Raw genomic sequence first — 68,205 nt, forward strand, 5'->3', positions numbered from 1 at the left:
ATATATTTCTGCAAGTGTAGACACCCCATTTTTGACCGTCCTCAAGACTTGGACGTCACCGTTTGAACACTCGGTGATTATCCATGTTTGTGTTCGTTTGAAGTCCCCGGAGGCCTCGGCTCGCGTGTGTAACAGCGCCCGCGTGGGCCTCGCTACTACAGTTCGGACTCGATTTTTGTCACGGTTCTTAATCTGAACCAAAGAGTCCAAATCTGGCAAATCGTTTTGAGAAACAGATTTTTGAAAAAGTAGTGCCAAACATGGACTGCTTTGCCAGATACAGAGTCGCCACCTAAATATTTTTGAAATGGGAAATTTAGGAAACCCTGACTCGGTGCCAAAGGCCACATGTCCGTCATCACCGGAGTTGTCTCGGCTCGGGAGCTTGGGTACGATCGGGGAAGGTCAGCTATGAGCACCCCCTTTCGCCCGGTCCGAAGACCGGCCTCTACTAACCGTGATATCCGTTTTTGAAAACTTTACGTGTTCTTATTCCGATTATCAGCCTAGAATTACTATGTTATGCGCACAGCAAACAAGTATAGACTAGATTGCCTAATTTGGAAATAAACATTGCATATCCGTTCGGTTTGAAAATGCTTTGGAATTTGCTACTCGCAAGTAGGCTAAAATGCGGATTTCAACGAGTCTTTCCAACTCAAACAATCCAACCTTCACCCACAGGCATTCAAGCAGTTATAACACATAAGCATCTAGCCACATGTTAAACATGCTGTCATGGCAACATTCACACTCATGCGATATGCTAAAGCGGGAATACTTACATAGTACTCCGTGCCAAAACAAAGAACTTGTTAGCAAACATGCATGATCCAAGTCCATGTGAAGTGCCTAATGCATCGCATACAAAATGTTACTAGAATAGGCTCGGCTATCCTAAACATGTCATGTGAAAATGCACAATTATCACGTATTCAGTTTGGGAATTGAAGCATTGATGCAATTAGCGTGATGTACCGAGCCTAATGCATGCAATACAAATGCATGGATACACACATGCATCGCATAAGGTATGCTAAATTAAACGTGCCCTAATCTACCATCATAAGCAGGTAAATAAAAGGGAAGAAAGACGTGAGGTTGGAAGACATACACACACTCACGCACACTTATTACAGAATTGCCCTCGCTCGGAGGGACCAAATAAATATTACAAATTAATTAACTACGCAAGCTAATTAATATTACAAATTAACTAATTTAATTAACAAATTAAATAAATTAATTAAAGCAGGAAACGCCTCGGGAAGCGTGCCACCATGCGCAAGCTGCCTCTGCTTTCTTTCCTTTCCTCCTCTGGAGGCTGTCAAAACCTCAGGACTGATCCCTTGGACAGAGAGGATCACCACCGGCTAATTGAAATTGCCACCGGCAGTGTGGTATGGCCATCGGCACAAAATAGGGTCTGTCGGCAGAGAAAATGGTGCCGGTCGGCACATTACACTGCCGGTCGGCAGAGTATTCCTGCAGAACCTGCAACTCACAGCAACAGAGGGCAAAACAAGGCATGGCAGCACAATTCAAGGCATGTATGCACCAACCATGTCTCTTATCATTGTAATGACTCAAAGGGACATGTGCCTCGGTTCTCGGACCACCAATCACGCATTTCCATGCATGATGGTCCAAGGAACCAAGCATGCAACTTTGGTTTCAAATACATGCAAACCAATCAAACAAATTAGGCCCAATTCCTATCACCAATTCAAGGAACAAGGTATGCATGCAAAATGCAATGCAACCTAGGCATACAAGCTAGGAATGCAACATGACATGGCAAGGCACTTATGCAATCATGCAAGCATACATATGGCAATGCAAATGGATGGCAAGATGGACTTATACATGAATTAGGCAACTCTAAAAAGGCCTAAAACAGTAGCCAAAAGTGCTAAAGAGTGAGAGCTAAATGGCATGCACACACACATGCACATAAGGACCAACACTTAAGCACAAATCAAACAACATTCAAGCACACTTGAAAGGAGGAAACATGGACAATTAGCATGCGACATGAGCCCTAAAATCATGTTATAAAATGATGCCAAATCAAGTTATAAATCAAGTCAAGCATGCAACAAATGGCCTAAGTGTTCAAAGTAAACCAAAGTGGCATTGAGCTACACTTAACAAGACCAAACAAGGCATGCATTAAGCGACCAAAAACAGGTTTATAACATGTTAAAACAAGACTAAAGGACTCTTTAGATGGCACCTAAATGGCCCAAATACAAAGGCATACACCATGGCCAAAACATGGAGCATTGCAACACATGCTTTCAAAGCACTAAAGAGGCATGCAAGGCAATCAAACGAGCATGGAAATGGGACTGAAATAGCATGTAGGATGATTCCAAATCATCAAAACAATGCAAAGATGGCATGTTACACATGCACATACTCAAGGCCAACAAGCCCAAATACAAAAGAGCTATATAATGCATGCAAAAATAAACCCAAATACCTATGGACAGATCTAAAACATGGCAAAATAAGCACATAATCTTCACAAATGCAAGCCTAAAACATGCTCCAACAAAGGCTAACAACCTAGAACATGTTAAGGCACAAATAAGGCATTACATGGCAACTATGCTAAGCATGCATGAAGTTCCAAAACCAACTTGAAATCATGTTATATTATGGATATATAAGCATGAAAAACAAACCAAACATGCTCAACACACACTCAAGCATAGGCTTCCTTAGGAGGCCAAAATATGCCCTTTTCAAGGACAACAAGGAGAGGGGGTGGCCCTCTCCTTCTTGGGACTTAAAAGTATCATCTTCACCACTGAAATCCCTTAAGATTTCAGTGGTGAAGAGACCTCAACACCAAAATCCCGGAGCTAGCACAAAATGGCTCAAAATGAGGCCTTTTGAGGCCTAAGGGTGGTCAACACCCCTCAAACAACAAAACACTCTTAATAAACAATAAAGAGGGCCTAAAAACAGAACTTTTTTATGTTATACAATAATCACAAAAACAGCTCTAAGACTAGTAGAAAATCAATGCAAGAATGGGGAAAAAAAGGACTAGAATCTCACCCTTGAAGACCCCTTTACAAATGGTGCTCCAATGGCTTCCTTGAGCTTGAATCCAACACCAAAATCTCAAAACACACTCTTTAGAACCTCAGCTCCAAGAGGAAGGTGAAACACTAGGTGTTTGTGTGCAATAGTGAGACACAAAACACCTAGTGTACAAATAAGAGGGAAAGAGAGATAGGTTGTGTATATCTAACCCTAACCCTAGAAAAACCAGAGCTTGGTCTATATTTTTTCTCTCTCAAAAATGTCTAAAAGCTCTCCTTTTGCCTTAGAGAGAGACCCTCTCTATATGCCTCTTGTAAAGCTTACAAGACAAGCTTTGCAAGAGGGAGATCCCTCCATACACGTGTATGGAGGGGAGCAAAAGCAATACAGCTGTCTAAAAATATCTGCAAAAGCAGATGAACAGCAATCGGCCGGCCAAAAATGTCATCTTGGCCAAAAGGAGTGCCGACCGGCACAAAAAAGTGCTGACCGGCAACAAATAGTGCCGGCCGGCAAACTATATTGCCGGTGGCAGCAAAAACCAACCGGTGGCATCTGGCCACTGCCAATGATGGGTGGGGATGGTCTACAAGCCCCACCCTGCCTCTCAAAGGCAAGATGCAAGTGTTTGGTGCAAAACCAGACACTAAACGGTCGAGTTCGGGGATCTTGAGGCAAGGCGCGCGAGCCGAGACCTCCGGGAACTCCAAACGAACACAAACAAGGATAATCACCGAGTGTTCAAACGGTGACGTCCAAGTCTTGAGGACGGTCACAAATGGGGTGTCTACAGCGTGCCTTGCCTCAGGATCTCCGAACTTGACTGTTTAGTGTCTGGTTTCACACCAAACACTTGTGTTTTGCCTTGGAGAGGCAGGGTAGGGCTTGTAGACCATCCCCACCCACCACCGGCAGTGGCTAGAGGCCACCGGCTGGTTTTTGCTGCCACCGACAATTTATATTGCCGGCCGGCACTATTTGTTGCCGGTCAGCACCTTTTAGTGCCGGGCGGCACTCTTTTTGGCCAAGATGGCATTTTTGGCCGGCCGATTACTGTGCATCTGCTTTAGCAGATATTTTAAGACAGCTGTCTTGCTTTTGCTCCCCTCCATACACGTGTATGGAGGGATCTCCCTCTTATGAAGCTTGTCTTGTAAGCTTTACAAGACAAGAAGTGCCATATAGAGAGAGAGGGAGCTCTTGGCTGAGAAGAGGAGAGACATTTTAAGATATTTTGAGAGCTTAGACAGCCATTGTTAGGGTTTGAGATCTAGGGTTAGGGTTTGTTACACCTTATCTCTCTCTTTTTCCCTCTTGTGTGTGTTTTAGTGTGTTTGTGTCTTACTATTGCACACAAACACATAGTGTTTCACCTTCCTTTAGCTACTGAGGTTCTAAAGGGTTTTTCTTGGTGTTCTTGAGTGGTTTTGAGCTTGAAGAACCAGCTGGTCCACCATTTGTGAAGAAGGTCTTCAAGGGTAACAATTTTGACTTTATATTCCCCATTTTTGCATTGATTTTCTACCTATCTTAGAGCTGTTTTTGTGCTTATTGTATAACATAAAAAATTTCTGTTTTTAGGCCCTCTTTATTGTTTATTAAGAGTGTTTTGTTGTTTGAGGGTGGTTGACCCCCCTTAGGCCTTGAAAGGCCTCATTTTGTGCCCTTTTATGCTAGCTCCGGGATTTTGGTGTTGGGGTCTCTTCACCACTGAAATCTTGAGGGATTTCAGTGGTGAAGATGATGCCTTGAAATCCCAAGAAGGAGAGGGCCACCTCCTCTCCTTGTTGTCCTTGAAAAGGGCATGTTTTGGCCTCTTGAGAGAGCATTATGCTTGAGTGTGTGTTGAGCATGTTTAGGCTGTTTTTCATGCTTATATATCCATAATATAATATGATTTTAAGTTGGCTTTGGTACTCCATGCATGCTTAGCATAATTGCCTTGTAATGCCTTGTTATGCCTTAACATGTCTTAGGTTGTTAGCCTTTGTTGGAACATGTTTTAGGCTTAGTCTTGTGAAGACTTTGTGCATGTTTTGCCATGTTCTAGGTCTGTCCTAGGTTGTTTGGGTTGATTTTGGCATGCTTGATATAGCTCCTTTGTATTTGGGCTTGTTGGCCTTGAGTATGTGCATGTGTAGCATGACATCTTTGCATCGATTTGGTGATTTGGGGTCCCCCCACATGTTGTTTCAGTCCCATTTCCATGCTTGTTTGATTGCCTTGCATGCCTCTTTAATGCTTTGGAAGCTTGTGTAGCAATGCTCCATGTTTTGGTGATTATGCATGCCTTTGTTTTTGAGTCATTTGGATGCCATCTAAGTGATTCTTAGGCCTTGTATTAATGTCCCAAAACTCTGTTTTTGGTCAATGAGTTCATGCCATGTTTGGTCTTGCTAAGTGTAGTTCAATGCCCCATTGGTTTGCTTTGAACACTTAGACTATTTGTTGCATGTTTGGCTTGATTTTGTTGCTTGGTTTGGCACCATCCTAACATGCATTTTTAGAGCTCATGTTGCATGCTAATTAGTCCATGATTCCCCCTTTCAAATGTGTTTGAGGGTTGTTCAATTTGTGCTTAAGTGTTGGCCTTCAATTAGGTGCATGTGTGCATGTATTTGGTCCCTCATATTATAGCATTTTGGCTACTGTTTTAGGCCTATTTAGAGCTGCCTAATTCATGTTTAAGTCCATCTTTGCATCCATTTGCATTGCCATATGTATGCTTGTATGCTTGCATAAGTTAGTTGCCATGCCATGTTGCATCCTTAGCTTGTATGCTTAGGTTGCATTGCATCTTGCATGCATGCCTTGTTCCTTGACTTAGTGATAGGAATTGGGCCTTGTTTGGTTTGATTGGTTTGCATTGCATTTGAAATCAAAGTTGCATACTTGGTTCTTTGGGCCATCATGCATGGAAATGCGTGATTGGTGGTTCGAGAATCGAGGCACATGCCCCTTTGAGTCATTACCATGATAAGGGACATGGTTGGTGCATATATGCCTTGAATTGTGCTACCATGCTTTGCCTTGCCCTCTGTTGCTGTCATTTGCAGATTCTGCAGGAACATTCTGCCGACCGGCAGTGTAAGGTGCCGACCGGCAGTGTAAGGTGCCGACCGGCAACAATTCCTCTGCCGACAGCTTCATTTTGTGCCGATGGCCACACACCACTGCCGGTGGTAATTCCACTCAGCCGGTGACACTCCCCAGTGTCCAGAGATACAGTCCTGAGGTTTTGACAGCCTCCAGAGGAGTGAAGGAAGGAAAACAGAGGCAGCCTATGCATGGCGGCGCGTTTCCCGAGGCGGTTTATCTGTTTTCTTAGCTTAATTTAATTTGTTAATTAAATTAATTAATTTGTAATTATTAATTAGCTTGCGTAGTTAATTGATTTGTAATATTTATTTGGTCCCTCCGAGCGAGGGCAAATCTGTAATAAGTGTGTGTGAGTGTGGGTATGTCTTCCAATCCCCATTTCTTTCTTCCCTTTTATTTACCTGCTTACGGTGGTAGATTAGGGCACGTTTAAATTAGCATACCTTATGCTATGCATGTGTGCATCCATGCATTTGTATTGCATGCATTAGGCTCGATACATCACGCTAACTGCATTTGTACTTCAATTCAAAAATTGAATATGTGATAGTTGATCGCATTTCATATGCCATGCTTAGGTTAGCCGAGCCTATCTAATTGCATCCTGTATGTGTTGCATTAGGCAATTTAACATGAACTAGGACACGCATGTTTGCTAACTAGTTTACCGTTTTGGCACGGAGTACGATGTAAGTATTTATGCTTTAGCATCTCGCATGTGTGTGAATGTTAACATGACAGTATGCTTGCCATACGGCTAAATGTTTATGTGTTAAACTGTTTGAATGCCTGTGGGTGAAACTTGGATTGTTTGAGTTGGAAAAACTCATTGAAATCCGTGTTTTAGCCTACTCGCGAGTGGCAAATTCCAAAGCATTTTCAAAACAAACGGATATGCAATGTTTTTTTTTTTTTCCAAATTAGGCAATCTAGTCTATACTTGTTTGCTGCGCGCATAACATAGTAATTCTAGGCTAATAAATGGAATAAGAACACATAACGTTTTCAAAATCGGATATCATGGTTAGTAGAGGCCGGTCTTCGGACCGGGCGAAAGGGGGTGCTCATAGCTGACCTTCCCCGATCGTACCTAAGCTCCCGAGCCGAGACAACTCCGGTGATGACGGACATGTGGCCTTCGGCACCGAGTCAGGGTTTCCTAAATTTCCCCATTTTAAAAAATATTTAGGTGGCGACTCTGTATCTGGCAAAGCAGTCCATGTTTGGCACTACTTTTTCAAAAATCTGTTTCTCAAAACGATTTGCCAGATTTGGACTCTTTGGTTCAGATTAAGAACCGCGACACAAATCGAGAGTCCGAACTGTAGCATGAGGCCCACGGGCGCGTCTACAGCAAGTACCATACTTGGTCAGGAAGAGTGTTGTTTGTCGTACTCACAAAGCAGGTACCATTGTATGTCCCAATCAAGGCCAATTTGTTGAACCATGACAGAACAATGCATGAAACAAATGAAGGGGGGAATGGAAAAAAAATCAAGTTATTGGCATACCATTAGCAGGAAAACACATTCAGTTGCACCGCGATGACCTTTATACTTGCGAACACCGTTGTGAAGGAATTGTAGTGTCAACTTTGCCCAATTACAAGCTCGCATACGATTCACGTCCTTCACGGCATGAATGAACGATGGCTTCAACCCGGTCATTGTGGTAGGACACAACATGGCCCCCAACACGTACAGCGCAAATTTTCGCCGAAACTCGTCCTCCGCACCAGCAGTCTCGGTCAGATAAAGTCTCAACTTGTTCAAAGGAATGACTCACACCATATTCCCAATAAAACATTAACTGCCTTACACGTGAGCCTGACTTGACAACCATGAACATTCAATGAACTACTGTCAGGATCGAAGTTCTGTACCAACCATGCGCACAAGTCGTGATCTATACGTGTACACTTCATCCCCAAGAGGCCAGCAAACCCAATGTCAATGACTGCCTGCTTTTATGCTTCGTTGAACCGGTTAACTAGCTTAACAATTGACTTCAATGATATGCGGAGTTGCCTTTTACCCTGCACATTTTTTACCCTTAAATTAATACAAAAATACAACCAACAATGTCAGCAAAGCAGGACCTAGCCAAATGCATTTACGAAAACATGAAGTACGTAATGACCTTTTCAGACTTCGGTGCACATGGTACTACTTTGGCGTGTTCCTCAGCGCTCGCCTTAGCCATTTCCGCAAACCTCTTTTTCTCATCAGAGGGGAGTGCCTTCCACCTTTCCCCAATCTCCTTTCTAGTCTTTAACCAAGAAAATGACAGACGTACAAGACAAGTAACAACTATGAGTCCAAAATTACTGTAACTACAACTTTATGCCAAACGCAATCCGCGTGCATTGTTGGTAATTAAATAAGATTGCGAATACAAATAACAGTTGCAGCAAAAAGTCAGCGACAAAACATAGCTGAACTTTTACAATGAATTGAAATTTACAAAAACAATAGGAAGGTGACATTATTACATGCTACAATCCTACAAACGCGAAACAATCAGAAGCCCACTACGACCATTCAATACAATGTGTGGATAGCAACCCAGCGATGTGTTTCCATCATAGTGTATTATAGAGAATACAGATTTCGACACTCACCATTTTTCGTCGAGTGTTGTCTGGCCCTTGCATTTCCTTGAATTGTTGCTGGCTGCATGCAAGCATCGTCAAGCTTATCATCACTAAATGTGAAATATGAATACATATATATATATATATGCAAGTTTTTATGTCAAGCTGGCCCCGAAATCGGCATAAGACAGCTTTCGTACATCCGGGACTGAATCGACACCAATTTAAACATTTTCAGACATGCAGAACAAAACCAATTTGAAACATCACAAACTGAACTTCGACGAGGCGCGTAATTTCAGTACGAAAAATGTAATTCCAGATTGTCAAAATAAACAACTAGTACCTGTAACAACTGAATGGTGCAACTGGCCGCTTTCGACAAGAGCTAGCGATAGTGTCAGACATTTGGATATGTTGTTCGGCAATTGTCTTCAATCTTTTCCTTCCCCTTATGAAAGAGCAAAATCATACAAATTAGATTGAAGGGAAAATTACAGGGGTGGTGTACACATTTTGTCCATTGTCTAATTTGGATTGATGCACTTTAAACTACCTAAATTGTGACAGTCCATTTCAAATTTCGTGGACATTTTCGGTCAAATTGCTAATGTCGTTTGTCATTTTTAAAACAAAGATTGTAATCTCAATTGATTGAGATTATGTAAGTTTAGTAAATTTATAAGTTGACTACAACAAAAAGTACAGTTGCCACGTATATGCATATTTTCTGATACAAAACAGTGAAGAGTTGTAATCAAATTGACGTAATTGAAACAAAAGTTCAAAATTGATGCTGCAAAGCGAGGCCATTCAAAATTTGTGCAAAACAAACAACACAAACACAAAAGTACAAGGGCTGCTGTAAGAATTGATCCGGAAAAAAATCAGCGTATTCCTTGGTGATGGATTTCGTTTGTTTACAAACATATGTACGAAACCAACTGGTAGCAAGTCTTTAAGGAGAAAACTAACAATGTTGGTGCAAGGTGACCAATATCTATCAGATGCAATGACGACAACTCCTGCAAAGTATTCCAATCAATATTTACAAGAACACAAACAAACGGCAGCAACATGTAGCTGTTAACCTCAAAATTTTGCGTAAACACAGACAACAACACGCAGAATTTCCCAACACATATACAGATTTTGAAACAGACAAAAGAAAGGACACACATCAAAATTTTGCATTTCGTTCACACAGCTTACAATTAAAATAATTATGTGTACAAGCGATAAATGCATAATTTCCCAAATATTGAAGATGAAGGACTACATTATGTTTTTCATTTAGGGCTGAAGGACTACACGCACATACTTTTACGAAGGCCCGACTACAAAGGACAAAGAAGCAACTGAACTATTTCATGACGGGGTTAAACAATCAGGACACGATTCTTCTGTCAGAGAAATTGGTGCTTATCCCAGGCACAAAAACCAGATGAAACCCCATCCATCAAGTTGAGGGCCTCAATTTCCTACTGAGCAACTTGGTTGCAGAGAATCGAGGTGGCTGCATCCTGGCCCATGCTCCATTACCTTCGGGTGGTCAGACAGGGGGCAGATTAGAGAAGAATACTTTTCTGGGCATACAAGCAAGTTTCATCAATTGTATGTCACAATGAAACAAGCAAGGAAATTGAAGCCCTCAACTTGATGGCTGGCCTTTCCAACAACTTAAGCTGCCGGAGACGATGGCTGAAAACCAATACCTTCTCCCCACCTGACTCGGACAACCCTAACAGATTAAGAAAGAAGTTTGCCTTCAGTCCTTGTCTAATATCCAACTTTTCTAAGATGTGGTCCATCCGGGCATCGTCAATGCCCTCTGTTTCTGTGGTTGACGTGTCTGTAGGTGAACTCTTTAGGAGGGATCTCAACTGTGCATGCACATACAGTGTGCTCCCATCCGAGGTGATGTTCAACTTCTTAACTACGTTGTTCAGTTCTTCAACTTCACGAACTGTCGTAAGGGTAAGGTGAAGAAATTCAGAGAAGTCAACAAGCCCAGGCAATTCACGAAGAAAATCTCATTCGTAGAAATGGACAACCTTGCCTGTCATTGCACGCAACTTTTGAATGACGGTTACCTTTCTCTTGAAGTTATCATCTTGCATATATATACAGCAGTTACATTTGAAGAGGAAGGTAGCTGTCATTCATGAGTTGCGGGCTGTCTGGACTTTATTGAGCGAGTTCATGAAATGCGTACTCTCATTTGTCCTTTTTTATGACCTTCGTGCAGAATGAGAATGGATGGGTACGTTAGTAATATTTGTTGGCAGGCAGTGGCAGTCTTGCTTGTTTCATTGTCACATACAATTGATGAAACTTGCTTGTACGCCCGGAAAAGTATTCTTCTCTGATCTGCCCACTGTCTGAGCACCCGAAGGTAATGGAGCATGGGCCAGAATGTAACCACCTCGATTCTCTGCAACCAAGTTGCTCAGTAGGAAATTGAAGCCCTCAACTTAATGGCTGGCCTTTCCAACAACTTAAGCGGCTGGAGACGATCGCTGAAAACCAATACCTTCTCCCCACCTGAGTCGGACAAGCCTAACAGATTAAGGAAGAAGTTTGCCACTCCCTGCGAACAAATATTACTAACGTACCCATCCATTCTCATTCTGCACGAAGGTCATAAAAAAGACAAATGAGAGTACGCATTTCATTTCTACGCTCAATCAAGTCCAGACAGCCTGCAACTCATGAATGACAGCTACCTTTCTCTTCAAATGTAACTACTGTATATATATGCAAAATGATAACTCCAAGAGAAAGGTAACCGTCATTCAAAAGTTGCGTGCAATGGCAGGCAATGTTGTCCATTTTTATGAATGATATTTTCTTCGTGAATTGCCTGGGCTTGTTGACTTTTCTGAATTTCTTCACCTCACCCTTACGACAGTTCGTGAAGTTGAAGAACTGAACAACGTAGTTAAGAAGTTGAACATCACCTCAGATGGGAGCACACTGTATGTGCACGCACAATTGAGATCCCTCCTAAAGAGTTCACCTACAGACACGTCAACCACAGAAACAGAGGGCATTGACGATGCCCAGATGGACCACATCTTAGAAAAGTTGAATATTAGACAAGGACTGAAGGAAAACTTCTTTCTTAATCTGTTAGGCTTGTCCGAGTCAGGTGGGGAGAAGGTATTGGTATTCAGCCATCGTCTCCGGCCGCTTAAGTTGTTGGCAAGGCCAGCCATCAAGTTGAGGGCTTCAATTTCCTACTGAGCAACTTGGTTGCAGAGAATCGAGGTGGCTGCATCCTGGCCCATGCTCCATTACCTTCGGGTGCTCAGACAGTGGGCAGATCAGAGAATAATACTTTTCCGGGCGTACAAGCAAGTTTCATCAATTGTATGTGACAATGAAACAAGCAAGACTGCCACTGCCTGCCAACAAATATTACTAACGTACCCATCCATTCTCATTCTGCACGAAGGTCATAAAAAAGGACAAATGAGAGTACGCATTTCATGAACTCGCTCAATAAAGTCCAAACAGCCCGCAACTCATGAATGACAGCTACCTTCCTCTTCAAATGTAACTGCTGTATATATATGCAAGATGATAACTTCAAGAGAAAGGTAACCGTCATTTAAAAGTTGCGTGCAATGACAGGCAAGGTTGTCCATTTCTACAAATGAGATTTTCTTCGTGAATTGCCTGGGCTTGTTGACTTCTCTGAATTTCTTCACCTCACCCTTACGACAGTTCGTGAAGTTGAAGAACTGAACAACTTCGTTAAGCAGTTGAACATCACCTGGGATGGGAGCACACTGTATGTGCACACACAGTTGAGATCCCTCCTAAAGATTTCACCTACAGACACGTCAACCACAGAAACAGAGGGCATTGACGATGCCCGGATGGACCACATCTTAGAAAAGTTGGATATTAGAGAAGGACTGAAGGCAAACTTCTTCCTTAATCTGTTAGGGTTGTCCGACTCAGGTGGGGAAAAGGTATTGGTTTTCAGCCATCGTCTCCGGCCACTTAAGTTGTTGGAAAGGCTAGCCATGAAAGTGAACGCTTCAACTCTTGATTCAGAATTGGGTGTGGGAACGAATAGCTCTCTACAAAATTTGGAAATCGTCATCCTCATTTCAACTCTTTCAATTGGCTTTCCTATGTTTTAAGTTGAATACCATCAACTATGCATGAACTTCAGCACTGAAAGAAAGAGTTGTTTACTGTCTTACACGGACTCGGGTACGGGTGCCGGGTGCGGTATGTATGTACAGGTCCGACTCATTAAATCTTAACCCTACATTCAATGGTACAAGGTGTGAGGAAAAAATATCATATTTTTAATCTAATATGTGACATAAAATGGTACTATATGTAACTCACGGTGTCAAAATCACATTTATAGTAATTTCACAATAATTTGCACATATAATAATTGTGTTTTATACAATTATATAAGAAGTGTCCGTTGAAAAGTATCCGACACATATCCCATACCCTTGTCTGACTCTCAGGTGTCCGACACAGGTATTTGATCTATTTTGAAGAGTCCGTGTACCACAGATTGTTTCTAAACATAAGTTCCGGCAATATAAAATCACCGAGTACTACAAAATTTAAAGCAGAATTCAACCGAGTGTGCTACCTGTTGCGGAAACAAGATTAGTCATTGTTTGTTTATCGAGTTTCTTATTTTTGCTTTTTTGGCTACTCGAAAAAAAAATTGTTTTTCCCGTGCCAACATTACACAATTTTTTTTTAAAGTCTTCTTTCGTTATATATAACCCAACCTAACAAGTTCGCCATGTAAATGCAGAACACCTTTTATGCTTGTTGCTAACTACTATGATACCTATGTTCTACTTGCAGCACTGATAGCAGAGGGAAGACTTCCTATTCGAAAGGGAGAAAATACAAAAATCGAGTACAGAACAGTTCCTATTAGGTCCATTTCGGTTAGCAGAGGGAAGAGTTCCTATTCGAATAGCACAAAATATGAAAATGGAGTACAGAACAGTTCCTATTGGGTCGATTTCGGGTTGGGTGTGAAGGCATATGCGAATGATAGAAGACAAACAAGGAGACAGATAATGTACCAGCACGAAATAAAAGAAATACCAACCGGATCAGACGAACCGACGGTGGTGCTCGATTAACCCTTGCGGTTGTGCTCCACCGACAAAAATCAACTTAAAAAAAGTATTTATGCATCCACTTCCATGGCTAGCCTTCCCAAGAAGTTAAGCTCGGCACTCAAATATTTTTCTCTGTAAAACCCTACAGCTACGGGGAAATAGAACAACGGAGAGACGGGCAGAGAGAAAGACAAACAAAGGGAGAGGTCCGAGATGGAAGAGAGACGGACAGGCCGACGAAACTTACACATCTTCTGAACACTTCGGCATTTTTTAAACTTTTATACTTGTTCTGACAACCTACACCACCTTTTAATGAAAACTGACATCATTTATAAATTAATTTTCTTCATAAAAGTTACACCTTGGAACTTTATATCTTTACATTAATTTTCTTAATAAAAGTTACACCTTGGATCTTTTCTAAAAACGAAACATTCAGCTTTATTGGGATTGGTCTTCTTTGGGAACTTATATCTTTTGTAAAAACGAAACATTCAGCTTCGATGATTGGTCTTCTTTGGGAACTTGTACCTTTTGTAAAAACTCACAAAGTTTACAACTATTCCTAAAGTTTACACCTTTCCTAAAAATTTACACCTTCTCTCGGAAATATTTACAACTTCTTGAAAAATTACACATTTTGTGGAAACACCTTTTTCATAAAATTTACACTTATTATTTCAAGTTACACCTTTAGTGAAAAACAAAACTTACATCTTTTCTATGGTCATTTACACCTTCTTCGGACAAACATACACCATATTTGAAAAGGTTATACCTTTTGTCAAATAATTTCTTTTAACAAACTTTATCAAAAGCTTATTTTCCATAAAACGTGTAAATTTTCAAAAAAGGTCTAACTGTCTTCACCAAAGATGTAACTCCTATTTAAAAGGTGTAAAATTTTTTAAACATGTTTGCTTCACAAAAGGAGTACCTTTTTAGAAGAGGTGTAAGCTTTTAAAATAAGGTGTAAACTTGCTGAAAACATATTTTCCATAGAAGGTGTAAATTTTTTAAAAATGTGTAAGTTTTGCTGGCAGAAAAGTTGTAATATCCCATAAAAAGTGTAAATTTTATGAAAAAAGTTATTCACAAAAGCAGTAACCATTCAGAAACGGTGTAAGCATTCCCACAAAAAGGTGTAATCATTCAGAAAAGGTTTATGTTTTTAACAAAAGGTATAAATTTTATTCAAATACTCCTCCCATGCAAGGTGTATATTTTCAAAAACATGTATGTAGTTTTCACAAAACATGAAAGTTATGTCACAATGGTGTAACTTCCCATTGAAGGTTTAAATTTTAGGAAAATATAATTCAGATTTCAATAAAAGGTGTAAGCATGTTCAGAAAAGATGTAACTTATTTCAAAAAAGGTGTAAGTTCTATTCTCAGAAAAAGTGTAAGTTCTAATAAAACGTGTAAATTTTTTAATAGACATGATTTTTAATAAATTAGTAACATCTCACAAAAGGTTTAAGTATTTCAACGAAAAGGTCTAAATTTTATAAAATAAATTATTTCACAAATGTGTAACCTTTCACAAATAGTGTAAGTTTTTTCACAAGGGATGTGAGTAACTTCACAAAACGTGTAAGTTCCGTTTTTTCCCCCCAAAACCTGGAAGTTCCTAAAATCCAATCACACTGTATTTGTCTTGTTCAAATAATGGCAATGTGAGAGAGAAGGGCGTTTCGGAGGGCTTGGCCTTTCTTTGAGTAGAACTCCGTTTCAGAGACGACGAGTTTGGGAGGGCTTGGAATAGCGACTCCAAGTCCAAATCCAACCAAGTATGTCAATGTAAAAGAGAACCGTTTTTAATATAGAGCAACGGACAGAGAGAGAGAGAGAGAGAGATAGACTGAGATCAACAGACATAGAGACCTAGATGGACACTGATCGACAAAGCAGCCACTCCGAGATCGACAGAGGGACCGAAATCGACAGAGATCAACGGAGAAGAGACCCACATGGACACAGACAGACCCAGATCGCTGGAGACAGACCGAGATAAACAGGGATCGACAGAGACAGACCGACATCGACGGAGAATAGGCTGACATCGACACAGAGAGACCAAGATCGATAGCCAGAGAGAAAAAAACCTTTGATTTGCGGCGGCGGTGCCAGTGAAGGTGCCGATCTCAGAAGGCTGTGAGCACCGGAGGCCACCGACACTTGGGTGGTCAGCGGGGGTCACGAACCCTTTGATTTGTTCAGTGGTTGTCCCAATCTATTTATGAACACTTCAAAATGTTACTCCTTTTGTGTTTACTACGAATACTTTGAAATGAACACTTGATGTTACTCCTTCTGTGTTTACGAACATTTTGAAATGAACGCTTTGGTACTCCATTTGTGGTTATGAACACTTTGAAATATTATTCCTTCATACTTTTCGTGAAAATACTTACACCATTTTTGAAAAGTTACTCATTTTGTTCAAGAATTTTTACCGTTTGTCAGCAGCAACTTAAAGCTTCGTCGGAAGTCACTTATACCATTTGTGGAAAAAAAAAATCATCAAATTTACACATTTTCCTTAAGCTTACACCTTTTCGTGGAAGTGCTTACACCATTTTTGAAAAGTTACTCCTTTGGTGTAAGAACTTTTGGCATAATATTTATACTTTGTCTTCGAACTTACACCTTTTGTGAAAGCCCAACTTAAAGCTTCGTCAGAAGTCACTTATACCATTTGTGAAAAAAAAAATTCATAAAATTTACACATTTTGCTTAAGCTTACACCTTTTCGTGGAAGTGATTACACCATTTTTTTAAAGTTACTCCTTTTGTGTAAAAATTTTTGGCATAACATTTATACTTTGTCTTCCAACTTACACCTTTCGTGAAAGCCCAACTTAAAGCTTCGTCGGAAGTCACTTATACCTTTTGTGAAAAAAAAAAATCATCAAATTTACACATTTTGATTAAGCTTACACCTTTTCGTGGAAGTGCTTACACCATTTTTGAAAAGATACTGCTTTTGTGTAAGAATTTTTAGCATAACATTTATACTTTTTCTTCGAACTTACACCTTCTGTGAAACCCCAACTTAAAGTTTCTTCAGAAGTCACTTACACCTTTTGGGAAAAAACAAAAATCATCAAATTTACACCTTTTTCTTAAGCTTACACCTTTTCGTGAAAATACTTACACCATTTTTGAAAAGTTACTCCTTTTGTGTAAGAATTTTGGCATAACATTTATACTTTTTATTCCAACTTACACCTTTTGTGAAAGAGTATATAAGCACAAAAGGAGTAAATGTTATGACAAAAATTCTTACACAAAAGGAGTACATTTTCAAAAATGGTGTAAATATGTTCCTAAAAAGGTGTAAGCTTAAGCAAAAGGTGTAAATTTCATTAATTTTTTTTTTCACAAAAGGTATAAGTGACTTCCGATGATGCTTTAAGTTGGTCTTTCACAAAAGGTGTAAGTTGGAAGAAAAAGTATAAGTGTTATGCCAAAAATTCTTACACAAAAGGAGTACATTTTCAAAAATGGTGTAAATATGTTCCAGAAAAGGTGTAAGCTTAAGCAAAAGGTGTAAATTTCATTAATTTTTATTTTCACAAAAGGTATAAGTGACTTCCGAAGATGCTTTAAGTTAGGCTTTCAGAAAAGGTGTAAGTTGGAAGAAAAAGTTAAAATGTCATACCAAAAATTCTTACACAAAAGGAGTACCTTTTCAAAAATGGTGTAAGCACTTCCACGAAAAGGTGTAAGCTTAAGCAAAATGTGTAGATTTTATGAATTTTTTTTTTCACAAATGGTATAAGTGACTTCCGACGAAACTTTAAGTTGGGCTTTCACAAAAGGTGTAAGTTCGAAGACAAAGTATAAATGTTATGCCAAAAGTTCTTACACCAAAGGAGTAACTTTTCAAAAATAGTATAAGCACTTCCACGAAAAGGTGTAAGCTTAAGGAAAATGTGTAAATTTGATGAATTTTTTTTTCCACAAAAGGTGTAACTTCGGAGAAAAAGTATAAATCTTATGACAAAAATTCTTACACAAAAGGTTTAAGTTGGGCTTTCACAAACGGTGTAAGTTCGAAGAAAAAGTATAAATCTTATGCCACAAAGAGATGTAAGTAACTTCGCAAAACGTCTAAGTTTCGTTTTTTCCCCCGAAAACTTGTAAGTTCCTAAAATCCAATCACACTGTATTTGTCTTGTTCAGATAATGGCAATGTCAGAGAGAAGGGCGTTTCGGAGGGCTTGGCCTTTCTCCCAGTAGAACTCCGTTTCATAGAAGACGAGTCTAGGAGGGCTTCGAATAGTGACTCCGAGTCCAAATCCAACCAAGTATGTCAATGTAAAAAAGAACCGTTTTTAATATAGAGCAACGGACAGAGAGAGAGAGAGAGAGAGATAGACTGAGATCAACAGACATAGAGACCTAGATGGACACTTATCGACAGAGGGACCGAAATCGACAGAGATCGACAGAGAAGAGACCCACATGGACACAGACAGACCAAGATCGCTGGAGACAGACCGAGATAAACAAGGATCGACAGAGAGAGACCGACATCGACACAGAGAGTCCAAGATCGATAGCCAATCTTTCAAAAAACCTTTGATTTGTGGCGGCGGTGCAAGTGGGGTTGCCGATCTCAGAAGGCTGTGAGCACCGGAGCCCACCGACGCTTGGGTGGTCAGCGGGGGTCACGAACCCTTTGATTTGTTCAGTGGTTGTCTCAATTGGTTTATGAACACTTCGAAATGTTACTCCTTTTGTGTTTACTACTTTGAGATGAACATATGTTACTCCTTCTGTGTTTACGAACATTTTGAAATGAACCCTTTGTTACTCCTTTTCTGGTTATCAACACTTTGAAATGTTACTCCTTTATACTTTTCGTGAAAATATTTACACCATTTTTGAAAAGTTACTCATTTTGTGTAAGAATTTTTGGCATAAGATTTATACTTTTTCTTCGAACTGAAAACTTTTGTGAAAGCCCAACTTAAACCTATTTTGGAAGTCACTTATGCCTTTTGTGAAAAAAAAAATTCATTAATTTTGCAACTTTTGCTTAAACTTACACTTTTTGCTGAAAATACTTACACCATTTTTGAAAAGTTACTCATTTTGTGTAAGAATTTTTGGCATAACATTTATACTTTTGTGCTTATATACTCTTTCACAAAAGGTGTAAGTTTAAAGAAAAAGTATAAATCTTATGACAAAAATTATTTCACAAAAGGAGTAATTTTTCAAAAAAAAATGTAAGCAGTTCCACGAAAAGGTATAAGCTGAAGCAAAATGTGTAAATTTGATGAATTTATTTTTTCACAAAAGGTATAAGTGACTTCCGAAAAAACTTTAAGTTGGGCATCCACAAAAGGTGTAAATTCGAAGAAAATGTATAAATCTTATGCCAAAAATTCTTACACAAAAGGAGTAACTTTTCAAAAAAAATATAAGCACTTCCACGAAAAGGTATAAGCTTAAGCAAAAGGTGTAAATTTGATGAATTTATTTATTCACAAAAGGTATAAGTGACTTCCGAAAAAGCTTTAAGTTGGACTTCCACAAAAGGTGTAAGTTCTAAGCAAAAGGTATAAATCTTATGCCAAAAATTCTTACACAAAATGAGTAACTTTTCAAAAAAAATATAAGCACTTCCACGAAAAGGTATAAGCTTAAGCAAAAGGTGTAAATTTGATGAATTTTTTTTCTCACAAAACGTATAAGTGACTTCCGAAAAACCTTGAAGTTGGGCTTTCACAAAAGTGTAAGTTCAAAGAAAAGATATAAATCTTATGCCAAAAATTCTTACACAAAAGGAGTAACTTTTCAAAAAAATATAAGCAGTTCCACGAAAAGGTATAAGCTTAAGCAAAATGTGTAAATTTGATGAATTTTTTTTTCACAAAAGGTATAACTGACTTCCGAAAAACCTTTAAGTTGAGCTTTCACAAAAGGTGTAAGTTCGCAGAAAAGGTATAAATCTTATGCCAAAAATTCTTACACAAAAGGAGTAACTTTTCAAAAAAAATATAAGCAGTTCCACGAAAATGTATAAACTTAGGCAAAAGGTGTAAATTTGATGAATTTATTTTTTCACAAATGGTATAAGTGACTTCCAAAAAAGCTTTAAGGTGGACTTTCACAAAAGGTGTAAGTTTGGAGAAAACGTATAGATCTTATGCCACAAAGAGATGTAAGTTCCGTTTTTTTTGTAAGTTCCTAAAATCCAATCACACTGTATTTGTCTTGTTCAGATAATGGCAATGTGAGAGAGAAGGGCGTTTCGAAGGGCTTGGCCTTTCTCCCAGTAGAACTCCGTTTCAGAGAAGACGAGTCTGGGAGGGCTTGGAATAGCGACTCCGAGCCCAAATCCAACCAAGTATGTCAACGTAAAAGAAAACCGTTTTTAATATAGAGCAACGGACAGAGAGAAAGAGAGAGAGAAAGATAGACTGAGATCAACAGACATAGAGACCTAGATGGACACTGATCGACAGAGGGACCGAAATCGACAGAGATCGACAGAGAAGAGACCCACATAGACACAGACAGACCAATATCGCTGGAGACAGACCGAGATAAACAGGGATCGACAGAGAGAGACCGACATCGACACAGAGAGACCAAGATCGATAGCCAATCTTTAAAAAACCTTTGATTTGCGGCGGCGGTGCCAGTGGAGGTGCCCATCTCAGAAGGCTGTGAGCACCGGAGCCCACCGACGCTTGGGTGGTCAGTGGGGGTCACACCCTTTGATTTGTTCAGTGGTTGTCTCAATTGGTTTATGAACACTTCGAAATATTACTCCTTTTGTGTTTACTACTTTGAGATGAACATATGTTACTCCTTCTGTGTTTACGAACATTTTGAAATGAACCCTTTGTTACTCATTTTCTGGTTATCAACACTTTGAAATGTTACTCCTTCATACTTTTCGTGAAAATATTTATACCATTTTTGAAAAGTTACTCCTTTTGTGTAAGAATTGTTGGCATAAGATTTATATTTTTTCTTCGAACTTATACCTTTTGTGAAAGCCCAACTTAAACCTATTTCGGAAGTCACTTATACCTTTTGTGAAGAAAAAAAATTCATCAAATTTACACCTTTTTCTTAAGCTTATACCTTTTCGTGGAAGTGCTTATATTTTTTTTTAAAAGTTACTCATTTTGTGTAAGAATTGTTGACATAAGATTTATACTTTTTCTTCGAACTTACACCTTTTGTGAAAGCCCAACTTAAACCTATTTCGGAAGTCAGTTATACCTTTTGTGACAAAAAAAATTCATCAAATTTACACCTTTTTCTTTAGCTTATACCTTTTCGTGGAAGTGCTTATATTTTTTTTTAAAAGTTACTCCTTTTGTGTAAGAATTTTTGGCATAACATTTATACTTTTTCTTCGAACTTACACCTTTTGTGAAAGCCCAACTTAAACCTATTTCGGAAGTCACTTATACCTTTTGTGAAAAAAAAAATTCATCAAATTTACACATTTTTCTTAAGCTTATACCTTTTCGTGAAAGTGCTTATATTTTTTTTTAAAAGTTACTCCTTTTGTGTAAGAATTTTTGGTATAACATTTATACTTTTGTACTTATATACTCTTTCACAAAAGGTGTAAGTTTGAAGAAAAGGTATAAGCTGAAACAAAAGGTGTAAATTTGATGAATTAATTTTTTCACAAAAGGTATAAGGACTTCCGAAAAAGCTTTAAGTTGGACTTCCACAAAAGGTGTAAGTTCGAAGAAAATGTATAAATGTTATGCCAAAAATTCTTACACAAAAGGAGTAACTTTTCAAAAAAAATATAAGCACTTCCACAAAAAGTATAAGCTTAAGCAAAAGGCGTAAATTCGATGAATTTATCTTTTCACAAAAGGTATAAGTGACTTCCGAAAAAGCTTTAAGTTGGGCTTCCACAAACGGTGTAAGTTCGAAGAAAAGGTATAAATCTTATGCCAAAAATTCTTACACAAAATGAGTAACTTTTCAAAAAAAATATAAGCACTTCCACGAAAAGGTATAAGCTTAAGCAAAAGGTGTAAATTTGATGAATTTTTTTTCTCACAAAACGTATAAGTGACTTCCGAAAAACCTTGAAGTTGGGCTTTCACAAAAGTGTAAGTTCGAAGAAAAGGTATAAATCTTATGCCAAAAATTTTTACACAAAAGGAGTAACTTTTCAAAAAAATATAAGCAGTTCCACGAAAAGGTATAAGCTTAAGCAAAATGTGTAAATTTGATGATTTTTTTTCTTCACAAAAGGTATAACTGACTTCCGAAAAACCTTTAAGTTGGGCTTTCACAAAATGTGTAAGTTCGCAGAAAAAGTATAAATCTTATGCAAAAAATTCTTACACAAAAGGAGTAACTTTTCAAAAAAAATATAAGCAGTTCCACGAAAAGGTATAAGCTTAGGCAAATGTGTAAATTTGATGAATTTATTTTTTCACAAAAGGTATAACTGACTTCCGAAAAACCTTTAAGTTGGGCTTTCACAATAGGTGTAAGTTCGAAGAAAATGTATAAATGTTATGCCAAAAAATCTTACACAAAAGGAGTAACTTTTCAAAAAAAATATAAGCACTTCCACGAAAAGGTATAAGCTTAAGCAAAAGGTGTAAATTTGATGAATTTATTTTTTCACAAATGGTATAAGTGACTTCCAAAAAAGCTTTAAGTTGGACTTTCACAAAAGGTGTAAGTTCGGAGAAAACGTATAGATCTTATGCCACAAAGAGATGTAAGAAACTTCGCAAAACGTCTAAGTTCCGTTTTTTTTCTAAGTTCCTAAAATCCAACACACTGTATTTGTCTTGTTCAGATAATGGCAATGTGAGAGAGAAGAGCGTTTCGGAGGGCTTGGCCTTTCTCCTAGTAGAACTCCGTTTCAGAGAAGACGAGTCTAGGAGGGCTTGGAAGAGCGACTCTGAGCCCAAATCCAACCAAGTATGTCAATGTAAAAGAGAACCGTTTTTAATATAGAGCAACGGACGGACAGAGAGAGAGAGACAGAAATAGACTGAGATCAACAGACATAGAGACCTAGATGGACACTGATCGACAGAGGGACCGAAATCGACAGAGATCGACAGAGAAGAGACCCACATGGACACAGACAGACCAATATCGCTGGAGACAGACCGAGATAAACAGGGATCGACAGAGAGAGACCGACATCGACACAGAGAGTCCAAGATCGATAGCCAATCTTTCAAAAAACCTTTGATTTGCGGCGGCGGTGCAAGTGGAGTTGCCGATCTCAGAAGGCTATGAGCACCGGAGCCCACCGACGCTTGGGTGGTCAGCGGGGATCACGACCCTTTGATTTGTTCAGTGGTTGTCTCAATTGGTTTATAAACACTTCGAAATGTTACTCTTTTTGTGTTTACTACTTTGAGATGAACATATGTTACTCCTTCTGTGTTTACCAACATTTTGAAATGAACCCTTTGTTACTCATTTTCTGGTTATCAACGCTTTGAAATGTTACTCCTTCATACTTTTCGTGAAAATATTTATACCATTTTTGAAAAGTTACTCCTTTTGTGTAAGAATTGTTGGCATAAGATTTATACTTTTTCTTCGAACTTACACCTTTTGTGAAAGCCCAACTTAAAGCTATTTCGGAAGTCACTTATACCTTTTGTGGAAAAAAAAATTCATGAAATTTGCACCTTTTGCTTAAGCTTACACCTTTTCCTAAAAAGACTTACACCATTTTTGAAAAGTTACTCCTTTTGTGTAAGAATTTTTGCAATAACATTTATACTTTTGTGCTTATATACTCTTTCACAAAAGGTGTAAGTTTGAAGAAAAAGTATAAATCTTATTTGAAAAATTATTTCACAAAAGGAGTAACTTTTCAAAAAAAATATAAGCAGTTCCACGAAAAGGTATAAGCTGAAGCAAAAGGTGTAAATTTGATGAATTTATTTTTTCACTAAAGGTATAAGTGACTTCCGAAAAGCTTTAAGTTGGGTTTCCACAAAAGGTGTATGTTCGAAGCAAAAGGTATAAATCTTATGCCAAAAATTCTTACATAAAAGGAGTAAGTGTTCATAAAAGGTGTAAATGATTTCACAGAAGGCGTAAGTTTTCAGAAAAAGGTGTAACTTTTAAGAAATCAGTTACGCATTTTTTTGAAATTCCTTACGCAATTCGTGAAAACTTATACATTTTTTGTGACCATTTACACCTTTAGTCATATAATATATTATTTTATTAATTTACCTGGAAAGCAGGTCACCAATGTGTAAGTTTTCAAATATTTTGATATAACCCAATACATACAAATGTGTAAATGCAAAATAGAAGGGTGTAACACATAAGAAAAGTCCTAGATACATACAATTCTAGGGATTACAAACAAACTTCAAGTCAAAAGTTTTGGTTTAAAAAGTCTAAAGGCTACTCTAGTCTATGTCATAGACTTTTGCAAAATTTTCCAAGTCATAAATGCATGGATTATGACATACTTTACTATTCTACATAAAATCTTATCAATAAAAGATTAGGATAATGATATCGGGTACTGCTTTGGGCCCCATCGCATATCATTCAATCCTTTTTTTGATAAAATTTTGACACTATTATTTATTATAAGACACGTGTAAAGATTTTCACAGCTTTTCTTTAATAAAGCAGGGTAGGAGTTATCCATACTTTATTAAAGTAATGAGTGAAAGAAAATCTTTATCACTGACAGACTCAAATAATTACAGACACAAAATATTTACAAAATCTTTTTTGTCTTTTCTCGGCGTGCATTTTTCTGATATCTGAGGAGAATCCTTATCTTCTATGAATTTTGTCTTCTTTTATTGGAGCGCCAATTATTGATGTCGACCCTTGGAATAATTTGTCAAAGTTGGATTCTTTGTGGAACCTTTTCAAAATATAAAGAGTCAAGAATAATAAACTACAACATGTTCAATGTATATTATGAGTCTTGTGAGGGACCTGCTGTTTTTTTTTTTTTTAAAAAAAAAAAAAAAATTCTTCGACTCACCCAAAATTCTCATTTTTTTTTATTTTTATTTTTATTTTTTGTTTTAGTTACAGTTATTTAACCTAAAACAAATCGCTACTCCTCCTGGACTCTACGCTATTCTCCCATACACCGCCCTCACGCCCGTCTTCGTCCACCACCGCCATCCCATCAGCCACCGTCGTCAACCAGCACCACCATCGCCGTCCTTCACTACCGTAGCTCTTACTGGTATCCCCCCTTCTCTCTCTATATCTACACCACCGTCACAGCCGTCGTCATCCACCACCGCGGGCCGATCCATCACTGCCGTCAACCAGAACCACCACTTCCGTCCTCTTCCATCACCGTAGCTCTCACAGGTATACACTGTATACCCTGTCTAATATATTCTGAGATATTTGTGATATTTTTGTTCCCCTTTCTCTGTACATGTGTGCGAAAATGTAGAGCTTAGATCTTGTTTGTAACGATTCCTTTCTGTTGAGTCAGAATCTTCTCAATGTTTGTAAATATGTCGCTGATTTGCTTCTGCTGAAGTGACAATTGCTCATTTTTTGGTTCTGTTGTCTCAGTTTTCCCATGAATTGATACTTGCGGATGATTAGGGGTTATGATTGAGTTGTATTTGATTTTGAGGTTATGATCATATATATTATGTGTTTTGCATATTACATTATATAGGAATGTTGATACTAAGAAAATATTTGGGCAACAGGATTTGGTTTTCTAGTAATGACCCGGTATACCTTTGATTTGGGAGCTTGGTCATCTGTGAGATTTTGGTAAATCATTGAACCTGGATTAATGGATGTTTGATAAGTAGAAGAGTGGTAGAAGTTAGTTCATTGTTCAAATGTAGATGTACAGTATTTGTATTTAGTGTTGTGATTGTTGTCTTATTCTATCTGGTGAGTGGGATCTATTAGGTAGGACATGATGACAATTCCTCATTGGAGAATGATGTTGTTAATTCTTTACAGAGAAAACTCATGGTTTTGGTGCAATTATGTTATTGTCGATTTTGGATTCAGTAATAATCACAATCCGTTGTTCGAACTTCGTATAAGAAGTGATTAGGTAATTTGTACTTTAAAGATTTAGTTGTATTAATTCATTCAGTGTAAGCGTGACTAGTGTTATTAAAAGCATGCCTAGGCGTGCGCCTAGGCCCAAGCCCCATCTAGTTCCAAGGTTTGCTCCTTGTAGTGTTCCAGGCCAGGCGACTTCGATAAGGCGCCCCTAGGCCCAGGTCCCATCCAGTCTCAAGATTTGTGCCTTGTAGTGTTCTAAGCTAGACGACTGTGATAAGGCGCCTGATTGGCCCAAGACTTGCATCTTGAGGACTTTTTTTATTGTTGTTTTAATTGGTTTTGTTTAAAATCTAACAATTGATTTAATATGGTGCACCTACAGAAGATCCCCACTCTTATTACAGATGCCAATACATTGGGCATTCAACCGCAAATCAATGATAGAAGAAAAATTAGCCTTAATTCATAATCTCCAAAAAACACTAAATGTTTAACATTTCATTTTGTTTATGTTGAACCCTAAGGTGTCGTTTGGTAACACTTACGTTTTCAGTTTTCTGTTTAAATTAACAAAAATTTAAAAAACTCAAATAAAAACTTGTTTGGTAAAATTTTTGATTTATAAATCAGTGGTCTTAGTTTATAAATTTGGCCAAAAAATGAAAACACAAAAAATGTGTTTCCATTTTGAGTTTTCAGTTTTTTTTTTTTTAACCACCCAACACTAGCCACCACCTGCCACCATTTTCCACCATCGTCTCCCGCCACCACCACCACCCACCACCCATCTCTCACCCCCCTACCACCACCACCTGCCACCACCACCACTCACCACCCACCTACCACCACCACCCACCACCCGCCATCACCACTACCACCCACCTGCCATCCACCACCCACCACCCGCCACTACCATCCACCGTCCGCCACCACCACTCGCCACCTACTTGCCATCACCACTCACTACCTACCTGCCACCACTATCCACCACCTACCACCACCAACCACCCACCACCACCAGCCACCTGTCACCCACCCACCCGCCCCCCTACCACCACCACCATCACCACCACCACCACTATCACCCACCACCCACCCGCCACCTACCTGCCACCACCACCTACCACCACCACCCACTCACTACCACCTACCACCCGCCACCGTCACCCACGCACCCACCCACCACCACTACCACCCGCCACATATCCGCCACCACCCGCCATTCGCCATCCACTTGCCAACACCACCAACCACCCGCCACCATCACCACCACAACCCACTCGCTACCACCCACCACCCGCCACCGTCACCTACCCCAACCACCATCACCACCCACCACCCACCCGCCACCACCCACCACCACCCGCCATCCGTCACCCACCTGCCACCACCACCACCCACCACCCGCCACAGCCACCGCCACTGCCACCACCACCACCACTCGCCACCACCCACCACCCGCCACTGTCATCCATCCATCCATTACCAGCACCCGCCACCACCCGCCATCCTCCACCCACCTGCCACCACCACCCACCACCCGCCACCGCCACTGCCACTGCCACCACCACAACCACCATCACCACCCACTCGCTACCATCCGCCACCGTCACCCACCCACCCGCCACCACCCACCACCACCAGGTACCCACCACCCACCGTCACCACTTTCCACCACTCGCCACCACCACCACCACCACCATCTACTCACTACCACCCGCTACCGTCACCCACCCACCCACCCGCCACCGCCACCCACCACCACCAGCTACCCACCACCCACCGTCTTTCGCCGCCACTTGTCATTTTTCACTCTTTTTTATATTTTTTAAATTTTGTAAACATTTTGTCAATTACCAAACGTGTTTGTAGTTTATGTTTTTCTAAAAATAAACAAAAAATAAACAAAAACCAGTTTATAAAATTTTTGTAAATATAAACTGAAAACGTAAACATTACCAAACACACCCTAAATTATTTACTTATATTAAATTATATTTTTTTTTCCGTACAACGTGCACCTCACTTCGGTGAAGCTTGTGCCTTGAGCCTAGGCCCTAGGAGACCTTGGCGCCTTGGTACGCCTATTGCATTTAATAACACTAAGAGTGACAAGTTAGCATATGAAAAACTAGGATAATTTAAGGCGTATGACTTATGGGATATTCAGATAACAAAAAATTGATAATGAACTTGGTTGATGTAGTAGATATTTTAATTGTTAGTTGGGTACACTCGCTTATCAATAATATTTTGATAATGGATTGAGGAATAATTGTGGAGTTGTTTAGTTACATGTGTGCAGGATTAATAACATTGATATTAGTTTGACTAAACATAACCTATTACGCTATGATATTCTTAAAACTTCCCTAAACCCTATGTACTTGAGAGTGGTCGTCTGGCATGGGTATTGAACTTTAAATATGAGAAAGTGATTATTCGAGTCTCTTAAACATAAAATGTTAATAGTTTTTATTTGAGTGTGCAATGGAAGCTTGTCTATTGAGTTTCAAGGTATTAAGGATGGTAAATTTCGAGAACGGAATTTTTAAGAAGGAGAGTGTGATATCCTGACACAAAGTAATACATTATTAAATTATTATATTTTGGTGGGTGAAGTAATATTGATAGCATATAATAGAATTTGAGTATATTGGTTTGGAGTGTTGACAGAAAGTAATGGTATGTTGAATATCACATGACAAGACGACATGTTTGGGTGGCTAAATTATATGTACAAGAGTGCATGTGAGCAATTGATTTGAAATAAAATTATTAAGCAAAATTAAATAAGTAAAGAAATGTGGAAGAAGATAATAGGCACTGAGAAGAATAAGGAATATATGAATATAATGAAATAGTTTGATAAGATGGATAAGCAATTGAATTATGTTTTAATGTTTTTAGTTATGAATGGATATTTATTGGTGTCTTCAAGGAAGGAGTGAGACACGAGTGAGAAGGTAAATCAAGAGAGAATTATTATTAAGGAATAAAAAATAGGAACAGTGAATTTGATTGTGTTGATTACAAAAGGTGCTATTGTAATTGTAATTAAAAAGGAAGCAACGGGAAAAAGAAGCAGAGTAAATAGTGGTAATCTTGTGGTTTATAGTATCTGGAATCCCTCACAAGATTATAACTCATCTACTAGGGGTAATCTTGTGGTTTAAAGCTTCTTGCATATGCTAAATGCAATCGTGGACCAAAGAGAGTGTAGTTTAGAATTACTTTGGTTTTGTTGTTTTTGCTTTACTAGAGCACTAGCAATGTGTAAGTTGAGGTGTCTTGTGTGGGAGTGATGGGGGTTTTCGTTTAACTTCAAACTTGGATGTGTTGATTTGAAGATGAATAAGACCTTTAATACTGTTGGACAATTGAATTGTTCTTCTTATGTCAGGATAAAATATATTTGTTACATTTGGGAGTCCTACCCATAGTTAGTTTCATGCTTTTGCGATTTTTATCTCAATTCTAGGTGCTTAGCATTGTGCGAGACATGGAATGCTCCCTCATTGATCACATCAAGAAGATTGGAGAACAAGAGGCTACCATGGATTTTTTTGGTTGGGATGAGAGATACTCTATTGTCTCTAGTAGATGAACTATGTTTTCGATTGGACTAGACAACAAGTGAGCATTTTGTTGATCGAGCCACAATGGAAACACCATTGGGTAACTTGATCACTACTCCTGAAAGAGCAATAGCCAAATTGACCGTTGAAAGAGATAATCTAAGTAGAGAGTTGTCGGCTAAAGATTAAGTGCAATACTCTCAGATTTTGGAGACTAGTTCAGGTGTTGATCTTGAGCGGTAAGTTGCATCACTGACTATGGAGAGGTATACTATGTTTTTATAGTCATTTAGCCATTGTGTAGCTGTTTTTTTTTCTTTTTTGGTTCTCTCTATAGTCGACGATTCAACCTACTGCTTAAGCTCCTCAACTTAGTTAGACTCAGAAGATTTGAGCAGTTCACACTTCCTTCGCAATTGAGTTAGAGAGCTTAAATATCAAGTCGCATCACTAACCATGAGGATGTGTATTTTGTTTTTTGCGGTCATTGTGTTGTTTTCTTGTACACTTGCTATGGTCAGTGACGTGATTTATTTCTCTAGCTTCCAACTCGAGTAAAAGGGATGGTGATACTCACAAATATTTTGAGAGCATCACACTCCTTCCTTAGTGACACCTATCACTACATAGGCTTTTCTCTCTTAATGTTCAATCTAGCCATTACTCTATTAAGAGTTGCGATCCTACCACCCAAAGATGACTGTATGGTGTCTCGTTTTACACAAAGGTCGATCATTGTCTAATCTAACTAATAATGATGCTTATAAACTCAGAGTTAAAAGAGTATCTCTGTATTACTTGTTAGAGAGCTGATGGTTGCCATTTGCTCTATAACCTGCATGTCACGTTTGGGATGGTATCTCACATGTCCTAGATAGTTCTATGTTAAGCTTTCCCCATGCAATGCAACTATACTTTAAAGATACCAATGTGGTCAACTTAGCCTCCTTGTGACAAAGTACCCAAATTTGGGGCAAGACTCGCAAAAGTAGGATATAAGATAAACCCTAAACCCTAAAAGGTTGGAAGGCGGAAGTTTTGGTAGTGCTCCAGTCCCTAGATGCTAAAGAAGTTGATGGGGTTTGAATGGGGATGATATCCTAATTAAGGATCATGTAAGGAGGGATTATGCTCGTCTTGCCCGGATGGAAGAAATTAGCTTTCAACAAAAGTCTAGGTGTCTTTAGTTGAAAGAGGGTGATCGTAACATGAGATTTTTTCATCGAATGGCCAATGACCATCGTAGGGTGAACCATCTAGGTAAGATACGGGTGGATTGGGTGGATTTGATGTCAAAGAAGGAGATTGGGGGAGGGATTGTTGGGGTTTTATCAAAGGTTGTTCCATTAGGCAAAGGGGGTGTGGCATCCGATACTGGACAGGGTTCAGTTTGATGTGATCTTGGAGATTGATCGGTAGGCATTGGAGCAAGTGTTTTTCAAAGAGGAGGTTTTTGGGGTGTTAAAAGGTATGAATGGCGATAAGGCCCCAAGCCTGATTCGCTTTACATTGGCTTTCCTACAACATTGTTGGGTTGTAGTGAAGGCGGATGTGATGACTATAATGGCGTAGTATTTTCAATCTGGGTAGTTTGAGAAGAGTTTTAATGCAACATTCATTGCATTGATTTTGAAGAAGGGGTGGCAGAGGACATATGTTATTTTAGACCGATTAGCCTGCTTGGGAGTGTGTAGAAGTTGTTGGCCAAAGTCTTGGCTAATAGGCTTAGAGTTGTTCTGCAGGGGGTGGTGTCTGAGTTCCAGCGGGTGGCAAAGGACATTTGTGATTTTAGACTCATTAGCCTACTTGAGAGTGTGTATAAGTTGTTGGCCAAAGTCTTGGCTAATAGGCTTAGAGTTGTTTTGTAGGGGATGGTGTCTGAGTTCCTGAGTACTTTTGTATGAGGTCGCCAGATTTTGGAAACAATTTTACTGGTTAATAAGTGTGTGGATTCACATATTTGGCAAGGGTGGGCAGATGTGGTTTGCAAACTGGATATTGAGAAGGCGTATGAGAATGTTAATTGCGATTTCTTACTATCCATGATGGATATAATGGGCTTTGGGGAGCAGTGGAGACGGTGGATTCATTTATGCATCTCAACAGTGCAGATGTCTGTTTTTGTCAATGGGACACCAGCGGTAGGGCTGTTCACAAACCCATAAAATCCGAACAAACCGACTGTAACCGACTAGAACCAGTGAGTCATGGTTGATTTCGCATCTTGTATGGTTGGTCGTTGGTTTGAAAATGTTAAATTTTTTAATAGATTGGTCAGTGCTCGGTTGTCTAGGAAAAAATATTCACTACACCCGATCTGTCCGAATATATAATGTAAAGTATGCATGGCTTTTTAGGATTAGATGTCAAAAATATGTTTGATCTTTTGAGACTTATCTCTTCTCTATTGAAACTCTCGATATACGCTTGGCACCTTATGATAGGATGTTAAATGATCACACCTTATCTCTTATTATGCCTTGTCAATTCAACTACTTGTTCTCTCTCTTAGTCATAAGCAGTCATTATGACTTTTCTCTTTTGCAGAGATCGATTAATGCTTTAAGACTCTATGCTCACTCTCTCATATGAGTCTCTTTGCTTTCTCATATCTAATCACAAAGCAGTGGTTTTTGTGCTCTCCTTGATATTTTTCTCAAACTAATGAGATGGTCCCTCCCCCCTCCCTTATCTCTTGCACCGACAGTGGCTCATTCTCAATTTTGACTGTCTCCAGCGATGGTTGCTGATCTTTCTCTTGGCGATGGCCCTCATCTCCTTCTCTCCGTTCCTCTCTAATCTCTCTCCTTCTCAAATCTCTCTCTAAATCCTCCCATTTATCTCATCCCTCTCTTAAATATGCTTGGTGGAGGTCTGTGCTTGAAGAGGAGATCTGTTACAGTTTCAACCGAAACATAACCGTTAAATCTTCGACCTGCAATGGCTAGTTTCGAGCAGTTGATTGAACGTAATCAGAAGATGGATTCTCCAATCCGAAGTGATTAGGTCAAGTGACGAGTGAATAGAGAACCCGACCCGGTTTGACCCGTGAACAGCCCTAGCGGGCGGGCTTTTTCAAGACTTATCAGGGTTTGCGTCAGGATGATCCATTGTCCCCTTTGTTGTTTATTATTTTAGTATGGAGGCCTTGAGTAGGTTGTTGGCTTGAGCGGTGCAGGGAGGATTGTTGGAGGGTTTTACTGTATGGTCGATGCCTTCAGATTCTCTTGGGGTTTCCCATCTTCTATATGTGGATGACGCCCTTTATTTTTTTGGGGATGAAGCGGACTAGCTGAGTCATTTGAGGTGTGTTCTGTTGTGCTTTGAGGCAGTGTTAGGTCTTCGGATCAATTTGGCAAAGTCAAAGTCGATTCCAGTGGGCGAGGTTGATAGGTTGTCAATGTTGGCGGCCATTTTGGGCTATTAGGTGTCAACTCTTCCTATGTTATATTTGGGTTTGCCTTTGGGAGCTACTTTTAAGGCGAGGAAGGTGTGGGATGGTGTTGTGGAGTGGGTTCGAAGGCAGTTGGCAAGGTGGAAGTGTCAGTATTTGTCAAAAAGGAGGTTAACTTTGATCAAGAGTGTTTTGGCCAATATTCCGACCTATTTTATGTTGGTTCGTGTGATAGAGAAGTTGCAGTGAGATTTTCTGTGGGCTGATCAGGGGAGAGGAGTTCAGGTTTCATTTAGTGGATTGGGGTAGGATTTGTCAGCCAAAGGATGTAGGTGGGTTGGGGGTGTAGGGATTTGTGACGTTTAATTTGGCTTTGCTCGGTAAGTGGCCATTGCATTTTTCCTGGCAGAGAGAGTGGTTGTGACTACAAAATATGGGGTTGGGAGGGAGTAGTGTATGAGGGATGTGGTTGGGACTCATGGTCATGGTCTTTGGAAAGGGATTTGGTTGGGAAGGGGGGAGTTGTTGGGCAAGGTTAGTTTTTGCGTAGGGTTAGGCCGGAGGGTTCAATTCTGGCGAGATAAGTGATGGTGAGGTTTTGTTAGAGTTGATGTTTCTATTGATCTTTTGGTTAGCTATTGATCGGGAGGCTATGGTGGCATCTTATCTTGGGGGGACTAAGGGTGTGGTAGTTTGAGACATTAGCTTACGGCGTCAAGTTCTGGATTGGGAGGTTGAACAAATGGTGGATTTGTTGGCTTTTTTGTATGATGTGCGAGTGGTAAGGGTTGGGGGAGGATTGTTTGGCGTGGCATAGGCCGGGTGTGAAGGGTGTTTTCTTGGTGTCGTCTTTCTATCAGGCCATGGTTGGTGTTGCGGCAGGGGTGTTTCCCGTGGCGGAGTATTTGGGTGGTAGGTGCTCCCGTTGATAGTGGCCTTCTTTGTGTAGACAGTGGCTTTGAATGGGATTTTAACGATTGATAATTTGGTTCACCATCGTTGTCATATTCTTGTGAATTGGTGTTGTATGTGTTGTGGCAATGCAAAGTTTGTGGATCATTTGCTTATTCATTGTCCTATGGCCTACCAGTTGTGGATGCTTATTTTTTCTATTTTTGGTGTCACTTGGGCTTAGCCGAGAGGGGTGACGGCGGAAGGCTTGGGCTTTGTCCCCGTTGTGCTTAATGTGGTTGTTATGGTAGGAGTGGACTCGGCATATCTTTCAGGGGGAATCTCATCTAGCTTCGTGGTTAGAGAATAGGTTGTTAGTAGTCTTGTATAGTTGGGTTTTGGCTACGGTGGATCCAGATTTGTTTGCTTTTTTGGACTATTTGGATGACTTGATTGCTTAGGGGTTTGTGGCTCCGTTTTGTATTCTTTGGCATCATCTTGATGCTCTTCCATAAAATTTTATTTATTTATTTATCCAAAAAAAAAAAAAAAGGCCAGGCAATTGCGTTGAGGCTCAATGCCTTAAAAAGTTCATGGACTTATTTGGAACAATAACAAAGGAAAAGAAGTAAACAAAGGAAAATTTGATTAAAATTTTCCAAAGTTTACAAACACTGGACTGAAATTACAATGTTGAACTACTCCTAAGAAAGATCTACTCCTAAGTATGCTATGCTATGCTAGTTTTGGTGTGTCGTTCTGTTGTCCTCCTTTGCTTCTATCTCCTGCCTCTTTGTATAGTGCTCCAAGTCCTGGCCTCATCCTCCTTTCTTGTAGCCACTTCTCATTACTTTAAGGTCTTTGTAGATCATGCCCCCTGTTTCCTCTACATTTGCATGCCACTTCATCTTTAACTGCCCTTAACTCTTACACCAAGCCTTCCTCTCCCTCATGCTGATATCTCATTCTTCATGTCTTGGCCACATGTCCTTTGCCTGTACTCTTCTCCACTTACTGCCACGTGTCATCTGTGGCTTGTTCCTACTCTGTTGACAGACATTTTTACAAAAATGGATGCAAACACAAGTGTTGGTTAACGAATATCTAGTCCACATCTATCTACTTGCATGAGAAAGTATGCAAGCATTTTACATAAATTAGTGTCCTCAAAACATCAATTAGCAGACCTTTTTTTTGGTTGGGGCCAAAACATAGGAAGCTTTCACTAATAGGAAAAATTATTAAGTAGTTCCGGAATATCGTGTGAGATTGATTACGTGGTGTTTCCGTTAAATATGGAACCACAAAACACACTAGGTGAGTCATCCAATGTGTCTCAACTACCTAACAAAGGTGGGTTATCGTTATCCCACCCGTAAAAGTTTTTGGTACGACATTCATTAGGAGCATCATGTAAACAGTGTAACATGGTACTCTGAGACTATTAATAATAGAGAGGAAGTAAAAATACATCATAGAGGGCAATCATGCTTCCTAAGAGGAACAATTAGCCAAAATGGGGGGGGGGAGTATACAACCATGTAGCAGTACCCTTCCAAGAATTAATAGATGTGTTCATACTTACAACTTTTGGTTATTGTTTTTTTATCATCTCTTACATAGTTTTATCTGGGGTTTGTACGCTTTTTGTTTCTCGGCCTACTAGATTAGCTCTTATCTTTACCGTTTTGAGATCTCAAAATCCAAACCCATCTGCAAGTACTCTACTACAAATTAAACTTGATTAATTTTTGACTCAACCTTCTTATATATATATATATATATCCACCTCTAGATTCTTTTCCTTGAAGATTGATTTATCAGGCTGTTTTAAGCTGTGAAAACAGAAGCCAGAGTAGGGTGGTGGGTGGTCTGTCATATCTCCTTTCTTCTTTAATCTTTCCTCTTCATCTGCTCTCCACATTTTTTATATTTATTTTTGGGTTGTAAATATCATTTTCATTAGTTGCATTTCTTATCTTTCTTCAGTTTTAGAAGTTATTTCCAAAATTTGATCTTGTTGTCTCGCGTAAAAAGCTCTGTTTCTGTTTAATTTTATTGTGTTTCCAGATTAGCTCTTTTTTTTGTTTTTTCCTTTTTCCCATTGCATTCACTATTAGATTTAAACTCTTCTTTCTGTGTGGGGTTCTGCTTCTTGGTTCCTATTTGGTCACAATTTATGTAATTGCAAACCTTCGCTGCACAACATAAAACTGGAGAGTAGTTAGTTTTTCACAACCATTATGGCCCTAACAAAAGCTGTGTATTTTTCTTGTTTAACCAAAAGTTGAAACTTTGGTCAGTCCTCAATTGTGTTTTAGTATATCATTTAGATTAGATAGGAAGCTAACTATCTAGCAAGCAGATTCATAGTACAATAGTAGTATAGTGTGGGATTTTCAGTGGGTGTTGGGGTACTATTAATACTAGCATTATGTTAATACCCTAAACCTTCTTCTACCATACAAATATTTAAGTGGTACACATTATTCTAGTAATTACAAGAATTTATTTTTAAGTGTATTGGCGAAAACAAGAATTTATTTTTTAAGTGTATTGGCGAAATAAATTAATTAAGTAAAATGCAATTTCCAGTCAAAAATACAAATAATATGTATTCCCCAATTTCTGCTTCCTCTTCATCTTGCAATATTATTCTTGGTGTGCGTGTATTGCGATTGATTTATCATCAATCCAATACTATCTAAAGTTTTCCCGCAAATGAAAAGCTCCGATCACTGCTTTGGAGCTATGTCTCCTTTCCTCAATTGCACTCTGTTTAGTCATCGTATCATTGCGCTGAATCAGGTTCATATCTTCAAGTAGGGTTTGCGTTTTGTGAGTTGTATAATTTTTTGATTGATCAGTAGCCGTTTCATTAAGGTTTCTTAGGGTTTTGACTTCAATTCCCATTACCCTAATTGGTTCTGTTTGTTCATCGCTAATCAACTTATTCATCTACCTGCAAAGAAATTTGGTGCTTTATAATTGTATATTGAAAATTGTTAGTTTCATCTAAATTTTCGGTTCAACGTGTAATTGCAATCAACCATGACTGCCCCTGTCATTTATCTCATATTGTTAACCGTACAGATTTGGACAGCGGACCTGACTGTATAGTTGTACTTAGGGATGGCCATTTTAATCTGATCCGCGGGACCCGCCCATTACCTGCCCCAATGGGGCGGATTTTACTCGTCCTGACACTTATGTGGGGTGGGGGTGGATTATATTTTGGTCACCCACAGCGGGGCTGGGGCAGGTATTGCCTCTCTCGATCCGAACTCGACCCGATATAATTAATAATATATAAATAAATAATATATATGTATATATATATATATATATAATATAATTAGATATAAAAAGGAATATTAAAAGTTTGTGGTTCTGTTTAAATATAAATAAATAATAATCCTGAAAGTTTCACTATTTATATATATATGGAAACAAGGAAAATTATTTAGTGTGCTAAGGATTTAAATGGTTGTCAATTTTTTTGGATATTTAAAATGTGGTCGGTATCCACAAGGTTGGGAATGGGATTAAAAAATTTGCCCTTAGTGGGGTGGGGCGGGGGTGGGGTTTGTCTGCGGGGGCGGGGAATGCCAAACCCGCCCCATGGCCCTAGCCCCTCTGGCAGTTTTGCTCCAGCATACATCAGTTAACCCAAACTTAACCCAACCCACAAATAGAAAAATGGGAAATAAATAATTTGTCCTGTACTGCATAGCAAAGCTTTTTGTTTTGTACATCAAGTGGTCCCATTCTTGCCCTGCCAATTTTTTAATCGGCGCCCTGAAAGATTGCACCCATAGAACTCTATTCATTTTCCTTGTTTTTGTGGTTTAGAACATTAGGCATCTTCATGTTTGATCGAACCATCATTTGCCGTGTTTCAATTATGTTCTTCACATCTATGTTTGGTGCCATTTTAGAAGTTTTTGTTATTCATCAAATCCTTGTCATCACACAATTATGTTGCAGTGTTCATACTCAAGAGTCTATAACTGCAATTTTTGTGAGTCAATGAAATTGTTTGGAGTGAACTTCGATGGCAATCCTTAAGAAATTGGATAGGTTAATTGAGTCCTACACTATATCTTGACTAGTTTTGTGGTTCATAATTAACTAATGTGAATTTAAGTAGTTCAACGCAGTATCAGGGTTGCTAATTGTTGTGAGATATCATGTGGGTCTCAGTAGTACAATATTACTTGCTTCTTTACTTATTTAAGTTTTAAATTGTTTAAGAATCTTATAATGCATTGGACTAGTCAACCACATTCAAACAGGTGTTATGAATTGTTAATTCAGTTTCTGAAGTTATATCTTCCTTAAGAGCATCTCCAATGCAATACTCTCACTAAGAGGATAAAAATAATGTTTTTTATTCAAAAAGTAAATATAGAGGAGGTCACTATTCATTCAAACTCCAACCACAAACCTTCATTTCCTTCATTCAAACTCTATTCAAAAAGTAATTTTTATTCATTAATAAATATTTAATTTTAAAATTTTTGTAAAATATATTTAATATTATACTCATTTTAAAGGTATGATTTTATACTTTTTAATGATGTCAATTTTATAAAAATTAAATTTACAAATTAAAAATTATTTGTAATATAATAAGAAATACAAAATGAATAGTGTTTTGGAGGGATCCTTCATTTTTTCATCCTCCCTTCAAATATGAAGGATGAACTCATTCTCCTCTCAAATGGAGATGAATTTGAAGGGTGGGTTGGAGGAGACCATCCTTCATAAATATGAAGGATGGGTTGGAGATGCTCTAATGAGCTGATGACATTTCTCTGAGTATCTCTGCACCCTTGGAACTCTTTTGGCCTGGCTGTTAATTTTCACTCTTCTGCTTGATCTCATCATTCATTAGTAGCATATATTTCAGTAATCTGTTAATTTTTGTTATGTTATATAACATATGTTTGATATATCACACCCGGTCTTTTCTTCTTCATTATTTATTTATTTATTTTTACATGTGCAAGCAAATAGTGTCCTAACTTGCAAATAAAACTTTATTTTGGGACTTACCAGTTTGCCCACTTCTTTTTTTTTTTTTTTTTTTTTGTGTGTGTGTGTGTGTGTGCATCGTCTAATTTAGAAGCTTGCCTAGGGCCCCTAAAAGCTCAGGGCCAACCCTGCAAGCCATGGCGGCATCCAATCCTGAAAAGTTGATGATCAAAGGCGATAAACTGTCAGTCTCTCTCTCTCTCTGTATATATTATATGTATGTGAGCATTCTTATGTACAACAGACAAATTTTCTTTGGTTTATTTATTTATTTTATATTAATAAAACTCGATTTAGTAGTAATAGTTGAATTATGGTTAGTTTGTCATGGTAACTGAACTTCTGTTTGTCTGTGCCTTTCATTTTGACGTGGAAATAAAATACAATTGGTGAAATTTAATTAAATGTGTGAATTTGGATTACAAAAATGGAAGCTGAAAATTTGTTGAAATTATTCAGATTAACTAGAATCTACAATTCATTTTTATAATAAACAATGAAATATAAACTGAGGATCAAAGATATGAAGTAGGAAAGTTTGATGAAGTACTTTTAATCGACCTATCACATTTGACAAAAATTGCCTCCTCAATCCTGCCAATCACCCTTGAAATCTTTCAACAACTGAATAACAAACATGCCTTGGCTTACAAGTCACTGTCAATGGTAAGCCTTAATAAGTAGAATGGAGGTGCTCCACTCTACACCCAAAAATTGAAGCTAAGCGCCAACATTATGATATTGTATTGTTTTGTTCTTGTTAAGTTGATGGAGGAAAAATTGATTTTGCGGATTTTTTTGTTGTCAAGAAGATTTTGTTAGGTCCAAATAATAACCTTTTTTCTTTTCTTCTTACAAAAATGCTACTTGTGTCCAAGTGTCAAAATTGATTGGTTCTTTCATTATCATAGAACACAACTCAGCCTAACAAGGTGGAGTGCTGATTGGAAGAGCGCTACTCTTTTGTATGAGCAGGCTGGTAGGTAATTTATGCATGCTTTTGTAAACTTTGAATTCGTTTCTAGCATTATATTTATTTTAAATTTTACTTCATCATTACTACTATAATGTACTTACTTCATCCCAAAATGTGTGTTATGCATGAGAAAGCACAAAATTTAAGAAAATAACAACAAACGCAATCAATTTATCTTTTGGACTAACTCTATAATTACTCTTAACTGAAGAAACACGAACATTGACTGACACATCACACGACATAAACACACCAACACGACAATTTTCAAAAAATGAAGGACACGACCCATGAGGGACAATCAAAATATATGATTTTATATATGTATTATATATCATACATATGCATATTTAGTTCAAAGTTAATAAAAATATACAACATAGTACAAATTTTTAAAGTTAAAAAAATGATGGATTAATATGTATATCTAAATTGGTTTTCTTTTATCATTTGATCTTTAGTTATTTTATTCAAATTTGTAATGGATTTCATGTGTGTCTAATCAATGGACATGTGTGTCCCCCAAGTGTCCAAAGCATGTTTGAGTCTATAACAAAGTTTAAAAAAATAATTGGATATGTTTGGACATGTGTTTGACACGTGTCGGAAGTGTCCAATGTGTGTTGGGAAGTCTCCAACAAGTATTGGTGTCTAACTTGTGTCAACACGGTCACACCATCTTCTTACAAGTGTCCGTACTTCTTAGCACTTTACAAATTTGAGAAGTATTGTTTTTGTGTTCGTTTATGGGATTTGTAATATACTTTATTGGAAGGGGAAATATAGGAGAGTTGAAAAATTGCTTTACTTTTTCATTATGGAAATTCATCATTTGAAAGCCAAAATATAATGAAGTCTAAATTTTGCATTATCATTATAAGCCAAACTATGGAAAGAAAGATATACTTTAATTTCTTCATGAAGATTGTTTCTTCTGCTGTAGCTAATGGATTCAGACTTGCCAAAAATTATGAGAAAGCAAAAGCTGCATTTGAGAAAGCTTCCAAAGGACAAGAGATGCTCTCTTCGTAACCTCCTTTTCTTTGACTTTTGTTGCTCACTCATTGGGTCTAACTTGATCTTTTATTTTAGCCTTTTAGGTATAATTGTTTATACTACGGTTCTATCTTTAATGAGAATAACAGGCCCTGGGATGCTGCTAAGCATTTGGAGTCTGCTGCTGCACTGGCAAAAGAATTAGGCAGTTGGAGTGAGGTTGCTGACTTTTATAGAAGGGCATCTGAATTATACAATGAGTGCGGGAGGTCACAACCAGCATCGGATGCTCTTGCAAGAGGTGCTCGGTAGGCATCTGCTTTGACCTCTTCGTATCTTAGCTTTCATTTTACATTTTTCTAATTATGTGTTTTTCTATGTATGAGTGGAGACTTTTCTTTTTCTTTTTTTCTTTTTTTTCAAAAAAGGGTGAATATTAGAAATTCCAGTAATTGCTCATTTCTAAAAAAAAAAAAGGCTTTTCTCTTTTGGGTTCCTCGCACTATCAGATACAGAAATGACTGTGTTTCCTTGCTTTCTTATTTATTTATTTGTTTATTTGTTTATTTGTTTGTCAACATTTGGGGAAAGAGATAAAAAGAGAAGTCATTTAGAATTTTGCTTTTGCAATTTTTGCTCATGGTTTCAATCAGATCTACTTATCAAATTAATAATTATTTGGATACCCTACGTGAATATTATTATATGTGTTTCATCTTTGTAGTTGCATCTTATTTCATATCTAAACCTTTTGTTGCTTTCTTATTTGTATAATTTTTCTTTTCTCTTTTCCTTGTCTTAATAGTATTACTAAGGATAACGTCCAAGAATCTTATAGTCATTCATCATGGTGAAAGTGTCACGATCCCGTCTCACCCCGAAAATGAGATAAGAGTACTGATCAACCGATAGTCATGAACCTAGTTGAACAACCATATTGTACTGATGAAAAAATTGGGATAAATTCATCACAAAAAGCGAAAGCTTTTAAATTCTTTAACCTGTTTAATCCTACAACATCCATTCAAAGTAGGTGTGTAGATAAATGAAATAAAAACAAACCAGTTCATTGTTTATTGTTACCACCATCTAACTTAGTCACAAAAGGAGTACAACTTGAATCAAAAGAAAACGTAATGAATAACACATTACGCTCTTGAAAAGACTAAAACATGCGGATACTCACATCATAAATACATATATACAATGTTGTGCACGCGTCTTAATCACCTTTTTCACCTACATACATATAGGGGAGAGGGGTGACCCAAAGTGCAATGAATAACATTAACTCAAAGCTACAAAAGTAATGGATATGTTCATTCTTATGATAATAACATAATTGCACAAACTTAATCAACTTTAAGACAAAACAGTATCAGATGCATTTCATTTCTAAAAAGTGATAGTACATCCAATGGTGCGAACAAAGGAATAACCAGGTCAACTACCAGTTAAATAAACCCTCACACGTGGCAAACAAGATCTCAACCATATGTTACTGGCATATTTTTGTCCATTAGTAGCCAGGTTTAACCGAGGATGCCATTTGTATATTTCCAAACATAGATAACATAGGACATCCGTTGATATCAAGCATTACGGTTCATAACAAAAGTTTGAAAATAGAAGTTCAAAGCTTAAACTTTGATGAGACACTACTCACCTTGATTTCCTTGAAGTAGGTTAATCCACAAAGTTGATTGGCCTACATAACATAGATAACATAGGCAATTCTTGTTGGTACTAATCATATAGGTATTTAAGGTAACAAGCTTAATTGGAGAATTCTTCTCTCAATCCAAATCATATTAGGTAGGTCAAAGCATTGAAGTGTTGTTTAGTAATCCTCTTATACTTTAAAACAAGTTCCAAAGGTTAAAAATGGCCCCTAACATTTCAAAACATGTGAAAAATAGTAAACTACCAAAATTGCTGGATTTTGCTCAAGCAAGGGTCAGGGTCGCTCGAGCTGTTATTAATAGAGGTCTCCAAATTTTTGATATTTAGTGAATTTTTTAAAGATTTTTTCACAAATATTATACTTTTTAAGTGTATTTATGTTAGGTGTATCTAAAATTTTTTTTAAAAAAAATTGCTTAAAATATTAAAAATTTCAATAAAAACAAAAAAGCACAGAAAACAAAAAATTTCAAGCTAAAAATAAATCCATTTTCAATACAAATCTTATCAATTAAATGATCATAAAGTGATGCAAGAACATGAATTTACCTTGAAGCAAACTAAAAACAATCATAGGTCAAGAAATTGAGCTTTTTGCCCTTCCTTTTCTTCTATTTCCTCTCTTCTCTTTTTCTCTCTTTCTCTCCTTTCTTTTTCCAGCTAATTTCTCTCTTTCCTTGTTTTTCTTTGATTCATTTTGAAAAGGGACACTTGTCATCACTATAATACATGTATATATCTATTCTGAGTATGAGGTGGCACTCCAAATTATGGTGTGCGCCTACTTCATATCAACTAATCACATAATTAACCTAACTAATCATGATTAACACTAATTAAGTTACGTTAGGTATCTAACCATGCTTGAATTAACTAATTGTGGTTTGGCTTAATTCATCACGCTTAATATCTACTAATCTCGATTAATTTTTTCACAGAACATATGAAATTATCCAGCTTATTAGACTAATGCAATTAAGCACCTCGATTCAACACTTGAACATACCATATTTAAAAGAGAATTTGCAATCTTATATCTCTTAAGGTCTGATTCATTTCATAAAAAAGCATATAGGTGTTTTCTATTCAAGGAATAATGTCCCTAAATTATGTTTTAAAAATTCATCACAGCATACTGCATAGCATTTCATATTAAGGGAACTAATTCAGCTTAAAGCATTCAATGATGAAATGGAACATGCACATGTCATGTAATAACACCAAGGGGGTTAGTAAGTGTATTCTCTGGAATCTCACTTGCTAATAGATATTCAAATGGAACAATTAGCTTTTTTGTGTAGGGCTGCACTAGCATGCAAATGGTTGTTCCTCTTCTCCTTAAACCCCTTTCTTTGTACAGTGTAAGATAAAGAACTATAATCTAACTACAGTATACTTTTTTTCTTTGCTGCTATGTTTTCCTTTCATGGGTATCTGTAGCGTATTTTTCTAATTCTAAATGATTGCCTGATATGAATATTATTTTTTTACAGTGTTTTGGAAGATAATGCACCTGATGAAGCTATTCGGTTGTACACTGATGCTTGTGATATTCTTGAAGAAGATGGCAAGGAACAAATGGCATTTGATCTTTATCGTGCTGCCACAAGTGTTTATGTAAAGCTTGAGAAGTAAGGACATTTTTTTTCGTCACAACAAAGGCATAACACATGTCAGTATTTTGTATTTACTTCAATTGTGTAAGGAATCACCAGTTTTTTTCTTATATATTTTGTATTTTTCTATTACTTTGTGGATATCTCCTCCAAAATCACGTGTTGTGTACATGTACATGACAACATGTACTTCACGTGTTGGATAAAGGATTCACATGTGTCAGCCTTTACAGAACGCTTCTGATTAAGTGGTGTGGTAAATATTGATGGATGTTATTATCATTGATAACATTGTCACCACCAGATCTAAGAAGGTAGTGTTGTTTTTTTCCAGAAAAATGGTTGGAGAATTGTAGAAAAACATTGTCGGAAAAATATTGACGGAGGTCGGAGGTAGTCACCAGCAATCAAAGATGGTAGTCGGAGGTGGTCACCGGCAGTCAAAGGTGGTCGCTAGTGGGGGGACGGGGGTGTCATGGCAGTGTTGATAATGGGGATGAAGAAGGTTTGGGGAGGGCATTTTGGGGATATTGATATGTGGAAAAAGTAGGACTTGTAGGTAAATAAGGCTGGCCAATAGGATCGGCCTGTAAATGCCCCTAAATGTATAAAGCTATGCGTGTTTATTAGAACTAAACATAGTTTCTATATATATAGAAGAGAAAAAAAAAATCAATGTGTTGGAGCTCTCCTCTGACTTATTTAAATATGAATTTGGTAATTTTTGTTGCAATATTGCTGCCAAATTTTTGTTGGATTGATGCATTGTCTCTCAATTTGCTTAGTTGTGAGCAAGCTTCATAATACAATATAGATAATATGTGATGTACTTGTGAATTATTTTTTATGTTTATTAATGTATTAAAATTATTATGCCTTCATTTATCATTTCTTCGATGGTGTGACATTCAAGACAATGTCGTTATTGCTTAAATAATTCTAAATGTTATGGAGTTCTGTGCTATATGTTATTTTTACCATTTTGTTCTCATATCTCAAACAATTGGTACTAATTGTTTGTTTTCTAATTGGTCTTACATGTTTGCTGAAGCAAACTAGGTGAAATCTCATCTTCTTGACTTAAGCTTGTAGCGTTGCCAACCTGTGCCTACTGTCCAAGTATTGGCTTTAGTTTTGCATGTACACGTTGTAGTCATTCCTCCTTTCTTAGATGATGTGACATCTATGACAATGTGGTTATTGCTTAAATACTTGTAAATTTTATGGAGTTTTGTGCTATATGTTATTTTTACCACTTTGTCCTCATATCTCAAACAATTTGGTACTGCTTGTTTGTTTCTAATTGATCTTACATGTATACTGAACCAAATTAGGTAAACTCTCATCTTCTTGACTTAAGCATGTAGTGTTGCCAACAATTAAGAAGGGTTGTGCCTAGTGTTCAAGTAGTGGCTTGAGTTTTTTGCATATACACATTGTAGTCTTGCTTTTTGATACGTAATGTGACACCTGACATGGCCATCTCACTTCTGGAAACATCCATGGGCAGCTTCATGGAATGTTAACTTCGTGTCTACATACATACATTTTGGTGCTTTTATATATTTGTAAATCGTTTCTAATCTATTAGCATTCATATTCTTATGTGCTTAAAGAGAACTTTTGGTTAATGTAATATATTTGTTTATCACCTACAGATATGCAGATGCTGCAACTTTCCTGTTGAGATGGGGTTTAGCAGCTGATAAGTGCAATGCTACCCATAGCCAGTGCAAGGTGTCTAAGCTTTTTGATCTTGCACCTTCTTTCTTTTTCATCATGTTTTTCTGTTAGTTGGAATTTTTCTTTTTTTCTCCTCTTTCTTTGTGTCATATTTGTCTGAAACACCTTACCTGCATCAACTGTGATATTCCTTTTGTAGTTTTTGCTAGATGTAGGCTTTGATAGTTTCATGCTCCTGGTAATGTGGCTCTGTAATGATCCCAAATTTTCAAGGAATTAGATGCTATTTGGGTCTTGCCTTCGTAATGGCCTTGATCTCATACATGTTTCTATGCATTCTTGGTCGCAACCTTCTGGTTGATTGGGTCTCTATCTTTCTCTAGCCAACAGTAAGAATTTAACCCAATACGCAATACCCCACACCACCTTAATTGTACATTTGTCTTTACTATTGTGGTTTGAAACACTGGTGTAAAAAGTTTTCATTACATCATCCCCCATATTGAGCGAGACTCAAGTCAATGATAGATTGAGAACAATTGGAAAGTTGATGATAAAGAAGCAATATTTTTAAGTAAGTTAAAAAATGCATGGAAACTCTTTCAAACAAAAATTTTTTTTGGGATTGACGTGGAATTGTCAATTAATTGTTATTTCTTGGACTCTGTTGGAAATAGAGACTTTGACACAGCCTTAAAAACAATCGATCACTAAGGAGTGTGCTCCCTTTTATATATCAGGATTAATGTATATTCTGAGTGAAAAGGTATGACTAAATTTAGTGAATTGATTAGGTTAGAGGTAATGGCAAGATCTACAAGAAGGGAGAGGCACTTGCCAAAAAATGTGGGATATCGATCAAGATAACATATGGTCGTCTATAACTATATGTAATGAAACCATAATAAGCTAATAACATGTGAATTTATGAGACCTCTGAGTGTCTAAGTGTCGCAGAGGATATTGGCGCCACTACATGTTAAGGTTGCTCTACTAACAGGGTGTTACACCAGCCAGAGGTAGCCTTGTATCAACTCGGACCTGTGCCCTCCACATGCCTATTAGTTTGGAAACCCTGGTTCATCATCTTAGATCTTTATTATGCTCTCTTGCTCTCTCCCTCCCTTCTAGGCCTGTCTTAGCCCTCACCTAGCCAACCTTTGGTAACACAATAGTCCCATCTCAATGACCACTATACTTCCCAAAAGGTTTCATGTACCCACCATCATCTCCATCCACCCATAAAATGTGGGTACATGGGTATGCCTGTCAATTGGTCTAGCCTTGTCAAGGCATTTAAAGGCAACCTTTAATGAGCCTTCTAGTTGTTCTCAGACTCTCTCCATCAATCAAGCGAACTCTCTATCCAAGCACACCCATCTCACTCACGGAAATACACTTGAACTTATTTTGGCCCAGCTACAGTGGTGCAACTAAGGGCACGAAGCACACCACATGCCTTAGTCTTGCATTAACCCCGTGGAGATTTCTAGGTCTACTTTTTACCTAGGCAAAGTACAGGTCAATGTGGTATTTGGATAACCAAGTGTCAGCTATAGGATGAGTATTGTTTGAGTACACTTGAGTGGAGGGTTGACGCTTGGTTCTCCAAATACCACATTGAATTACACTTTGCCTAAGTCAAAAGCAGTCCTAGGAATGCTCATGGGGGCTGAGTGTTTTTCAGATTCTAGGAATGCTCTTTCTGCTGATCATAGGATTCTGTTGATTAATGAAGGAACAGAACAAATGAGGAGGGGCTAAACCCAATTATACGAATAGGGCATAATGAAACCATTGAACCTGGTAACCTAATGACTTTTTCTGGGACATGTGATAACCTCGAGTATTAGGAATGAGCTATTTTGAGGGGAGAACTAATGAAAAATGAGAAATGGTTGAGGGTTTATTTTTTTTACCATTGATGAGGAAGGGATGAATCAGGTAAAATGGTCGTGTCTTTGGTAACATTTATGTTTATATTAAACAGGTACTTGAGTGTCATCATTTCACGCTTCTCATATTTATGTTGGACACTAGCACTTGTATCTTTTGGTCCTTTCAAAGTCCTAATTGTTTGATTGCCAACACAAATGCAAGTTGGTTAAATGGTTGTCATGTCAGCTTAGAGGAGAGCATTTTACTGATTTATTTATTTATTTTTGTAACATGTGTAATAATGACATGAATTCCCAAGTTATGAATTTTTTTTTGGTCCTGCTTGTGTAGCTTTTGCATAACTAGCATGCATGTGATGAAAGCTGAATTCCTTCATTGCTTTCCTGTTACCTAGCATAATTTGTTTCAGGGAAATATTCTTAAACCTTCCTTTTTGGACGTAGGTATATCTTAGTGCAATCATTGTGTACCTTTTTGCAAATGACTTGAAGCAAGCAGAGAAGTGCTACAATGACTGTTGTCAGTAAGTTCAAATTTCTTTCTGCATTTTATGATTTTTTTTTTTTCTTTTCCCTTCAGCTTTCATTGTGGACATATTTGGTGATCCTTTGGACTATGGGACCAACACAAGCAAGAGCAATATTCTTCTTAATATTAATATTGGAATAGCGAAGATTAAATTCCATGTGCTTGGGAAAAAGAAAAAGAAAAATTGACAGAAAATGATTATGTGTGCAACAATCTACAAATGATTATTGATGTAATGGCTGTGTTTTTCTTGAAGAGGACATCTTGCCCTCTCTGTTTTTCCTCTTACTCATCAATGAAACTCTTTTTGTTGTTAATCAACAAATAAAATAAAATGAAATAATAACACCCACAGTTTATGGTCATCAAAGCACATACATTTTTTTTTTTTTTTAATGAGTATCAAAGCACCTACATTTAACTTCTTGTTGAGATTCATTTTAACAATTTTCCGTGATGTCTAGCCCTACTCTTCCATGCGCTGGTTTTCATCCTACTTCTATTCCAAATATTGTAGGCAAAGACCATTAGCAATTTAAATGAGTTGCTTCAAGCTGTTGACGTGGAGTAACATAATCTCCTTTTTTTCGTTTCTTTTTGGATAAAGGAAATTATTTTAGAAAGCTCAGTAGAGTAGATAAAACCCAAATACATATCACAGTTGGGATGAGTAATATTTTCGTATTACTAAACTCCTTATTGTTGAGAAAATGCTATCTAGCACTAAGACTTCAGATATAAAATAGCTGAAATAGTGACGTGAAACACCTATAAATTGCTTTAATTTGGGATTAGTTTAGTCTGCAAACAATTTTATTGCCAATATAAAATTATTGGAACTGATTATGTTTCATCTTCAATCAATCTCCCTTGTGAGACCATGGAATATCCTCACATAGATTGTAGAGATCCAACGAAGAGATGAACTTTACTTCTGTAGACCTGCACAGATGTGCATGATCAGCGCCACCCAACCGGGGTTGCTGGCCGGAGATGCTCCGATGCTAAAGTTAGTCCTTTGATTGAAAAAATAGAGCTATGGAAATCAAGAGTATTGGTGTGTAGTGTAGGGAGAGAGCACATATCATTTCTTTTGGGATGTACCCCCTTTATAAAGATGGGGGTGCGATAAATGTTTGGGCTGGACCTATTGTAGGCCTTGTTTGGGTTAACTCCAATAAGCGGATATATTTATTTTTCTCTGGCTCACAGCAAATTCGTCGTCCTCAGCAAATTCGTCGATTCTGGGCAAACTTTGATCGGCCTGTACGGCATCGTTTTAGCTCCGATTTTGACGCGGCTTGTTGCGTTGGACTCATCTCAATGAGTACTTCACATTGGTATGGTCAAAACTTGAGTTTGACAGCTTTGAAATTTCAGTTTTTGGCACGTGTGATCCGTTTCACAACTTTCGGCGGACTTAGGTTGCTTCTTCGCTCCTCGAGTTGGTGGGTTTGGACTCTTTGAGCCGATACAAATCCTGTGGTATGTTCAGATGTGGATTTCGGCAAGCCGAGATGCTAGTTCTATGCCGAGATATTAGTACCGAATAAGTTACAACGTTGCCGAATATTGTTGCGTAATAATATTGAAAACTGTATAATTGTCAAAGAATGTGCCGAATAAGAAATGTTGCGGTGTAATTTTTGCCGAATAAGTTGCCAAAGCCGAATAAGCCGAGTTGATCATATGCATACAGCATTCATAATGCCGATGAATTCTGTTGCCGAATAAGTTGACATATAATGTTGTGAGCCGAATAATGTAGATAATGGGGCGGGATTGTCCGATGCTGTGTATGACGTATGGGCGGCCGAGTAAGCAATGAGCCGAATAAGCAGTGAGCTGAATAATGTTGCTCTACTTAGAATACCGAACAACCTTGTTGGATTGCCAATTTCAGCGATAGTGCCAAGGAATAGCTTGGCTTTGGCCAAGATGGTTAATTTTGATGCCAAACTAAACCGCCGAGCAATGAAGCCGAGGTGCTGGTGCTATACTAAGGCACAGTGCCGAGCTTTGTGGTGTCGGTCTCTATGCATGAAGTATCGAACTGTCTGTGTATGAGGCTGATGATAGAGCTTTCAAACCTCCTTTAGATAACACTAAAAATTATTTGGGCAACATGAGCCGTATAGATTACCTTAGTAATAAGTGAAAACTTATGAAGTAAAATTATGAAAAAAGACAGTATAGATTGCTTCATACTCTCACAAATTATGAAGTAAAAAATTTTAAATTACTTGTGATAATAACTCTTGGCCATATTTATGTCAATTTAGTCTAGAGAGAGAAAAAATGAAGACTCACTTTTTTTAGCATAAGTACATGTGCGTACATGTTAAGAATCAACTTCAAGATAAGTTTGAGAAACAAATAATAAATAAATAAATGGATAGATCATGCATGAATTTGGCTGAGCAACTTTATTGAATTGCTGAAAAGATGGTTGCACCAAGAAAGGTGTGAAACCCATTTTTAGAGAGAGAGAGAACAACTACTAACTTCATCTTGTTTTGACAACCTTTCTAAGCAATATTAATATTCAACATGGGTTTGATCAAATCTATGAGCATAAATAGATACATACATAGACGTGTATATATGTGTATATGTATACCTGAACTTTAGCAAAAAACATAATCAGAATGAAAGAAGCCAAAAACCCAGCTGTGGGTCTCCTTTTTAGAAAGAGAATGGTTAACTTTAGTGCTCACTGGTCCGAGTACCTTGGGTGTCGTATTGATTCTTCTCTTCGTTGAATTCTTTAGCTCTGTCCCACAGATGGCACTAATTGTGAGACCATGGAATATCCTCTCACATGGATTGTAGAGATCCAACGAAAAGATGAACTTTATTCCTGTAGACCTGCATAGATGAGCATGATCGGCACCACTCAATCGGGGTTGCCGGCCGGAGACACTCTGATACTAAAGTTAGTCCTTTGATTGAAAAAATAGAGTTATGGAAATCAAGAGTATTGGTGTGTAGTGTAGGGAGAGAGCATATACCATTTCTTCTGGGATGCCCCCCCTTTATATAGATGGGGGGTGCGATAAATGTTTGGGCTGGACCTATTGTAGGCCTTATTTGGGTTAACTCTAATAAGCGGATATATATATTTTTTTCTAGTTCCCACATCCCTGTACCTTGTTTCTCATCTAAGATCGGGATGTTCAAGAACAATATTAGTAGAAGATTTTGTACAAATCAATCTTCTTGTCATTTAGAGGTCTTTTGAACATAATGCCTTAGAAAACACATACCAACACACCGTCATGTTTGTAACAGTCATTTTGTCTTCACCTCCCCAGGTTGATCTAGAAAACATGTACTAAGATATTATCAACACAGTAGGTGTTCTTAATCAGATTGGTTCCTACACCCATCTCAAATCAAATACATTTCTGAATTTTCCTGTACAAATTTGTGGTCCTCTTCCACTGCTGGTATTTGTGGGAACATAGTGCCCATTTACCTTTGAAACCATGTGAAGAACGTTGCAGTTGTTCTCCACATGTTCCTTCTCTACTTCAGCTCCATTTTTTCCCTTTACTTTTTCCTCCGGTCGTGTCTTTCCTCTAGCTTACATGATGTGAGGCTTCTCATTTAAAATGTACCTTTGATATCTCTTTGACACTCAAAAAGATTCTTGTTCAAGTATCTCCAACAACTTTTGCGATCCAGAGATGAATAAAATAGATGAATAACGTAGATGTGCAACTTTTAATGAGAGGCAGCTTACCTTTCTCAAAGAGGTAATACAGCTCCCCCTTTTTGGTATGTGAGATGTGAGATTATATAAAAATGAACAAATTGCATAGAGCTATGAATCGCAATCCCAGACACGGATACAGACACGAGACACAGTAATTTCAAAAAAATGGGGATGCAAACATGGCGGAGAACACAGAAAATTTATATACATATATATATTTGCTATGTAGATTAATATTATGTTACCAAACAATCAAAGTTAATAAAAATTAACATTAATTCATTATATATAAAACCACTATTTTTATATTTATAAAGGCAAAAAAAAATAAATAGAGAAATTAAAAAATATATTAGAATAATTATAAATACAGAAAAAGATATAGACTTATAAAGAAAAAAAATAGAAATATATAAATATAAATATATATATATATATATATATATATATAGAAAGAGAGATAGAGAGGTGTATACTTATAATCAGAAGAAATAAAAAAATAAAAAATAAAAAAGGAAGAGGCGAGAGAGAAGCGAGATGCCAGTGGCCAAAGAGAGAGAGAGAGAGGCGAGAAAGAGAGTGATTGAGCATCACTTAAGGATTATCGTATAACAATAGTGTCAAAGAATTAGTTTAGATTTAAACCTAGTAGATTATATTTTGGAAACATAATATTTACTAAGAAGATTAATAAAAGTATAGAGAGAACAGATTTAGAAAAAGTTTATGATAGGATGCCTAGAGATATAATATGGTGGGTGTTGGAGAAAAAAAGTATGACCAAAGGGGATATTAATGCGATAAAAAACATGTATGATGAAGTTGTAACTACGATTAGATCACCTGCAAAAGAAACTAGTGAATTCTCAATCATTGTAGGGTTACATCAAGGGTTGGGTTTGAGTGCTTATTTGTCGTAGCCATGGATTTATCTAAACACATTTAGGATGTTCCGTGGTGTGTGTCATTCGCAGATGATATTTTCTAATAGATGAAACTAAGAAATTAACACTAAATTAGAAATGATGAGAGAAATCCTTGAACCAAAAGGCTTTAACATTAGTAGAAATAAAACTAAATATGTGGAATGCAATTTTAGAAGTAGAAATAATGGGAAAGGGAAGATTGAAAACTATGAGATAACAAATAGTGAACACTTTCATTACCTAGGTTAGATTTTTAGTAAGGATGGTGAGGTTGGGGATGATGTGATCCATAGAAACAAAGTAGATTGACTCAAGTGGAGTTGTGTGCTTGGCGTATACGTTCATACATGAGTGTAGCTAAGATGAGAATGCATATTTAGATGGATGTGTGGTAAAGACTAGGAAAGATAGAATTAGAAATGAATATATTCATGCAATAGAAGGATTAGAACCAATTGAAGATCAATTAAGAGAATAAATTAATATGGTTTGGTCATATACAACGAAGACCTATGGATGCAACGGTAAGAAAGAGTGATATAATCATCATAAATAGAAGTGTTAGGGGGGAGCGGGGAGCGGGGAAGATCTAAACTGACAAAGATGCGGTAGTAAAAAAAATATCGATTTACATTTTTCTCACCCAAAAAAAAAAAAAAAAATGAATTTATTTAATTTAACTGAGTATATAGGCCCTTGACAAAGCAAAATGGAAAAAAAGGATTCATTTAGCTACCCTTCTTGAGTGGGAAACAAGGCTTAGTTTTGTTATCAAGCTTTTGGCATTCGTTGGATCTTGTTATTTTTGTAGCATTGTACCTAAAATATGTTGTGCTTTTATTTTGTTATATATATATATATATTTATTTCAAACACATTGTTGAACCACTTACGAAGGATTGGCATGATGACATTTGTTTGGACTTTAAACTTTGAGGCTCTGGCTAATGTAGAATGCACAATATTTTAGACAGCCCTCACCTCATATACAAAAGTTAACTTTCCCGTGATGATGTTATTTTAAAAGAAGTTCCACTTTTGTTTGACCTACTACTTTTGAATTTTTCTTTGCAGGATTGATGCTTTTTTGAGTAGTGATCAGAATCGTTGTGCGAGTAAACTTCTTTCTGCATACTCGGACGGTGATGTTGAAGAGATTAAACGTGTGGCTCAGTCAAGCACTATAAAAAATCTTGACCATATGGTATGCCTTGAGAACTGGGTTTAAGCTTGCTTTATGAATTTGGGTGAAGAATTTTGTCTTGTCGAATATGAATATGACTGGGTTTGGCAGTCCTTGAAAATAGTTTTCAACAAAATTTGAAGCGCGATTGATTAGATATTGTGCATATATAACTAATGTTGTCAGTTGGAGACTCCAGTTACTACAATCAAATTTGAACCTAATTAAACTCAGAGCAAGGCCAAAATGAAACTGAATTTAGTAAAAGGGTCTGCAGTTTCCACCATCTATAGTATTGAGTCCACATGCTACAGGCTTTAGGAAAAACTTACATAAGATTTCAGCTTTTGGCCAATAAGTAGCACTAGTATGGAAAGAATTTGGATAAAGTAAGCATATTTTAATAAACCCTTGACCCAGGTCTACACTTATCAAAATAATGTGTTTTTGTACTTCTAAATGTCTAAATCTTATTAAATCATTCCCCCCTGGATCTTTGTTTGAAATTTGAGTTGCCACCTTTTACATCAAATTGATCCTCAATATGTACACATATATATGTTTGATAAGAGAAAATTGATTCTCAATCTTGATGAAGTAATATATCAACAATGCCACAGGTGCCGTATATTTCACAGTAGAACATGTGGGGCCCACCCACCTTGTGAGTTAGGGTGCTTTATGTAGTTGTCACTAGACTTATTATGGCCCCGTTAGGTGAGTTTTTTAGCCAAAGAGCCACAACAAGTTGTCACATCACTGTCTACTTCTATGCACTTCTTTTTGTAATAAGCCAACTGAAATAACTAATTTCCAAACCAGGGCCTATATGTATGCTCATGTTTCATGACAAAGATCAAATAATTATGAGCTAAGTACACAGACCTCCCCTAAGGCTTTTGACAATTATAGAGAGGGTAATTTTATTCGCACATCACAAAAAAAAATTAATGCACACCATTTATGTTGTTCAGATATAAACTTCCGAACAAAATAAATATTTGTTCAGACATAAACAGTTGAAGGGAATGTTTATTTAACCAATTTATTTTTGCCTGGAAGTTTATATCCAAATAACACAAATAGTGTGTATTGAGAATTTATGTGGTATGAATAGAATTTCCCTTACACGGACCTCTCTTGTGGTTTCTAAAATTGGTTGTCTTCCTCTATTACAGTTGTCGAGTGATGGAAATTAACTGTAAATCGCCATTTAAATTCCATATTATTCCTGTTGTATAACCAAATACACCAAATTCATTTTGTTTTCAACACGTCACTAGCGTATGACTCATTTGATCTCTCTCTCTCTCTCCTCTCTCTTTCCTTCTTTCCTACTTATGATGTAAGTAGTTATGTGTAATAAGTTGTTATGTTCGTTTTTGTGTTAATTGCCTATAAATAGGGTGTAGATACCTCCTAATTAACTTTTGATCAATTAAATTGTATTTTCAGAGCTTGAGCTCTTCTAATTCCTCATTGGAAATTCTCTCTTTGATCCTTTGATCCATCATTTGGTATCAGAGCCCAAGACTCATTCCTTTGTTCTTATCCCTACATATTGATCGCATGAATTGAGAAGGATTTCTCTGTTTCAATTGTGAGAACTAGATTTGAACCCTAATTCGGCATTTGATTTTCATATCACTTGCCTTGTGAGCCTTGAATAGTGTTTTGAAGCCCTAGCTTAGTGTCGAAGAGTTGATCAGTTGATTATAGTGGTCCAAGCCTTTAGTTGAGCCACTTCAAGCAAGGAAGACTTACATCTTCTTGGGGCTTTGCGATTCATCAGAGACTGGACTTCGATTTCTAGTTTCAATCTCAGATTTGATTTCACAATTTGATTTTGGTCTATGAGTAGACTTTGCAATCTGATTTTGGCCTTTGATTCGCATTCATGATCTTTGAATCGACTTTGTTGTTGTGATTCTTCTATTGCAACGAGGATCTGTTGAGTTCAACCCAATTCCTTTTTTCTTATTTCAATCGGACTTCACATTGATTCAACCTTGATCTGAGTTTGCGATAGTGATTCCTTTTCTGATTTCAATCTGACTTCACATGGATTCAATCTTGATTTGAGTTCGTGAACTGATTGCGATCTAGATTAGACTTCATGAATTGAGTTTTGACTTCAATTCTGTCTCTGTTTTGAGAAACAATTTTTGATCTTGGTTTTGACTTCGTTATTAAGTATTGAAGTGTTTTTTGCTTTGTCTTCTCTTATTTGGAGTGAAGGAACAATTTAAATAGTTACACAATGAGACAACTTAATGAGGTAGACATTAACAGAATATAGAAAAATAAAATTGAAACCAGAGATCAAACTTAGGAGTCTTACAAATTTAATAATGGATTATATCAAAAACCTCCAAACATAAAAATGGGTTCTTGATCCATGAATTCACCACCCATCTTGACGTTTAAACCAAGTCCCCAAACCTTTTTCATAACAAGAAATGCAGATACTGCTCTTTTACTAGATACAAAAACTCATTTAATTTTTTATATATAGCAAATTGTAGTCTCTCTGTTTTATTTTATTTGTAGTTGTCACTGTGATCTTTAATTGTATTCTTACATTTTTCATATTGTTTCTATTTAGTCGAATTAATAACGTCCCTTTTGAAATTGGACTGAAATCAATAAGCAAAATAGTATATTTTTTTTGTTCTGTTCTTGTTAAGTAGATGGAGGAAAATTTGATTTTGTGGATTTTTTATGGTGTGGAGAAGATTTTGTTAGGTCCAAATAATAACCTTTTTTTTCTTTTCTTCGTTCCAAACGTGCTACTTGTGTCCTAGTATCAAAATTGATTAGTTCTTTCATTATCATAGAACACAACTCAGCCTAACGAGGTGGAGTGCTGATGGGAAGATTGCTACTCTTTTTGTATGAGCAAGCTGGTAGGTAATTTATGTATGCTATTGCAAAACTTTGAAATGGTGCAACACTATGAAGCACCGACACTCAAAATAGGGTCGTAGTGGTGTCGGACATGTATGTCCCCGTTATTTGATTAATTTTGTTTTTTGGAGACACGCCAATTAATCTTTTTCTCATCTTCTTTAGTGCTTTTGATGGACGTTGAATGTTTACTACTTTTTGCTTGTATTTAAATAATTAATAGATCTTTCATAAAAATAAAAATAAAAAAAAATAAAAATAAAAAACAACAACAACAACAACAACAATAAGAGTTAACTTAAGAGTGGAGTTTTTTTTATATCGAATTAGTGTTAGTTTTTGTTAATTTTGTCGTGGCCATATCCCCATTTTTTTTTGAAATCACCATGTTTGTGTCTGTGTCCGTATCCATGTCCATGCTTGTTAGATGCAACGTTTGCAAGCTCCTACCGATGATAGTGATGCTTCCGAATATACCAAGAAAACTCACCGTTCTTTTGAGAATTCTCTTGGTGCTCCACAAAGGTACCAAGCAAATTCAGAATGTTACGAGTACAAATGGAGATCAACATTAAGATTGAGCTTCCTAAATTCCATGGAAGTCTCAATCTGGATCAGTTTGTTGATTCACTCAAAACTATTGAGCACGTGTTTCAGTATGGCAATATTCCCAAAGAGTAGGTGAAGTTAGTGGCAATTTGCCTCGAGGGAATAGCTCCTGCTTGGTGGGAGCAATTGCAAGTGAATAAGGAATGCCATGGCAACGGCAAGATCTGAGTGGGAGAAAATGAAGAAACTGAAGAAGCAATTCTTGCCTTTTTATTACTTGCAAAATTTGTACGAGCACTTATATAACCTCAAGCAATATGGAGCGTTGAGGAGTACATGGAAACATTCTACGAACTTCTTGTTCAAGTTGACCTCAATGAGAGTGAGGAACAAATAGCTGTAAGATCTATTACCGGCTTGGAGCCTAATATTCAAGATGTGCTTGTTGTACACATTTTGTGGTCAGTCTTCGAGCCTTACAATAGAGCTTTGACGGTTGAGAAGCAACAAAGCCAAGGTGTTATAGGACGGGACAGCACCTTCGAGGAGGTTTCCAAGGTGGTTTTAGGCTGGACTAATCCACTCCTTGCTTTGCTAAGGCTAGTCCTTAGTCCTTCATCGAAGAGTGTGGATAGGTCTGCCCCAGTGAAAACTCAACGCACTAATGGTGCTTCCGGAAGCCAGAATTCACCCAAAGTGGTGGTTTTAAGTTCTTTAAGTGTGGAGAACTGGGTCATAGGTCTTTGGATTGTTGCAAGACTTTGGGCAACAACCAGAGCAAAGTGCTTCCTATTGAGAAAGTTCTGGAACAAGATTGCAATGGTGACGTTCGTATTTATGACCAACCACCTAATGAACAGATTGGAGGGGATAGTTGTCAATAAATAAATAATAATAATAATAATGAGATTGGAGGGGATAGTGTGAGGAAGATGAAGGACTTGCTCTCATGATGAAGACTCTTCTGACACCTAAGCAAGAAAATGAAGTGGATTGGTTGCATACCAATATCTTTTACACCACTTGCAACATTGAAGGCTCTGTTTACAATATGATCATTGCTAACGGTGGTTGCGAGAATGTAGTTTTTCAGCAAGTGGTTAGAATGTTGAACCTCAATGTTGAAGATCATCCTCATCCTTATGCCCTTTTGTGGTTCAAGAAGGGAAATGAGATCAAAGTTAGTAAATCATAATTGATATTGTTTTCTATTCGCGAGTACTTTGATGAGGTACCACACTATGGGCCTGTTTGATTTGTTGGAGTAATAGTGACAGGATTATAATCCATGGGATTAATCATTGGATTGACTGTCCAACTCAATTAGTAGGATAAATATGTGTGGGATTATTAGTACCTACCTCCATATGGTATTGAATATTCCACAATTTTGTGGGATTAGAAGTCCTACGTATTACTAGGCCGGCCATCATTTATGCCATCCAAACGTAGGAATATATATATATATATATATATCATTAGATTAACAATCCAATCCTATGCTCTAATACTGGAATCAAACTGGCGCTATATGTTATCTCGCACCATAGCATTTTTAGAATATGTACCTGTACCAAGAAAAGCCATCCTTCAGAAACAGAAATGTGGTTGAGATCAGCATTGACCCCAAAATGCGACTTCAATGTACTCTTCCAATTGGTTTTTTCTTTTTCTTTTTTATTTTTATTTTTTTATGTGGGTGTTCTATTAATTGCAAATAAACAAATAAGATTCTCCAAGTAATTATTTAAGTCTACTAGTTCAGGGGTATAGCAAATTTACGGTCTCTCAATTACAGTAGAAGGCTGTGTTGCATCCCCACCCCCCACAAAAGGTAATAGACCCCATGAGTTTAAAATGTGAACAAGATGTTAAACCCACTTCTTTCCTCTGTCATCACTTTCTTTTCAAGAGTGTTCCTGTTTGGCATTTTGTTTTGGCATTAATACCATCATTATTTTCGTTTTGGTTCGAATTGTTCCTTCCATTGGTTTCAAGTATCAGCCAATTAACAATCTAGTTGCTTTTATTTTAACGCTGTTTGGTTGTTAAGATCCCTTTTCTGGCTGCTGGAAATGCCCGAATGCCAAGAGAAGGAAGGGAGAATGGGGGGGGGGAACTAGTAGTCAGATAAAGGCTTTCCACGATACTATTAGCATCGTATTATGTTAAATAGTTATTATTATTACTATTGTCATGTATGTTTCTTATAGAAGGGATTTGGCAAATGCATAATTTTATGGATGGATTTAACTGAAATAAATAAATGGCTGCAGATCATCAGGCTTGCAAGGAAGTTGCCAGCTGGTGATGTGAGTGCACTGAGGGCTGATGCAGCCAGAGAACAAGAAGAGGCACTGGATGAAGATGACCTGACTTAGCTTATCTTGCCGGCCAACTCATCTTGATTGATCTGTGTTCCTTTTTCACGTATGTGTGTATTTTCCTCTGTTTATATGCAAGATATGAACATAACTTGGTGCCCTCTAACATTTACAATGTGCTCTTGTTCCATATACCTGAATATAAAAACAGGTTTTGAATAGGAGTTCTAGCATATATGGATATTGGACAGATTCATTTGATATTTCGGATTTTCTTTTCCCTTTTCTTTTTTTTTTTTTTTGTTTTTTGTTTTTTTTGTTTGTGTGCATGCGTTTCTTTTCAGCTGACAATGAAAGTTATGGAATAAAAACAGGGTATAATTCAAGAGTTAATTTTGTGTTGGTCTGATTGGCTATTCATGCCATTAAAGGGGCAATTTTTCTTGAAGAGTAATGCTCTTACAAACAGAATTTCGTACATAATTCTTCACGGAATAATGTGATTTTTTTATAGTTCTTTCATTGTCAAAACACTCGTCATTGTAACTCATATTTTAAAATATATGTATAACCTTGTTTTTAAGATATTTCAAAATATTTTTTTAGTTGTAATCAAGTTGCATATTTATGAGTATCTCCAATGGGTTAATAGTTAAAATGTTTCTCCAATAGAGAAAGTCTACCACCCCTATCTAGGGGTGGATAAACATTGGGTTGGGCTGGCATAATATAGTGAAAGTATGTCTCTTCACTTGCACAAAGAGAGACGTAAAAGAGTGTGAAAGAGAGTTGCACAAGAGAATTAGAAGATGGAGGCGGTAGGGGTGATGAAGGAAAGGGCCTATGGAATAGCATATGTAAGGGTAAAGGGGGTTGTGGAAGGTGGTTGGAAGAGAAAAGAGGGAATTATAGATAGTGGTTAGGAAAGGGAGTAGGGGCTAGGGTGGGTGGTGAGGGAGGCTAGGGTGTGGCAATGAGAGATGGGAAGGGATTGGAGGCTACCAAAGGTAGTGTCGACGCTAGCTAAAAAGTGAAAGGAGATTAAGGGGTTGTTTTGGGTGTACTTATACTTTTTGTCTTTTTGGACTAAAACGTTGAGGAAAAAAATATAGATGTTTGAGTTAATTTTTTGACTTTTTATGAAAAAATTTGTATTAAAAAATTGTATAAATAAGTGTGTAGGAGAATATAGTATATTAGGCCGTACAAATAAGCAGTCATTCGGCTGGGATGAGTACATGGAAAAATATTGCCTCATTTTCGAGTTTTGATTGAACGGTGTTGTTTGGTTCGTGGGGCTCACTACGGGTTCTTTTTTTCTAATCGGAACTGTTCAATGTGTAGAACTCGTCCAGTACTATATGTTTGTAAAAAATCATGTTGATTGGATATTGATAGCTATCTGATCGTGTTAGTTTTTTTTGTCAACTGTTAATTATAACACCATTAATTTTTTATACAAAATTAATTTGATCATGTTGTTAGCGATATCCGGTAGACGTGATTTTTTACAGGCATATAGTACTAGACAAGTTTTACATATTGAATGGTTCGAATTATCAAAACGGGACCCATGGTGGGCCCCAACGGGCCCAACTTTTCTAATGTCACTTAGTGAATGTTTATAAAATAATTTTTTTTTCCTTTCTTGGCAGTTGGTTTGATTGATGGGCCGAAAAGTTGAATTATTTTTTAATATTTATATATTAATTTTTTATATATATATATATATATATTTATGAATAGTGATAATTTTTTGAGTAACTTTTTGACTTTTTATCTTTTTTAGTAGATCCCAAACCAGCCTTAAGTGAATTTCAAGATTGTCTTGGAATTCAAATTCAAAGGATTGCTTTGGGAGCTCTCCCTACCAAAGGTGTCCTATGTGTAGGGACGAGTTCCAAATAAGGAACCAGCAATGGTTGAGGGCCACAATTTTTGTGGCTTAAATGGCTCGAAATTGCCAAAACGACGTCGTTTTGGCAATTTCGAGCCATTTGAGCCACAAAAATTGTAGCCCTCAAACATTATTCATAAGGAACGGACAAGGGATTAGGGTGGGTGGTGAGGGAGGAGGCTAGGGTGTGGCGATCAAAGATGGGGAGGGGTTGGGGGCTAGCAGGGCAACTAAGAAGGGGTCAAGGCAATACTAGAGATAGTGTTGGCGCCAACTAAAAATGAGAAGGGGTTAAGGGAATTTTAAAATTATGTCTCGTGATTCAAATTAAAAGATCATTTTGGAAGAAATTATCTCACTACAAAAGTGTTGTGTAGAGGGATGAGTTCTTAAGCTACGAAAGATATACATCGATGACATACTGATAGATTTTTTATTCATTCTGGATCAAGCGAAAATTAAAAGTAAAATGACATTAAAAAAATAATGATGTATAAAATAAAATATTAAAAAAATGTAGCATTTTATCCTTTTTTTATTTCCAACTAAAATACTTTTTGTAATGACTTATAATGAAAGGTTTAATTACAACTTATGACAATATTTTTAAGTAAAACACGTTTCATGATTATTAATAATGAAATTTTATACATTGTTACCTTCTTCTAGGATTGTGTGACATACCGCATAATCTATTAAAAATGTCCAATTTGCACTAATTCGTCTACTAACCGTGGGTTGATTTGATCTGCGGTTTGAAATTTATAATTTGCCTTAAATCATCCTGTCCCGTCATAGTTAATACATATATATTTTTTTATTTTATTTTACTTCCAGTGAAATATCAAAATAAAAATTAGTGTTAGAGAGATTTGAAATGTGAAATTTGATGCAAATTAATGTTATTATGTAAAATTAATTATTGTTATATATTATGCAAATGATTGATAATTGTTTAAGGTTATTCTTCAATTAACTAATAGATGTACAGATAGTAAATTTTTCAATTTACCATCCACAATTTGATTTTAGTTTTATTCTCAAATCATACCAAATCGCACTACGCACAACTTACCTTATTATGATTAAATTCTCTCTTCTTCTTTTTTTTAAAATTCAATTTGTAAATTATTTTTCATAAAAAAAGTAAAAATTATGGATAGTGGATGTGGAAGGCTAAAATGACTGGGAGATAATGAGTCCAGAACCAGGGTCCAGACATACAAAATTAGAAAAGCAGAATTAGGACACGCTTTCGAAAGGGGCTAACTAAGTCAAAGGGGTGTGCCTAAAGTAATGACTCAGCTAACTCCTAGATAATCGTGTGTAACGACCCAGAACCGTATACCATGATTACCAGTAATTAATTATGTGTTAGCATGATTTAATTGAAGATTATCTGTTGAACTTAGAAGAATATCTGTTGAGATGAGAACTTTGGGACTGAAATTGATGACCGTAATGGGTTCGGAAAACGAAATTGAACACGCCTATGTGATACCGGGAGTTTGTAGAACCATTTGGGAAAATAAATTGAGAACTGAATTTCGTCTGATTCGTTAAGTCTTGTTTGGCTCAAGATAATGGCACAATTCTATTTTTATGGTATATATATATATATAGATAAAGATGTTGACCATGTTTTGACTCAAAACAAAAGAGAAGAAAAATCTGGAAAGGAGAGAGAGAGAGAGAGAATTCGTGAGAAAGGGGAAGAAGAGGAGGAAAAAGAGAATCAAGCTAAATCTTCTACAATTAAGTGATTAAAGTAAGGATTCCTCTCTAATTTCTTGAAATAAGGTTGGTTCATGCATGACCTCATGGTAAATAAGTGGATTGAAGAAGAAAAATGTTTAAATTTGAGCATGTATGGCATAAGTTGATGATTTATGTTTATATTTGGCATTTTTGAGGAAGAACCTCCATGGATATGAAGAAATGAAGCTTTTACATGAATAGTTATGATTCTTCACCTTAAATCATGGTTTGATCTTGTGCATGATGCATTTGGGTTTGTTTAGAAGCTAAAATGTTGAAATCAAGTGGATTCCAAGTGTTTTGGGACTTGGGTTTTCATCAATGTTGAAGTGTTTTTGCAAAAAGGAAAGGTCAAAGCTTGAGAAGAGTCCAGAATTTCAGATTTTCGCGCGGTCCGCTCGAGCGGAGGTATTCCCGCTCGAGCGTGAAAATAGGCCTCCCAGCAGTTTCGAAAAATTGTGCAGTCCGCTCGAGCGGACAAAGTGGCGCTCGAGCGGGGACCTCTTTTTCAGGAAATTTTGAGAAGTTGAATTACTTGATTTTACCATGTTATTGACATCATTTAGCATCTCATAATCATGAAATAGAGTAAAGAAAGGATAATATGGCATGTATTAAGTGATTTAATGATAATGTGTATGGGAGAAATGTGTTCTAATGTTGATAATTGCAGGTCAAGAGGCGAAGACCGTGCAATCGGTTTTGGAAACCCACTGTGAGTAACATTTCTGTAAAGATATGTTATTATGAACTATGTTTTAAATGTATTACGTTATGCTATGCCTTGAAATGAGAATGTTTTCTGTGAACGAATGTCCAGTTTGCGAATCTAGTATGGCATCCATAGATAGTCCTAAGTGGACCAGTTTACGAGATCTCGGTATGTGTTTAATCGGTGTCCGGGACCGGTTACTCTAGTCGTTGGACGACAAATGTTATGTTCTATGGAGTATGCCATTATGTATGTTCTGATATGAGATGATTATGTTTATGGATGATTTATTTTATGGTATATGAATGTGGAATCCGTTCACTACCCCTTTACGTTAATGTTACTTGCTGAGCTTTAGCTCATTGTTTGTATATATGTATTTATAGGTGAGCACTCTGGGAGTCAAGCCTAGGCGGGGTCCGAGCCGAGCCGCCATTTTGAAGCCTACCCGGTGTTTTGGTGCCTCCGAGTTGGGGCTAGGCCTAGAAGGCCGTTAGGAAGCTTGGTTTTGGTTGTGCATGTGGCGTGAGCCTATGTTTTGTACATGAATCTTGTTTATATGTGATGTACAGTTAGTGGGTAAATTAACCACATTTTTGGCATGTAATGTATGTTCATATAAATGCACAGCTCTTTGGACTATTAGTGGTTATTGTTTTCGCTTCCGCGAGCCCCTTTTTATTTATGTTTTGTATAGCAAGGCCTGTGGTAATCTAGGATTACTGGCCGGTCTCGTTGCCAAATTTCTAGGGGCGAGTTTGGGGCGTGACAGAGTGGTATCAGAGCGCACGAGTTAATGAACCCACACACGTGTCCATCAGAGCTGTAGGGTGTCATAGAAAAGAAATAGAGCATGGCATACATGTGTGCATGTGTGTGTGTGTTTGGAAGAGAAAGAAACGAGAACTGTAAATGATGAGACATCAGAGGAACGATTATGTTGAGAATGAAATATTCTATCTGCTATGGGTACTAGAGACCAATGGAGAACGCTAATGCAAGGAATGTAGATGAGTCAGAATCTTCTAATGCCAGAATAGATCGGTTAGAAAGAATGGTGGAAGCCTTAACTGGGTTGGTGAGACAACAGCAAGAGCAAAACCAACAACAACAGAGACAACCTTTTCCACCACCTCCTCCACCACCTGTTCAAGTGGAACCAATCAATTATGATGACATCATCACTCTAACACAGAAATACAAGAAATTGAAACCGCCAGAATTTGCAAGAGGTATTGAGCCATTACAAGCAGAGGCATGGGTACTTGAGACTGAGAAAATTTTTGAAGTGTTTCCATGTAATGATACATATAAAGTTCTATTAGCCACATTCACTTTGAAGGAAGAAGCGAGAAGATGGTGGATGCTCATTCGAGATATGAATAGGGACTTAACATGGGATCGATTCAAAGAGACGTTTTATGAAAAGTATTTTCCACAATGCATGCGAGATAGAAAAGTATCCGAATTTGAACAGCTGAAGGAAGGAACCATGTCAGTAGCGGAGTATGATGCGAAATTTACCGAACTAGCCCGTTACGCCCCTCATATGGTTGATACGGATTACAAGAAGGCAAGGAAATTTGAGGGTGGCCTACATGTTGAGGTACTTGACAGGGTGAACGTGTTGAAATTAGAAAAATATGTTGATGTACTTGACAGAGCCTTGATGGCTGAAACAAATATTGCTATCTTGAACATGTTCAAGTCTATAACTACACCTGAACCAGAAAGTAAGAAATTCAAGAAACAGAAAGTAGAAACAGTTAGTGAATCCATGGGCTCCGTGAATGAAAATTTGACTTCAAAGTTTAGTGACAACACAAAAAGGGAAAGTGGTGGCAGTATAGGTGTTCCTACTTGTAAGGAATGTGGGAAGCAACATTGGGGTATTTGTCGCCGTGGAACTGGAGTCTGTTTCAAATGTGGACAAAAAGGACATATAGCTAAAGCTTGCCCACAAGTTTATGTAAGAAATGAAGGACCCATTGCTAGTGGAGTTAACTCAACAATGACACCAAAGACAAACGTAACATCTGCTCCTGAGGGGAAAACATTGAGGCAAGGAAGGGTTTTCACCCTAGTTTCAGAAAAGACACAGAATACTGGAAAAGCGAATATAGGTATGATTTTTATTATCTACTGTGATGTTAGCACTGTTCTCTATGCGATGGCTATGTTACTTATGCGGTGGAAATATGAACATATGACCATGACGGAATAATATACCTTTGTTATTACTTGTTAAGGAATGATTATGTCTATATGACTACTTTTATATTGAACATTTCTGACGGAAGAATTATCACGTACAACCGAAATTTCTGATTTGAATATTATCCGCATGAGCTAAGTTTGGAGGACCAAACTTTTTAAGTTGGGGAGAGTGTAACGACCCAGAACCGTATACCATGATTACCAGTAATTAATTATGTGTTAGCAAGATTTAATTGAAGATTATCTGTTGAACTTAGAAGAATATCTGTTGAGATGAGAACTTTGGGACTGAAATTGATGACCGTAATGGGTTCGGAAAACGAAATTGAACACGCCTATGTGATACCGGGAATTTGTAGAACCATTTGGGAAAATAAATTGAGAACTGAATTTCGTCTGATTCGTTAAGTCTTGTTTGGCTCAAGATAATGGCACAATTCTATTTTTATGGTATATATATATATATAGATAAAGATGTTGACCATGTTTTGACTCAAAACAAAAGAGAAGAAAAATCTGGAAATGAGAGAGAGAGAGAGAGAATTCGTGAGAAAGGGGAAGAAGAGGAGGAAAAAGAGAATCAAGCTAAATCTTCTACAATTAAGTGATTAAAGTAAGGATTCCTCTCTAATTTCTTGAAATAAGGTTGGTTCATGCATGACCTCATGGTAAATAAGTGGATTGAAGAAGAAATATGTTTAAATTTGAGCATGTATGGCATAAGTTGATGATTTATGTTTATATTTGGCATTTTTGAGGAAGAACCTCCATGGATATGAAGAAATGAAGCTTTTACATGAATAGTTATGATTCTTCACCTTAAATCATGGTTTGATCTTGTGCATGATGCATTTGGGTTTGTTTAGAAGCTAAAATGTTGAAATCAAGTGGGTTCCAAGTGTTTTGGGACTTGGGTTTTCATCAATGTTGAAGTGTTTTTGCAAAAAGGAAAGGTTAAAGCTTGAGAAGAGTCCAGAATTTCAGATTTTCGCGTGGTCCGCTCGAGCGGAGGTATTCCCGCTCGAGCGTGAAAATAGGCCTCCCAGCAGTTTCGGAAAATTGTGCAGTCCGCTCGAGCGGACAAAGTGGCGCTCGAGCGGGGACCTCTTTTTCAGGAAATTTTGAGAAGTTGAATTACTTGATTTTACCATGTTATTGACATCATTTAGCATCTCATAATCATGAAATAGAGTAAAGAAAGGATAATATGGCATGTATTAAGTGATTTAATGATAATGTGTATGGGAGAAATGTGTTCTAATGTTGATAATTGCAGGTCAAGAGGCGAAGACCGTGCAATCGGTTTTGGAAACCCACTGTGAGTAACATTTTTGTAAAGATATGTTATTATGAACTATGTTTTAAATGTATTACGTTATGCTATGCCTTGAAATGAGAATGTTTTCATTGAACGAATGTCCAGTTTGCGAATCTAGTATGGCATCCATAGATAGTCCTAAGTGGACCAGTTTACGAGATCTCGGTATGTGTTTAATCGGTGTCCGGGACCGGTTACTCTAGTCGTTGGACGACAAATGTTATGTTCTATGGAGTATGCCATTATGTATGTTCTGATATGAGATGATTATGTTTATGGATGATTTATTTTATGGTATATGAATGTGGAATCCGTTCACTACCCCTTTACGTTAATGTTACTTGCTGAGCTTTAGCTCATTGTTTGTATATATGTATTTATAGGTGAGCACTCTGGGAGTCAAGCCTAGGCGGGGTCCGAGCCGAGCCGCCGTTTTGAAGCCTACCCGGTGTTTTGGTGCCTCCGAGTTGGGGCTAGGCCTAGAAGGCCGTTAGGAAGCTTGGTTTTGGTTGTGCATGTGGCGTGAGCC

The 68,205-nt window shown here is 37.4% G+C and overlaps 1 protein-coding gene across 17 annotated transcripts; it reads left to right on the top strand.

The window, feature by feature from the left end:
• Positions 1-24,790: 24,790 nt before the first annotated feature.
• Positions 24,791-60,037, top strand: LOC114258281 (gamma-soluble NSF attachment protein). 17 transcript variants are annotated; one of them, XM_082890722.1, is made up of 11 exons: positions 24,791-25,214; positions 38,881-38,970; positions 39,698-39,765; positions 40,706-40,790; positions 40,908-41,066; positions 43,935-44,072; positions 45,716-45,794; positions 48,083-48,162; positions 53,886-54,015; positions 56,832-56,900; positions 59,727-60,037. In XM_082890722.1, the coding sequence occupies exons 2-10, from the start codon at positions 38,924-38,926 to the stop codon at positions 56,862-56,864; spliced, it is 819 nt and encodes a 272-aa protein (XP_082746848.1). In that variant the 5' UTR covers positions 24,791-25,214; positions 38,881-38,923; the 3' UTR covers positions 56,865-56,900; positions 59,727-60,037. The 17 variants fall into 17 exon arrangements, with proteins under 17 accessions (XP_082746848.1, XP_082746842.1, XP_082746852.1 ...); XM_082890730.1 differs by having other exon boundaries at positions 24,793-25,214; positions 38,878-38,970; positions 39,698-39,769; XM_082890721.1 differs by having other exon boundaries at positions 24,793-25,214; positions 38,878-38,970.
• The last annotated feature ends 8,168 nt before the right edge of the window (positions 60,038-68,205 follow it).

The sequence above is a fragment of the Camellia sinensis genome, chromosome 10 (assembly GCF_055761805.1).
Source record: "Camellia sinensis isolate YWXY chromosome 10, ASM5576180v1, whole genome shotgun sequence".
Classification (NCBI taxonomy): Eukaryota; Viridiplantae; Streptophyta; class Magnoliopsida; order Ericales; family Theaceae; genus Camellia; species Camellia sinensis.

Excerpts from the sequence above, each read along its gene's own strand:
- LOC114258281 (XM_082890713.1), top strand. The coding sequence starts at position 38,924 with ATGGCGGCATCCAATCCTGAAAAGTTGATGATCAAAGGCGATAAACTG. Across the intron at positions 40,791-40,907 it reads GGACAAGAGATGCTCTCTTC|GCCCTGGGATGCTGCTAAGC; the intron begins GTAACCTCCTTT and ends TGAGAATAACAG. Across the intron at positions 44,073-45,715 it reads GTTTATGTAAAGCTTGAGAA|ATATGCAGATGCTGCAACTT; the intron begins GTAAGGACATTT and ends TATCACCTACAG.